At 42.5% G+C, this 69,719-nt stretch overlaps 7 protein-coding genes across 15 annotated transcripts in view; 2 read left to right on the forward strand and 5 right to left on the reverse strand.

The window, feature by feature from the left end:
* Window positions 1–6,047: 6,047 nt before the first annotated feature.
* Window positions 6,048–14,644, reverse strand: LOC112456639 (leucine-rich repeats and immunoglobulin-like domains protein 3). 3 transcript variants are annotated; one of them, XM_025019334.1, is made up of 14 exons: window positions 13,849–14,644; window positions 12,420–12,491; window positions 12,192–12,335; window positions 11,920–12,057; window positions 11,699–11,839; window positions 11,282–11,569; window positions 11,036–11,179; window positions 10,725–10,963; window positions 10,471–10,617; window positions 10,023–10,337; window positions 9,472–9,753; window positions 9,093–9,368; window positions 8,712–8,999; window positions 6,048–8,583 (listed from the first exon to the last, which is right to left on the reverse strand). In XM_025019334.1, exons 1-14 carry the CDS (start codon window positions 14,130–14,132, stop codon window positions 8,462–8,464), a joined length of 2,880 nt encoding a protein of 959 aa, XP_024875102.1. In that variant the 5' UTR covers window positions 14,133–14,644; the 3' UTR covers window positions 6,048–8,461. The 3 variants fall into 3 exon arrangements, with proteins under 3 accessions (XP_024875102.1, XP_024875093.1, XP_024875108.1); XM_025019325.1 differs by having other exon boundaries at window positions 6,048–8,586; window positions 13,849–14,642; XM_025019340.1 differs by lacking the exon at window positions 12,420–12,491 and having other exon boundaries at window positions 6,048–8,586; window positions 13,849–14,642.
* Window positions 14,645–15,602: 958 nt separating this feature from the next.
* LOC112456654 (protein FAM98B) lies at window positions 15,603–18,820 on the forward strand. The gene is made up of 5 exons (XM_025019348.1): window positions 15,603–15,640; window positions 15,790–16,156; window positions 16,256–16,546; window positions 16,640–16,938; window positions 17,254–18,820. Exons 1-5 carry the CDS (start codon window positions 15,603–15,605, stop codon window positions 17,828–17,830), a joined length of 1,572 nt encoding a protein of 523 aa, XP_024875116.1. The 3' UTR covers window positions 17,831–18,820.
* A 290-nt stretch (window positions 18,821–19,110) lies between these two features.
* LOC112456631 lies at window positions 19,111–19,966 on the forward strand. The gene is made up of 3 exons (XM_025019311.1): window positions 19,111–19,344; window positions 19,616–19,848; window positions 19,932–19,966. Exons 1-3 carry the CDS (start codon window positions 19,203–19,205, stop codon window positions 19,950–19,952), a joined length of 396 nt encoding a protein of 131 aa, XP_024875079.1. The 5' UTR covers window positions 19,111–19,202; the 3' UTR covers window positions 19,953–19,966.
* A 95-nt stretch (window positions 19,967–20,061) lies between these two features.
* Window positions 20,062–25,213, reverse strand: LOC112456621 (transmembrane channel-like protein 7). The gene is made up of 4 exons (XM_025019301.1): window positions 24,832–25,213; window positions 24,325–24,737; window positions 24,007–24,248; window positions 20,062–23,928 (listed from the first exon to the last, which is right to left on the reverse strand). Exons 2-4 carry the CDS (start codon window positions 24,500–24,502, stop codon window positions 22,039–22,041), a joined length of 2,310 nt encoding a protein of 769 aa, XP_024875069.1. The 5' UTR covers window positions 24,503–24,737; window positions 24,832–25,213; the 3' UTR covers window positions 20,062–22,038.
* Window positions 25,214–26,050: 837 nt separating this feature from the next.
* On the reverse strand, window positions 26,051–35,524 carry LOC112456603. 4 transcript variants are annotated; one of them, XM_025019277.1, is made up of 8 exons: window positions 35,416–35,524; window positions 30,411–30,547; window positions 30,071–30,195; window positions 29,821–29,960; window positions 28,593–28,804; window positions 28,232–28,481; window positions 27,402–27,646; window positions 26,051–27,047 (listed from the first exon to the last, which is right to left on the reverse strand). In XM_025019277.1, the coding sequence occupies exons 1-8, from the start codon at window positions 35,423–35,425 to the stop codon at window positions 26,817–26,819; spliced, it is 1,350 nt and encodes a 449-aa protein (XP_024875045.1). In that variant the 5' UTR covers window positions 35,426–35,524; the 3' UTR covers window positions 26,051–26,816. The 4 variants fall into 4 exon arrangements, with proteins under 4 accessions (XP_024875045.1, XP_024875036.1, XP_024875048.1 ...); XM_025019268.1 differs by having other exon boundaries at window positions 28,232–28,804; XM_025019280.1 differs by lacking the exons at window positions 28,232–28,481; window positions 28,593–28,804 and adding an exon at window positions 29,456–29,491.
* A 4,340-nt stretch (window positions 35,525–39,864) lies between these two features.
* On the reverse strand, window positions 39,865–56,058 carry LOC112456588 (carbonic anhydrase 2). 3 transcript variants are annotated; one of them, XM_025019243.1, is made up of 8 exons: window positions 55,532–56,058; window positions 49,019–49,219; window positions 47,128–47,249; window positions 45,092–45,187; window positions 43,371–43,485; window positions 42,424–42,522; window positions 41,000–41,178; window positions 39,865–40,479 (listed from the first exon to the last, which is right to left on the reverse strand). In XM_025019243.1, exons 1-8 carry the CDS (start codon window positions 55,566–55,568, stop codon window positions 40,411–40,413), a joined length of 918 nt encoding a protein of 305 aa, XP_024875011.1. In that variant the 5' UTR covers window positions 55,569–56,058; the 3' UTR covers window positions 39,865–40,410. The 3 variants fall into 3 exon arrangements, with proteins under 3 accessions (XP_024875011.1, XP_024875020.1, XP_024875028.1); XM_025019252.1 differs by lacking the exon at window positions 55,532–56,058 and adding an exon at window positions 52,757–52,851; XM_025019260.1 differs by lacking the exon at window positions 42,424–42,522 and having other exon boundaries at window positions 55,532–56,057.
* Window positions 56,059–62,277: 6,219 nt separating this feature from the next.
* The window catches only part of LOC112456665 (dystroglycan), a 7,548-nt gene continuing 106 nt past the window's right edge, over window positions 62,278–69,719 (reverse strand). Inside the window, exons 1-14 of one of the 2 annotated variants that reach the window (XM_025019355.1) lie at window positions 69,449–69,719; window positions 68,427–68,639; window positions 67,469–67,597; window positions 67,120–67,251; window positions 66,600–66,941; window positions 66,409–66,486; window positions 65,584–66,006; window positions 64,759–65,312; window positions 64,480–64,675; window positions 64,254–64,421; window positions 63,940–64,176; window positions 63,677–63,866; window positions 62,913–63,593; window positions 62,278–62,827 (exon numbers count right to left, since the gene is read on the reverse strand). The exon at window positions 69,449–69,719 is cut by the window's right edge and continues 106 nt beyond it. In XM_025019355.1, coding sequence (XP_024875123.1) covers window positions 62,604–62,827; window positions 62,913–63,593; window positions 63,677–63,866; window positions 63,940–64,176; window positions 64,254–64,421; window positions 64,480–64,675; window positions 64,759–65,312; window positions 65,584–66,006; window positions 66,409–66,486; window positions 66,600–66,941; window positions 67,120–67,251; window positions 67,469–67,597; window positions 68,427–68,639; window positions 69,449–69,719 — 3,838 coding nt within the window. In that variant the 3' untranslated portion in view covers window positions 62,278–62,603. The remainder of the gene's footprint in view (window positions 62,828–62,912; window positions 63,594–63,676; window positions 63,867–63,939; window positions 64,177–64,253; window positions 64,422–64,479; window positions 64,676–64,758; window positions 65,313–65,583; window positions 66,007–66,408; window positions 66,487–66,599; window positions 66,942–67,119; window positions 67,252–67,468; window positions 67,598–68,426; window positions 68,640–69,448) is intronic. The other variant, XM_025019358.1, reaches the window with a different exon arrangement.

Genomic DNA, 69,719 nt, shown 5'->3' on the forward strand with positions numbered 1-69,719 from the left:
ATTTGCAAGAATATTTCTTCTGGCATTTGAGAGCCTTTTGTCATAGAAATAATTATCATTTATCGCACTGCGCGAGTGGAAGTTTTCGCGCACAAGCCACCTTCGATGGTGCTTAGCCTGGCATCAATAGTAACTACATAGATAACAGTCGAGGCGTAACGATCATACAGAGTGACCCGAAAGATGCGTACCAGGAGGCAGAAAATTATTCTGAAGTATCTAGAGACGTCCTCTCTTTGAAAAAGATTTAATCCGAGGAAGAAAAGCTTCAAGTATCTGAAGATATAAACCTTTGCTAAGTCAAGATCTTTTTTCTTGGATCAAGGGACTCAATTTCATCCAGGAAGAAAAGATTCGAAGATTATACGCTTAAAAATACGACAGTCCAGAGTCCTGAATTTCCAAACCGTCTTGATTTACTTGTCCAGACATCTGAATAAATGTCTCAATTATGGTTTAAACGATTTACTAGAGGTGTTTAGACTTCAGGCACAATTATATATAAATATATCTCGGATTAACTTTTTACTGGGAGGGAGAAAACTCTAAATACTCACAGAACATTTCTTGCCTTTAGAGTGACGCGAATTTTTAAGGACTCCACTGTGCATATCACCGTTACGCGGAGAATATAGCCGTGGTATATTACGACGTTATCGCGATAGGTGTGATGAAGCTACTAGCCGTAGTCGTCGGCACTCCTGTAGAGGTACTGGTATAATTGCCAGCACCAGCACACGCGTGCTGGCGCAGAGAAAGAGGAGGAAACGAATGGCCGTCAGTGAACAATACACGTGATGTAGGCGTGACTGCATTTGCCATTCAGACTTTTTGCGCAAATTCCTGTCGGCGTTAAATCGCGCTCAAGGACCGACCTGCGTATTGATAAAACGCGCTAATTCCGTGCGCAGCGGGCTAATCGTGTCGTTGATGAAGACGCAAAGAGATGACCGGGTCACGCGGTGCCAGAGACTTAAAAAAATTGTAGTACACTTCTTTCGATCGCGATAGAAACGTGAGATCGCTTCTGTGAGAGTACAATTGAGAGTTTTATTATCTTGAAATGGAAGTAGAATTTTTTCCTGTGTTTCGAATAAATTATGCATATTTTTTCTCGAAAACCGAGAGAGTGATTTAGATGTTCCACAGGAAAATGTGAAATTACATAATATCTCAATTATACTAGCCTGATGAATTGTATAGTGATATTTCGCAAAAGAATTAACTGGGCACAAAAAAAACACTTTTATAAAAAAAATTTTGGTATTTTCACTATATAATCCATTATCACTTCTCAATATAATCACTATTATAGTTATTAATTACTTATAATTGTAGTCGAAATCTGATCACAGAATATAAAGAACAACAACGCACGCAGATGGACAATAATAATCAAAGACGATTGTAGTATAGTCTTCGTTACTAGAAATGAAAGGGCTCACAATATTGTTAATTATAATTCTTTTTGTAAGAAATGAATTGTCGTTCACGTATCTTAATTGATTTTCTTCTCCCGCAGGATGGTCATGTACAAGAGGCGGCATTATTACGCGCCCGGTCCGTCGACAATGCCGAACAAGAGGAATGTGCTGTCGAGCGGTAGCAATCTGTACCGGAAACGGCTTGCGTATACCGAGCTGAAGGACATGAACAACGATTGATGACCGCTCGTTGTCTAGACCGAATATCGATTTGTTACATAACTAGTGAGAGCAAAGGAAGAAGAAGAAGAAAACGAAAATCGGCCGGCAGGAAGCACTGGGAGTGAAATCGGAATGTCGGATGAAGAGACGTTCCGAAACGCCAGTGCAGAAGGATATACACTCGCAGAAGGAGAGGAAGAGTGGGATATTAAAGCGGAATGTTAAACGAAGATGGAAGAGCGTGTCTAGTGAAAGAATGCAGATGCGCTCGAGGATGGAACGGCGTGACACCGCTTCGGCAAGGTCTTCCAGCTTGCAAAACCGAATGGCAGGATTGACGATTGCGCAGGATCCTGGAGGCATGACCTGAAAGTTGCTTGATTCTGATTCCGTTTGGCTTAATGCGGAATCGACATAAAGAAGAAGCAGGAGTAGATTTATATGTAATGTAAAAATTAGGATAAAGAGAATATGTGTTTGTAGAGAGAGTGTGTGTGTGAGTGTAGGCACGTGAAACGGTCTACTAGCGATAGCTGGATTTAGTTTTAATGTAGTGGTATATCAGACGAAAGTATGCAATGGAGTTTCGTAAATTTTTATCGTTATTTATTGAATTCATCGAGAGGGAAGATACAATTCGTGTAGATGCTCCACAGTGCCCCTTAGAGCAGGATTTGTTTGAAGAAAGAGAAGACTTACTAGGTTCGATATTACATTTGATACGCTGTTCTCCGGGCTAATTTTAAGATTATCTTTAAGGATAATTTTCACGAGTGTGAAAACCGACCATTGAAGCGTAAAGCTGAACCCTACCGTGCCATCCAAAAGAGTAACTGCATGCACGAAAATCAAATTCTGCACAATGTTACGTATACCCGAGTAATTTTTTCCACGGCGTGAGAAAATGCGTGCGTTTTTACGAGTATCAACGCTATAATGATTCACGAGAAGCGATTTTATAACGAGGTATTTTATAACGACGGATTGATCGATAGAAAAAGAAAACAGTGGCAAGAAACGAAGACTGCTATTTGCGGATACGGATATAATTAATGCGTGCGTGTAAATCCAAGAGAATAATGCGTGTGCATGCGGTTTATAGAGTGCCACATGTCATGTATGGCAAAAAAAATCACAAAGTTAAATATAAATGAGTATGTATATGTGCGCATATATATATATATATATATATATATATATAATTATATACATATGATATTAATTATATATATTGTATGTATAATATGTATAATTATATATATAATTTAGATAGATGTAGATAATGGATAATTGACGACACTGCAGATAAATTATTGAGGATGTTGTATTTTTGCTGATATTTTTATACGTGAGCGAGCACGTTTATCTCGCATTAGTACGCGATCGATCCACGAGCTATCCGTTATGTTGAAAATCGATGCGCCGTTGTACGACAATTTATCGGTACCTTTAGTCGTCCGCGATTAGAGGGACTTTGCGATGTATAAGAGATTGAAAGTTCCTTTGCCAATCTTATGACAGAGCTTTCACGCGCTCAATTAGTTTTTATTCGCTAGCTCTAGCAACTCCATGATTTCTTGGTATTTATATTTCGTTTAGCGTAAAAATTAAGGCTGCTACGTAGAATTATTCTAGGGCTGTCGAAAGAGCTACGAGTGTACATTTTGTTGCGTCCGTGTGTGTGTAACTTTGCTCTCTTGTTACGTATTACTAAGCGAACGCGATGACTCAAAACGATAATTTTCGCACGACGGTAGGGCGTTTCTCGATGACGTGGCGAATATCGGTATTCGAATGTACAGACGGACTTAGATGATATATATATATAAAAATCTTATTTCTGGCCAGTGTGTGATACGAAAGTACCTAGTGTTTTTCTTTTGCGACGCATTCGAGAAACTCTCTAACGGACTTGTACGGAATTTTACGGGACTTGTCAATTGTTCCACAAATCATGATTTCAGTTAATTGTAAATAGTTATTCATACACAGTTGCATAGCGATGAGAACACGTGGGAGAATATCTGACTAGTGTCATGTAGAAGTCATGAGAAAAATTTGACCTATTGAGAAAATATCTCTTTCCTACTTCTTTTATGTATTCTTTTTATGCAAGATATCTAGAACTTATATGTAAATAAAGACAAAGTCCGTTAGATCCTTCAGATTGTTAAATTGCCGTACACGACGCATTTAACGGAGCGCTCAGGGCAAAAAACGGGATAACTAAACGAAGATGCAGTCGATTTTAATTGTCATTAATAGAGCGATTTTTCGAAAAAAAAAAATATATATATATCGTCGATTTCGTTATATTATAAATAGAGCGTTTGGCGCCGTGTTTGCTATGATCCTTGCTCTTGTTGCCGTCTGCTTATTTTTAGACTATCGCGGCCGCAATACGTACATAGATCACGCAGCGCATAGTGCCAAGAGATCGGCGAATTTGTCGTAGGATGAATAATATTACGTAATTAATCGTCGAAAATATTCTAAATCGTTCAGCAAAATCTAGATTTTAATTTAGTATTATTAGTATACATTTCTCTGTGGATAATGCATTCGAATGTATCGATATCTCCAGTGTCTCGAGTGGATCTTCGTTTAAATAACAATGATAGTAAAGAGAAAAAAGATAATTAGAGATATCTATATCGCTGAACATTAGCGTGTATCGTTTTTGGCCATAAGTACGCTCTGTAAATAGTTCCTTTCTATCTGTCTTTTTTCAGATATATAATTAGGACTCTTAGCATTCTAATTGCGCAGTCTTTTGCATCAAATTGTTTTACAACTCGATTTTAATCCACATTTCGCATTTGTACATAATTATACAGTATATTAAAAGAATATTAAAGAATATTAAAAGAACTCTCTCAATATTAAAAGGACTCTGATATGAGATGTCATCGAATTGCAATCGTGTGAAAAATTTATTGTGTCGCAATATATTTGCGTCATCGGAAGCAAAGTTATTTGATGCAACGGAATGCATTAAATATTTTGAATTGCCAATTTGTGATTATGACGAATTTATCTCTTCTCTCCCGCGCGGGGAGAGAGAGAGCGACTGTCTCGGAATTTTGGCTAACGGCCTCGTCAAGGCAAGAATGTTTGAGGAACTAAATTCGACGATACTTCATCCGCTATTATCCTTCCTACGGTCGTTCGCACGGAAGCTGAAACCCGATGCCATACCGACGCGGTTGCATGTAATAAAGTTTTACACGGATACCGATTAGATGTAAGCGGGGAAATCGATTTGTTAAACTTTGTACGGTGGTAATTTTGTGAATCGCGCGTCTCCGGCGTTCGTTGTAACGAGGATCGAATTGCAAATAAACAATATACCTCGTATTAGAGATATACTACCTCAAAGAAAGCGTTCCTATCCATTTCAATGTGCATAGGTACGTGTACGTGTGGCGAAATTCGCATCACGAACAAAAAATTGCAAATTGGCAAATTTGATTCTCTTCCAATCGTGATGGATAAAATCGGGGGCCTGTCGAGAGTCTTCTTCATCTAGATTTATTTTTATTTGTATACGACAGCACATTAAGCAATACAAATGTTCTTTAATTAGCGGATAATCATTGATGATAGCAGTATTAGCAGAGAACGTACGAAAGAGTGAGTTAAGTTTCTACTGAAGACATTATATGGTATAAATGGCTTTCCAGAGAATTATCACGGAACATCGATCTCTCGCAATATAAAAATAATTAAATTTTGCAAATACGAAAAATTTTTACCAATCCAAATAGCACAAGTCGTCTTCAAGTCATCTTCGATATATCCAGGACGTCTGTGCTATCTGAGAAAAAAGTAATTCTTCATCCTTTTTGATTCTTCGCAATCAAGTAATTTCGCTCGCTCTTTATAAAAATAGATTATTGATTTAGATTTAAATTGAATTAAAGATTTAATTATCACACGTTATGAAGAAAATGCGAATTTCAGCCACGCGTTGAATATGAGCGGTCAACAAATCTTGTAATTAAGGAGAATTATAGAATAGATGTATTATATATATGTACACTTCAATAATTGTGATACTTGGAAATAAGTAGGTACATTTTTGCTGTACTACGTTGCATTCGGTATTTTTTATTTCCATTATTTCGAAGATAAATCCTTTCATCCAGTCGCATCCAGAAAAACTGGCTGACGATCACTAGAAAATAACTTATTGAGCAAATATGTGTATATATATATATTCGTTCGGTGCCTTTATTAATGTTAGCTTTTTTAGCGAAAATTATAGAGCTAATTTTTAATGCCGAAATAAGTTTATGCCTTCCTCTCTTGTTCTAGATTTAATAGATTTGGAGGGTAATTTGTCATAAGGTAAGTGATGTGAAAGCTTTAGTACTACAGAATAAATAACAACGCATGAGATACATTGTAGATGATTACTTGTATTTGTACACAATACTATATAACAACAAGGAAAATACTGAATGAGAAACAGATGCCTTATTTGGTGTATCACACGGGCGCAAGCCAAAAAAAAAACCATGTCGCAATAGAGCATCTTTCTCTCTCTTTGTTGACTATATAATTTAATACTCGTTACCAGTAAGGAGAAAAAAAACTCTACACAGACTATATTAATGAAACTATATATGTTCTCGGTTTTTCCTCCCGGTCTATTCGAAACTGCTCTCGCATATCGTTTAAACATATACAATTACGAGTTACACAAATAAGTGGAATATTACAGACTATTTTTACTTTATACAATACTTGAATTTTACTTGTAATGAGCACATTATACTCTGCGCGTATCAGACACTTGCGTAAATAAGGAGTAAGAACTCGTGGAAGGAGTCGCGCGAGTTTACGATTGATTAAGTAGTAGTAGTAGTACTGGCTCTTCGTCTTGTGCGAATTTCATACGATTTTTCAATTCTTCCTTTGCAATATATAGGTCATAGAAAAATATATGGATTATATATATCGCGAATGTTTTTTTCCCAATAATATTCGTCTGGTACTGTAAAGGCAGTTTAAATTTTTTACTTTCATAGTAATCACTTTCGCATTATCGCGTTCGAACGAATTTTTTATTAAACAATATTCTCTCTTTTTTTGCCACCGCTTTTTTTTAAGAGCATCTTCAAAAATTTTCTTACTTATAAATTTAGAACATACATATCGAATTAATCGAAATATTTATAAGTAAAAACTCTGTCACAAATATACTACGAGAAAGCTATAATATTAAATATACTACATAATTTTATCTCATAACGACGCATCAATATATATATTCGAATATTTTAGACCAAGTAACGAAATAAAATGAGACACTGCAATAACATCGATAAGAAAAATTACGTTTTTACATTGTCATAAAATAGAAGCTCCCGTCCAATTTCCAAATGTTTCGCAATCATACAGACTTCAGTACGCAAATATAGAAACGGCGGAAAACGGAAATAAATTTTTACACCTTCCGTAATATATTGAAGAACCTTGAGACCCCCCCAACAAACGCTACTCAAATCCTGAAAACAACATAAACTACGTAATAGTATATGGAAGATTATCCGTAAAGTCTCATGTCGTATGCGTTTCAACTTAATTGATATTAATACTAACGAAAATGCCTACGAAAGCTAAAGGTCCTACATATCTGGAACACAATGTATCTATTAGTAGTGAGCAACATTTTGATCAAGTAAATGAATTAAATTAATTCAAAATATAGCGGTTTGGCGTCGCGTGCGACTGCGACGAGGGTAAACAAAGTACCTAAAATCAACGCTTTGGTGCATAAATATACATCCACCCGTTAGCAATTGCGTTTTTTTCCAGAATAAAATGACATTTCTCTATTCTCATATTTCCTCCTCTGCATAAATCCATAAATAGCCGCCTACGCAATATATAACTCTAGAATAAATATCTATCACAAAGGCTGGTCTAATATATGTGGCTTTTAGAGCTTATAGCAATATCCTCGCGCGCGTCGCAATGGCTACGTTCGGGAAATACTTGTACAATTAATCGATAAATGTTACTCGAATACACGCTATGTGGTCAGTGAATGCATGTTTCAGCGAATTTAACAATGTAATTGATGTAAACGGCTTTGTAATACGCTTAGCAAGTGAACTAAGCGGAGCTTGCTCAAACATTTACATATATTTTAGATATGGATTATATATATTGTAATTCAAAGAATTATAATTCTGAATAGAGTAAACATAACAGTATCGAGAAAGATACCGGAAAAAAATACAAGAATAAAATAAAATAGAAAACAGGGAAATAATAATAAAATCTACGACAGATTTTCATTCTCGTCTGGATACCGCGTGTGTCCAAAAATTATCCGAAAGATAGAGATGTGCGAGCATTTCTCAGAGACGCCGAATGAGCGACGCGCGCTGTAATAATACTAGTTTTATAATAGGGGATTTTAGTCTAGCTATTTACACATCGTTCCTATATCGACTTAACGAGAGTCGCGTCAATAATAAATACGATGACGATGACGGTATAAGTGTTTCGCTATCGTTTCTTATGTTGTACTTGTGCCGTGACTCGCTGATCCATTCTTACGGCAATAACGAATACCCCGTTGTACATTGGACTGTCGCGCGGATCAACGTTCACTGTAGGTCACTTTTTTAGACAGTGGGACTCGGTAATTCCCTGCTCCTCATAATACTACGGCTCGTACACGACTTGCAGAATATTTATATCCTGATTTGAAGATAAGTCGCGATCACGAATACTCACACTGCGGAAATACCACACGCGTTAACTCCGCTTACTCACGCGTCGGCTCGCGTGTTTTTCTTTCAGACCGCGCTATCGGCATTCTCACTCACATGTCGCTCGTGGTTCGTGTAACGCAAGAGAGGATCGTTGACGTTTATTGTTCCCATTTCTTCCTCGTTATTGGCAGAGCTTGTCACGACCTCTTCTGATGGACATAAAAAATATAACGTTATTCGTGACGATAACATTAAAACATGTTGAGACAAATTGCGGTTTAAGAGCGGAAGTATTGAATTTTTATAGACTTTTACGATGTAAAATTTATTTTACCGGGTAAGCATAATTGTAGCTGATCGTTGCTGGGATTCGTGCTGTCTCCGGTCCCACTGTCCTTGCTGTGCTGCGAACTCGTGTCCAGGTACAGCTGCGTTTGTACCTCCGGTACGGTCAGTATAACGGTCGTTGTTGGTTGCGCGACGGTGTCTTGCGTGACATTTAACTGGCGTCTGGTTTTATAAATTACGAGCACCCAAACCACGGAAGTAATAACAGCGCAACACACCACGGTTATTATTATCAAGCCCAGTATCTCGGATTCGTTCACCGTGGAAATCGGGGCTAGATATCAGATGAAAAAATAAATACAATGTTAGACGAGGAGAAAACTTTCGTTAAGATCCTTCGATCGATATTATGAACAATTAGAATTACCCGGCTTGACCGTAAGATGCGACGCGCCGACGACGCTGCCTAGGGAATTACTCATCTCGCACTCGTAACTACCCTCGTCACTGGCAATCGTGTTGACGATGATCAAAAGTTGATCCCCCGCGGTAAAGAAATGACGTTCCGTTGCTTGCAGCGGACTACCGTTCTTTCGCCATAATAATTTTGGACGTGGAGAGCCGCTGGCCATGCATTCGAGCACGATCGAGCCGCCCACCGTTATTTCTTTGTTCTCCATCGGTTTTACGAAGGACGGTGTTTCTAAAAAGGAAACGCATTACAAATATATCTGAGAATAATCTATATATTTAAAACTTTCAATAAATATGATACATTATGTTACATTATGGCACATTATTATTACCTAGTATGGTGAGGGTAGCGTTTGCGACGATAAGACCGGCCAGATTCTGCGCGGTGCACGAGTAAACTCCGCTATCGGCCATTTTCACGTTTATTATGAACAATACATCGTCTGTCGGCATCATATGCATTCGTCTTTCCCTCGCAGCTGGGAAATCGTTCCCACCATCCTTCTGCCAGGCTATCTGTGGGGATGGTTGTCCCTCGGCAGAGCACTCCAGACGTGCAGTGCTTCCAGCATTCACTCGTATATCATGCGGAATTTTGGAGAACGATGGGTAAACTATATAAAAGAACGCGCGAAAACTATTACTTAATCTATTAAAATGTATATAAAATCTTGATTGTATAACACGCAATATTTATTTTTTTAAAAAGATTTAGATTAATTTTTAGATAATATACAACGCTATTTTTTCCTAAAGTTTAAAGGATTAGAATCTTTAATGATCATAATTAAAATCTTTGTCTCAAAGATGAATTGTTTAATTAATGATATATATATACACATTTCGGCAGTATAATTAGGATTAATGTATATATTTAATTTACCTAATACGCTTAGTCTGGCTTTGGCTGAGTATGTTGTTCCATAAGTGTTCGTTACCATGCACTGATATTTTCCTGCGTTAGCATGGGTAACATTAGTAAGGTACAAGACGGATGTTGCCTCGGTTACTCCACTCTCGGAGGAACTGAGATTGGTCTGCAGGTTTGTGTCGTCCAACTCCACATTGTCATGCTTCCAGGTAAAATGGAGCGGTGTGTCGGCGGTGCTGGTCGCACGACAACCCAGTTTCACATTGTCTCCTTTGATGCTCATTTTGCTCACAGGTTCTTGAATAATCCGTGGTTTTGGATACTCATCTGTGAGTGAATATTACAAAGAAAATATTTTATTAAGAACGCAAAATATAGAAAATAATAATTGAGAAATACAGATTGTTCGAATTTATTACTTAAACATATAAAATCTCTGGTTTGGTGCAGTAATACTAACCGCAAGTAAAGTTTGCATGATGTAATTGAGTCAACGACATGCCCTGCAACCAATGCGGATAGCCGCAGTGTAGTTCAGCTTCGCTGTAAGAATGTTCTCGCAACCACATGCTTAGCCATTGAAGTCCACAGTCGCAAACCAAAGCTCCTACGTGTAAATAAAAAAAAAAAAGATAATTAACAGAAGGTAATAAAAATACAATTAGGTTACAAATGTACCTATATTTATTATATAATGTAAAACTTGAAACTTACCGGTGTTCATCTTAAGTTTGCTTAGACTAGACATTGAAAGGAACGCATTTTCTTGAATGGACGTAACATTGTTTCCGATTAAATCAAGCTCGACAACGCCACTCAGACCAGTGAAAGCGTTTTGATTTATCGATTTTATTCTATTGTGCGCTAAGCCCAATTTCCACAACTGACCGAGCGGAGAAAATGCGCCGCTAATATCTTCTACCATATAGGATATCTTGTTCGAATTAAGTTCCCTTTAAAACAAAGCAGCATTTGTAACGCAGTAATACGTAACAATGATTAAGTAACATTTGTATTAAACATACAAGATACGAAGGTTTGTCGTAAAATTGAACGCTCCATCTGAGACGTATGCGATTTGATTATGATCCAGCTTAAGCTTCTCGAGCTTCGTGAGATATTCGAACGCACCCCGGTCTATAGAGGTCAATTCATTATGTGACAGGTCTCTGAAATAAAAATAAAAATTTATAATCATACGAAACGTTTATGTAATATTTGCAACACATGATAAATTATCTCATGTAATTATAAAAATATTATATACTAACAGCTCCACTATCTCTCTGCATATATCCCATGCTTGAGGTTCGATCGTTGAGATCCGATTGTGTGACAGAGTCAGCTTTTGCAAATGTTCTAAACCGAACAAACCTCCCTTCTTTATAGTAGTCAACATATTAAAGTCGAGCTGTAGAAGCTCTAAATTTTTAAGTGGCCAGAAAGCTCCATCGTCTAATGTATCAATTCTGTTTCTCTTTAGATATAATTCCTTTAAGCTCTTCAAACTTTTCAAACTTAATCCATGTATCTGTTGTAGATTATTTCTATTCACCTCCCTATAATATTATCACGCGCGTTTTAGATAATATACATTAAAGAGATTGCTTTCTTAATGTAATATTTCATATGTATAAATACTATGAGTACGTTAACTAAATACGTTAAAGATACATATAAATGCTTACAATATTCGCAATTTTCCCAGATTCATGAAGAGATCTTTCATCTGTGTCAAATTGTTTTTGTTTAAACGGAGTTCCTCCAATGAAGTAAGATTATCCAAACTTCCATTTTCGATGATTCTTATGTGATTTGCATTTAAATTCCTTAAAAAAATTTAAGAATGTTAGACAATGAAATTAACACGTAATGTAATAAATTTGAAAGATAAGACTAAAATACACACAAATGTGTAAGTCGATTAGGAGCGAGGAAGGAACCCCTTCGAAGGACACTTATTTTGTTCCCACTGAGATCCAGGTATTGAAGCTGTTGTAAACTAAACAATGCAGTCCCATTTATACTAGTAATTAAGTTGTGGGATCTGTAAAAAAATTTCAATGTCGATAATTATTGATCGATCGCACAAATATTTTCTTAGCAATTTAACAGCGAGTTACTTTCTATCGAATTATATATCGACAAATTTTTTCTAGTTTATATATGCCGAGTACTTACAGCGTAAGATGCGTAATATTCTTAACAAATACAAGTTCTGGCACTTGTGTCAAGTGATTTTTATTCACTTTAAGTTCGCGTAATTGTGCAACGTCTGACAAGGCAATGGTAAAATTATCCCCGAGTTTATTAGCACTTACATCTCTGAAATTGTGAACAAATATGCATATAAACATTCTTGTCTTTAAATAGTTTTAAGCGTTAAGATATGGCTGTTACAATTCTTACAATTTTTTTAGTTTTGTTAAATGAAGCAACGAATCAAATTCCAAGTTAGCAATATTGTTGTCCTTCAATTCTCTGAAAAATACAAAATATAATATATAAATATATTTCGTAATACATGTAAATGTAAACATATCTTACGAAAAATATATATATTTGGTTTCAGATTTCACATAAGACAATATATCTGAATATTAGAACGACTTATATCTCATATAAGATTTATATAACAATATTAATTAACACATTAATGTCCACTTTAAATAAACTTAAACCATTTCAAGTTTAACATGCAGTAATACCAATAAATACAACACGATTACTGACAAATGCAATACGAATACAGATGTATAAGAATTATTTTGCAAGTCTGTACAGAGAATAATTCTGCTCAAGACTCTCTCCTCTTATTTAGCTGCACATGTGCAGAAAACAGGAATGTGGCAGGTAACTATACATCTTTAATACCTTAAATAGCATAGACATGAATCTTCTCTACTTAGATCTTGCTATCCTTGACTCTGAGCATTCGAGGACTTAACAATCAGTCATCATCACACTCAGCACCCTATATGGCTACAGAAAACCTGGCCGTGTGTCTGTAGAGCCAGTTTCATCAATCTGACCATTTAGTGGAGCGAAGGGACAAGCGACCCACATGCAGCCCATAACAAGCAATATCAACTCCCCCTCAATTTCACTTCCAAACAATATAGTGTAATAACAGTTATCATCCAATAAATTATAAATTGCTGCACAATAGCTACTGCTCGTGAACTTTTAGTTTGAGACACAAACAAGCAAATTATTAATCGCCACCTTAATACAACCTACGTTTTGTTATTAAATTACATTTTTTTTTGTTAGAGATTGTTGCAAACCGCGATAAGTATAAAAATTACATTTATACTTGGTGCCTCTTTTAACATTGCTTCAACAAATGACTATTTAGTTAGTATCGTTAGGTAACAAATTACAAATGAGACGAAAAAAAACAGAATTTTTCAAACAACAAATTATCGTTTAAAATAAATATTGTTTCCCCGTCCTTCGAGACTATCTTGAAAGTGCAAAAATAAATTATAAAAATCTCTGATAGTCAATCATAAAATATATATATCGGTGATTATTCTATTTTTGTTATAGATTCTTCTTCTATCTTATCAGCGTCAACTCATGTTACACAAGCCAGGTCTTATAATCCCTCTGCAAGATCATTCTTAACTCCTTTTCTTTCTGTTTGTTAGTGTTTGTTCTGCACCTTCATCCCGAAACCGACAAATGCAACGCACTCTCTCTCTCTGAGTGTGCGACTCCAAGACGCATCCCCTGCGAAAGCTAAGCTGTGGAACCTGACTTCGCATACACAAAGGCAACATCCCTATCCTAAGCAACACCGTTCAGCCGACGGCAGGCCACGGCGTTTACTCACAGGATCTCGGTCCACGGTGGCAGTCCACTAGGTGCCTCGATCAACTGCAGCTCGCTGCAGGCGACCAGGTTGCCCAAGCAGGAGCACTCGACCGGGCAGCGGTTCGTATCGTCGTCGATCAGCTCGGCGCGGATCGGCGACATGCTCAGCGCGAGCGAACACGCGACCAGCAGAAACGAAGCGGCGGCGCTCCATCCTCGCTCGGGTCGTCGCGCGAGGCGATGATGCTCCACCGAGCACCTCGACATCGCGCACAATACGCACGCACACGCACGCGCACACATACACACACGCCACACGCACACCGCCGCACCGCGTACCAGAGAGTCCGCCGATCGGGCTTAAACGGTCGCGCGACAACGCTCACCGCTGCGTGGCCGCATCGTCGCCGTGGCGTCGTAGGACGAATTCGGCGTGCCTGGCAGCCGGGCGAGTCACCATAATTGACCGCAGCCGAGCGATTTGTCCGCGTCGTTATCGATTCAAAACAAACTCCCCTCGGCTTCACCCTTCAGAAACTCTGCGACCCACACACCATGATGACGCCTACGGGACGACTGCAATTTGTATGCGCCATGATGTAGGAAGACAAGTGTAGCTCTGCGCATAATGGCGGCCGAAGAATATGACAGCCAATCAAATTTTGGTCCGATACATCGCGCTACAGTAATGTGCTCTCTCTTTTTCTTGCGTTATAAATGCGGAAAGAATAGCGCATAATCTCCCCACAGCAATTTTTGTTCTCCTAATTCTTTGTCTGTGTTAAAGATTGTTAATTTTAGCGATAATTTGTAAAAATTGAAACCACAACTTGCTATTTAATTTATCTTGTTTACAATAATTATGCTTAACTTTAATTATAATGTTATAACTCTTGATGTAAATAAAATTTGAAGTATTTTACAGAAGCAATGAAGTATTACTTATTCTACCCTTCTCTTCTTTCCTTTCCTTCCAAAAAATCTTTTGAATCCCATATTAAACATCCATTGTTAATTAAATCAAAAATTGAAAATTCTTTAAGTTGATAAATTAGAAATTAAAAATTCTTTATGTTGATAAATCAGAAATTGGAAATTTTTGATGTTGATAAATCAGAAATTGAAAATTTTTGATGTTGAAAAATCAGAAATTAAAAATTTTTTATGTTGATAATCAGAAATTGAAGATTTTTGATGTTGATAAGTCAAGAATTAAAAATTGAAAATTGAAGATTTTGATAAGTCAGAAATTAAAAATTAATAATTCTTTACGTTGATAAATCAGAAATTGAAGATTTATTCTTATTATTATACGTTATAGCACGAATACCCTTAATTGTAACAAATACGTGCGCAAAATATTTTATAAAAATAAAAATGTTTAATACTAAGTAATGTGTATACACTGTATACAACTTGACACTTGTCTATGTTCTATTCTATGATCGAAGCTTAAGAAGACGTAGAATTGGTGCATGCGGAGCAAGCGTACTGTGAAACAGGTTTTATATTGGTTAACCTCGAGCTCGAGCTGTTTCCTCTTATTGTGCAATTTGATCTCATCCATGTCAAAGTGTAAACTGTAAAGTAACCGGTACCGGTTCCATACGTTGAATACTACGTCGATCGACGAACCAAGGGAATCGAGGAGGTGAAACGTTTCGAGCGCAGCTTGTCTCCGCATTAATTTCCAAATAATTACGTGCACGATATACGCTTATATACATATCCTGCCTGGTAATATCCGAAATTCTCGGGAGACGCACGATCGACATGGAGGAGAAGCTGCTGCAGATGCTCCAAGATGTTGGGTGAGTCGGAGCATGAAGGATTTATCTGAGGAAGAGAGAATTTTTGGGGTTTAGTTACTTAATAACACATTTGTTTATTACAACAATGAACTCTTATTTCTTACATCGAGATCTCTTGCTGAAAGAGTGCACTTTTAATAATCTTACAGGTACACAGGGCCGATGCTCGACTCTAACAAGCTGTCGGACGCCTTGAAATATGGAGCAAAATCTCCGGATTTTACTGGTCTCGTAAGCTGGTTCGCGGAGCAACTGGCGACATTTGTGGACACAGATGAGACTGTTCATGCCACAACAAGCGCGGACGATGCCAGTTCCTTCCTCTTAGAGTTAAGCTTCTTTCTTAAGGAAATAGGATGCGTGAATGAGAAACTGATGACTGGACATATGAATCAAAGGCTAGCTAATGAGTCTGAAAGAGCTATCCTAATAGAATTTTTAGCGGCGGAGCTTATGGCTTGCAAATTATTGGCAGTGAAATGTCCCGAAGAGGAGAAACAAATGGAAGTGATCATTGTAAGTGCTTTTCAAATGGAGTAATCTTAATCGCGATAACTGAATCTTATTGAAGGAAATTCTATTAAAGTGATGTATTACTATTCTATATTCACACAGGATGAAAGTGACACCGCAAGGAACTTGAAGAATATGCTAGTCGTATTAAAGTTTCAAAAGCCGCCGGACAATATTTCGCCTGAATTATTGTTTTCAAGACTGGAAACTAAATTATCGGAAGTTCTAAAGACTGTACCACCTCAACATCTCGATAAACCGCTTATAGATGTCGAGCTCTCGGCTAAACAATGGGAGCAACTAGGTAAACTGCAGGAAGAAATGCATAAGGAATACGCAACTCGCCGTGAGATGTTGCTCAAACGTCTTGACGTTACCGTTCAATCATTTCTGGTGAGAACAAATGCTTTGAAAACACTTCTTTATACATATAGGCTGATATATTTGACGGTTGCATCATTTAAAATTGTGCGACTTCACTTCTAGTGGTCGGATAGGATAAAGAAACAGGAGACTGAAGTAAATAGTAAATACGAGGAGAGAAGAAAGACTCTGAAAAGCGAGCCGAAAGTGACAATGGCCGATTTACTAGCGGCTAGAGACGATCTAGCGGTGATCGAGAAGACGAGTAACGCGAGCGTTCGCAAGAATACACGAAGCAAAATCAACAGTGTCATTATCGGGGCGGTACCGGACAGAGGTGGTAGACCGTACGAACAAGAGCCACCTCCACCAGAGATGCCTTCATGGCAGAAGGATAGAGTTCCAGGACCGCAGTCATTCCAGTAAGTGCTGATCTACAACCTTGCCTTAAAGGGTATTTAAGTTCTAAACCATAAGAAATTAACCACAATCACAGTCGAATATTCTCTTCACATTGTGATTGGTCAATTTCTTACGGCTTAGAGCTTAAATTTTTTTTAAAGCAAGGTTGTAGACCAGCACTAAGTTAATAAAATAATATTTTAAAATATTAAATATTGAATATTAATATAAAATGTTACTGACTGGATAATCAAGAGATAATGAAATAATAAAGTATATGTGCACGCGTAGATATATGTATGTATTTAGTATTATATTTCTTTTTTTTTTATTAGGGGCGGAAGAGGAGGAGGTGGAGGCGGACGCGGGGGTAGCAGAGGCGGCAGAGGCGGAGGTGGAGGCGGTGGTGGCAGAGGCGGAGGCGGAGGTGGAGGCGGTGGCGGCAGTGGTGGATATCGAGATCATAAAGACGCCAGTAGTAATTTTGGTCAGAACTTGGATTATCAGCAATCTCAATATTCTGGACATGGACATAGAGAATGTTATCCGGATCATAGAGGCACGGGAGGGTATCAAAGAGGAGGCGGTGGCGGTGGCGGCGGCGGCGGCGGTGGCAGCAGCGGTGGTGGAGGTTATCGCGGCGATTCCGGCGCGAACTACAGTCAGAACTACAATCAGAATTACAATCAGAATTATAATCAAAGTTACGGTCAGAATTATCAACAGCCACAGTATTCCGGCCAGAGGGATTCGTATGGAGGTGACAATCGGAGCGGCGGAAACTACCGTCAGGACAGGAGGGAAAGCGGAGGAAGGGGAGGCAGAGTTCAAGGTGGATGGAATCAGGGTGCCAATAATCCCGGTGCGAATAGCTATCAACGCGGCGGCTACAACAGGGGCAGACAGTACTGAATACGCCACTTAGCGCATATTTTTAATGATAGTAAAAATTTCTCACGGGGAGAGAATGTTATGATATTGAAATAATTATGGTGATTGTATTCGCCATTAGTCCTGGTCTACAATTACTACAATAAGTGCTTTAAGCCCTAAGCCGTAAGAAATTTATCAATCGCAGTAGAATGTGAGGAGAATACTCGACTGTGATTGGTCAATTTCTTACTGCTTAGAGCTTTTTAGCTTAAATACCCTTAGTCCCCACCTACAATAGGTGCTTTAAGCTCTAGTTTTTGTTTAAGAGAGAAATTACATAGGTTCTAAGCCTCAAGCTCTAAGCTTTTAAAGATGGGAGTTGGTCAACTCACTTCGGGCTTAGAGCAGCGCGAGGAACGCTCAAGGCCGGAAATACATCACAGTTTAGAGTATAAAGCATAAAGCTTATAGGGCTTAAAACACCTATTGTAGATGGGCACTTAAAGCAAGGTTGTAGACCAGCACTTACTTACGCTTATGCTGTACTCACATGTAACTTTTTGGTCTCAAAATATCTGAGTTCTGAATATTTATGATAAATGATATTGAATAATTGTGTCGTTTTTAGATCACAAGCTAGCTAACAATTCGAAGTTACGAGGGTCGGCGCGAAAGTAATGCCTCCTCTAATTTTTTTCTTTCGAATCTGGAGCCACAGAAAGTGTTTGCATTTCACTGACAATGAGCTTTGGCCCTCGTATAACGTTGCATTAAGATAGAATTATTATTTATCTCTTTCGTAACGACAGCTTTCAAGCTCATCGTTATTCGATTTATGTATATATAACTGTTTTCCTATACAAATTGAATGTAATGAAGATAACTTGTAAATACATGTTCGTCCATCGGAAATAGCGGATTGAAATTATAATTTATAACGCGAGGCATGAAGAGACTAAATTAGCCACTTAAATTTTGTATTAAATCGCGCATTATATACGTATCAAAAAATATATATCATGAGCAATATTGTGTGCCTGCAAGTGTAATATAAAATCCTAGAAAAACTTCCGTCTCCCTCCCTCCCTCCCCCTCTGAGAAAACTGCGAACAATTTTAATATTCCTTTTGATATCTTTATTTTGCGAGAAAATTTATATTAAGTTGAGTGAAAAGTAACGTATTGCATCCTCATATTTGAAAATTAACGCGCTCGGAGCCTGGTAATTTTTAAAAATCCTACCTACGAAATCTGGTAACTTTTAAAAGTATGAAAAGGACATTCTTTACGATGGCGCCGGTATGCTATTATTGGTTAGTTTATTGTGTATACATATACAAGTCGTAAACTCGTAAAGATTCATCGAAACTTTTCGCACAATTATCAATACCTTGCGCCGTATCAAATTAACATGGTCACTCGATTGCACATTAACGATCTGGTTGACCGAGACGATACAGAGTTACATTTCATGCCGTGTAAAATTCACGGGGACGAAACTGCGAATGTTTCCTCTTATTTCAAGCCTTACATTCGTAGGATAGACGAAGGATGTGAGTGAGATAAATCTTTTCGGTATCGTATATTTTACTACAGACGATGTTGAGAGCGCATAAATTTGTAAAACTATCCATAAGAAATAAAATTTCATACATTTTTTTCATGTTTTCATACATTCTGTTACATGTTTTTCACATATACGTTCTGTGTTTAACTTATAACTTACCTGATACGTCAAGTAAATGTAGTAATTGAAGTGACAAGCGAATCAAGAGGTAAGAGAGAATTAATTGCAACATTAATTTGCCATTCGACTGTTCAAAGACTACGATTGCTCCTTCCGTGGCTACCCGCTTCAAGGGAGAAAGGTAGATGTACCTGCTGGATACAGAGGCATGATGTTTACGGAGGCTAAAACGGCGGATACCGAGAACAGGGAGAGGAATTTGTATTGCACGGGAACCTTTTCGCAGTTTACGTATTGGAATTATGATAGAATACCGTCTAAGAATGACGCTCTTGCCGCTGCATTAGATTGGGTCGACGTAGCTAAAGCGGTAAGTTTTCTTTACATAAGCTTGTAACGTGTCGGTTATCGTCAACGAATTGTTCTAATAAGTTTTTTTCCAATGATTTTTAGTTACATTCATCAGAAGCATAGGTGATATCGGAGGGAAAAAAAACTATATTCAACAGGATACGATAAAAGAACATGTTCTCCGTTGGACACTACAGTTTTATACTTTGAGAAGAGATATAACGAAGACGCGTTTTGTACAACAGATTTATTTTTACAGCATCATAATTGGATGGTTAAGCCACAAATAATGTACGATCTATGATAAGAATCTATGATTAAGTTGTGTAAAGAGAGAGCATTATTATAATCTACTTAGCAGTGACATTCAAAGAAACGGAGCTTCCTATGTGAGATATCTGTGGACTTCATTGTATTTCTCTGTTTAATTATAAATGCGTTCAGCAGATTCTTCTCCCCGGGGCATAAATCTGTTTTACGTAGGATTATATGTTTTTATACGACTTTATATTTAATTTTATATTAAATGCATTTATATAGTGCCGTCGATAGAGCTTGTGACATCTATAATAAATTAAGGAAGGATGTGTCTGAGCATCCGTACATGCTATCTTAGTTATACAAATGTGAGATTTACAAAATACATTTCCCGGTACGCGGTATGTGCATTGATTTTAATTATTTAGGCCAAAGGATCCGATCGATTTGCGACAGCGCGTGTATTCTCTGCACGATGCTTATACAGAATTGACGTCTAAATATACGCTACGATGGAAAACATTTTCATTTCTGCGTAGAATCGGTGATAATGGATGAAAGTGTGCGTACGAAGTACATTTGTTTACAAATATCTCGCGTTAATAGATATATACGAAATAAATAAATTATTACAGTCTCAATCTGAATTATCTTTGGCGTTATACAATATAACAATACTGAGGTATATGAGATTTCTACAGTTGAAAAAAATCTTGAACGTTTGCATACATATGGAATTATACAAAAATTCTTACGTTCGTTTCCTATATTCTAAAATTATTAAAGCCTCGATAACGAAACAATAAATATAATAAAATACTTCTGATTTTCCCCGACGTTTACTATAGAGATATCTCGCTAGTAAAATAAATTCTCATAGGTTCTAGAGGACCTATTTACAGTAACATTACAGACTTCTAAGGAACTACGCTAGAAAATAGGTCCGCCGCACGTCACTTCGTTTCATTCATGCAAAAGCTCTCTAACGTTTATACTCGTAAAGTTGAGGAAGTATATGTTCGTCCTATAGACGGACGCGTTAGTCTTGTTGCCGTTGTCCATATATTTAAGCTAAACATATTTTAATCTCTTCTTGCGCGTAAATCGAACGGGTGAGTACCTGCCTGTTCGATTTGAGGCCCAGCGAAACGAAGCCTCAGGCGAACTAAGGAAGGTTCCCACCCAAGTGGCGGATACAGGCAGATTCGCGATCGCTGCCCATTTTCTTAACGATTTAATCTCTTTAAGTTAGACATATATATATGATCACATTAGCTTATAATATATTATTCCTGACGAAGATTATGTTCTAAGGTTTTAATATTACGCGTGTGTTGCTATATGAGATTTATAGATATCCATGAAATTATACGGAATTAATGGATACTTAAATAATTCACGATTTCCCTCGCTATTGTGTAATACTTGCACAACACCGTATCTTCTCCTCATTTTTTTTTGTACCCTGATCTTATACGTGCATTTTCATATACATGAGACGATTGAATTACCTAGAATGTGAGATATGTCCCGTTTGAATGTAAGTTTTTCGAAGCTGGATCTAAAGACACGCGGAAACTAACGTTTGTGTGGCAGTGGTTGTGACTGTAATTCGAGTCTCAAAAAACATCAGCTTGTATAAAGATGCAAGACACCGCAACAGGCAGTATGTAAGCGAGATACGTATTAATTTTTTTGCTATTGTCCGGGCTCCTTGTCGTCTGTATCGTTTTCATCCAATTCGGTAGAATATCAAAAAAACTATTATATAAGTGCCACTCGTGTATAATATAAAGAAGACAAAGTCGACAGTCTTACTGTAAGTAAAAACCTATAAAAAATCTCAAGTAAAACGTCAAATAACGCATGCGAACTGATGTTCACCGCCGATAAAAAATGCCTTCGCTAAATTTGTACATCCATAAGAATGTCAAATCAAGCTTTATACCATTTATACATGTTGAAACGTTCCTAACTCATTGGCCTGCTCCTGGTGAAACTTGTTCTGATCCTGCTGCTGCTTGATGAAAGCGCTGAGCCTGTTCAGTAAGAATTGCTTGTCATGGCCCTCCAATACCAATTGGTTCTTCAATACCGTCACCATGTGCTTGTTCGCCAGCCACATCACGTAATAGTAATAGAGAAGCAGAGAGAGAACGACGAATGCCGGTATGCCGAAGGCGGCCGTACCCAGAAAGGACAGAATCGACTGCAACCAATTGGGCAATTCCGAGAACGCCATGATCAATAACGCCCACACGGACTCCAATCCCCGGAACGGCCCACACGATTTCGACGGCATGATCTCCGCGATTGAGTAGCCGACCGGTATCATCGCCAGGATGAAGGAGATCAGCAGATTGAACATGAACAGGCAGTTCGACCGGCTGGCACGGTAAATCTTATTCGACGGCGTGCTATTCACCAGACAAGTGATTTTCTTTATGTAAAATAACAGGAACGTCCCGATGACGGCGGCCAAGGGTAATAGCGGGGCGAAGAAGCAGCCGAGCCAGCAGACCGTCTGCGAGTATAAGATATCCAGCACGTGCTTGGGCAAGTCGAACTCCTGCTCGCCGACGAAGCGCAGAACCTTGTTCTCGGTGTGACGCGCGATCAACGACCGTGGAAAATTGATGAAGACCGTCATGAATAATTGGATGAAAATGTCGGTGGTGTAAAGCTTGAAGAACTGCTGTCCGACGAACGTTTCCCAGCACAGTGGCTGCTCGTTCGCTTTGTTGGCGCATTCGTCGTCCGGAATTTTGCCCGCGACGAGTTTGTGCAGGGACGTTAACAGAACGGCCAGGGAGGCGAATCTGAAAAACATGGTTCTGTACAGCGTCACTTTAACGACGTACGACGGACTGTAATGTTCCAGGGCGACCAGATAGCGGAAGAGGAACGGCACCGCTACGTTAAGCCCAACGATACATATATATGGAAGGAATTCGAAGAACAGACTGAATATCTCGCAGTCTTTCACCGAGTGCGCCGACAGCTGAGTGAACGAGAAGTCGATCACGTAGTAAACGAACACGCCGCATCCGCTCAATACCGTTAAAATTACTAGATTGACCAACAGACGCATGAAGAGCAACTTCGCTTCCTCCTCCGGCGTACGGTTTCGCCGCTCCTCCTCCAGCCTCTCCGACTCGAGAAACCCTTTCATCTCGTTGTACATTGCCTTGTGCTTTATCGAGGCAGATCTTTTATTGTTGATGCAGTAATCCCAGCCGCCGAATATCAAATTGCAGTATCGATAAAACTGGCCCTCGCCCTCCACGACTCTCTCCCTGAACCCTTTGGCGGCCGACCGTACGATCGCCACCAAGCTAACGATGAAGACGCTGATGATGGCGTAGATGTAGGCCAGCGGCGAATTGTAGCAGAACGTGGCATCCATGCTTTCGTAGATCATGTGCGTGTACGAGCCGTAAAACAGCGGACTGAACTCCAATATACCGCCGTCCTGCACGATCATGGTTATACTGCTACTCTCATCGGTCTTGTTTCTATACAACTCGGAGCAGCAAGCCACGCTGCCGGCCTCACTAAACGTGCACTTTCCGTTTCCCGGTACCTCCAGCACTATCGCCGGCAGTACTATCAGCAAGAATATAATCGCGAACAAAAGCAGATTCAGATACAGCAACCACTTGATAAATAAAAAGTACGCTACTATGCCCATCCCGAAGTTTCCGCCGATCTTCTTCAGACTGTCGTTCCACAGCTCCATCTTGGAGTAGGCCTCTTTCATCCTGATGCGGAATTGCTGCCAGGCTTTTCTGCGCTGCCACTTGAGCTGCTCGAAGCCCTGAAGTCTTAGTTTTGTAGCGCTCTGAAAGATACACGGGGAGGAATCATTACAAGATCATACATATTAATTTATCTCTAAAGTGTGCACTTTCCAAAATACCTGCAACTGGTTCTTCAGTTGTATTTTCTGAGACATGCACACGGGCATAGCCTTGATCTGCATAATTTCCTCCCACGTGCGCTCCTCGTTGGATAAGTTTTCCGACAGATCGGGCAGCATCGATACAGCCGCGTCGTGTATATTGGTCGACATACGCCTCGAGGTTGTAGTGCCGCGGGATCTGGTGCTCGTACGCCTCCTCAACGTGGTCTTCGTGTCGTTACGAATTCGTTTCGCCGTGGCTGCGTCAAACACATGCGTAAGACACAGAGAAACGCGTTTGCGGCTTGCCTTTTTGTCAAGATCAAATAAACCTACCGACGCGAGACTTCTTGCTGGGAAGCAAGGTCGCTATGTGCGAGGGATCCCTCTGCAGCGCCTGTTGCAGATCGGCCTCCACGGCCGCTGGATAACTCTCCTGATAGAATTCGGCGCCGGCCTCCTCCCATCCATGCCCTCGGTCGCATCCCCTTTTCTTCCTCTCTCCGCTCGACATTTTTTCAGGATAGGATTTCAAATGGGTTCAAATGTTCAAAACAGGTCAGTTATAGCGCAAAGATCACGATCTCAAACGTCTAATCTTTCGCGCAAATGATTCGCATGGCTTGACACATGATTTCAGCAATTAGTTCATCTGCCCTCCAATCCAGAGTCTCTCGTTGAGTTTTCACATGTGTTTCGGAAACAGCTGGACAATATTGCACATCTGACGATAACAGTAGCGCCGATAACTGTGGAAGACATTGAATTGTTAACGTAATGGACCATTCCCAGGAAGATAAAATAATATTAGAATGTACATATATATAACACATATATACATACGCATCCAAAATGAGCAGGTCAGACGAGACGTATCTCGTTGACGCGGGATTTCCGCCGATCGATACTGACAGCAGCCCGAACAACACGTTATTTCCAACTGTATCGTGACCTAGCTGCTTATCAGTCGCGCACTGTTTTTCGACGCCGCGAAATATACGTGAATGTCGCGCGTCGTCGTCAAGGCCTCGCGAAGCCAACCCAACTGATCAACGTGGCCGACGACACCGCGTCCGACGTTTCGGCTCTGCCAAAACCGCGACGGGCGAGAGCGGTTCGCGAAGGTTCATCGGCACAGGCCCGCACATCGGCATCCTGCTGTTTGTCTCATACGTCAAACCCAGCAGCCGGAGTCTGCCGGAGCAGACGGCTAATAATAACGAACAGTCGCCGAGAGGATCGCCGAACTCACGAGGGTCTCTAGATGGCGTCTCGGGATTTGGACGCCCTCAAAAAAAGGGATGGAATAAAAATTGCGTGGATGACGCCTCTTTCTGGAGATCCTCTATTCTGGACTCCCTTATTTTAAAACAGCTAGCTCCCCTAAACTAAATTTCTTCTTTTGAATTGTTCTCGCAATTGCTCTCAATACAAATTCACCGCATGACCATGACAGTCAGAAAGCGAAAGAAACTAAGTCTAAAAGACAGATGCTTTTTTAAAAATATCCTTGAAAGTTTAGACAAAAGACGTGTTTAAAACTTTTGGAAAAATTATCGAGAAGTTATCTTTTATAAGATACTTTCTTGACAAATAGCATTAATTATCGACTGTAATATTTTTTACATATATGGCGTGGTCGATTGTCGATTTATCAATATGCTCTTTTGAAATCCCGAATTCTCGAAATTCTTAGTCGAAGTCCCTTATAGAACTTTAATACTGTAAGTGATTTTTTGGCTAGTAATTAATCACTTAAAAACACTATTAAAAGCACTGTTAATAGTGCTTGTAAATGATTAATCACTAGCCAAAAAATCACTTACAGTATTAAATTTCTATAAGGAGTGTAAAAAATTCTTAAAAATCTTAAAAAATTCTTGGAAATTTAGATACTGTACAATCTCCTTGTCGATTATATTCTCTCTAACTAATTCACAAATTCTAAATTCTAAACTTCGTAAAATTCTCAGAATTCCAAACAATTCAACCTTCTCGCCGATTCTCTTTGCCTTGGGATTCTGCTAGTATTTATGCGCGCAATAAAAATAAGGCGACAAGGTTTTCTCGTTTCATGGATGTTCGTTTAATCTATTCGTCATAACAACAATACATATAATCCGAAAATATACTCTTTGACAAAAAGCATGTGGTATATATTGTGCGTTAGAAAACGGTAGCTCTACCATAAAAATATATGTATCTATATGAACTTGTCGTCCTGATGGAGAGACGACGGAACAATTGGTTCAACCGGACGGTACCCGGTGCCAATTTAAAAAAAGATTTATATATCTATATATAGCGCGCGCATATATCGCCGTTTGATTTGCTTTCTCTTTCTATAGCGTGACTGCAATTATACTTCCGTGCGAAAAGCAGACGCTTGCGTAGACGATAGCGAACAGCACATCTCCGGCTTATCGATCAGTTCTACAGTATCTTTCAATGTTATCGACTTACTATATGTAATTAGACTAGTTTGCACACTTGAGATTCCTTATTCGTATATTTCATAACGTATTTCGCTCAGATAAGATCAATAAACAAACAGATCGTTGGTAAAAAAAAATCTGACACAGATCATACATGAAACACAAATCGCTAAACTTATCTTTTTAAATCATCAAGATTTTTAGGAAATTTTTAGAGATTCCGTTCAACCTCCCCTTTTTGCGCAACGATTATTATTCTATACAATACAATTGTGAAATTATTATTTAAAATTCAAAGCTTCGTTGTCTTCTTCCTCGCAGAACTGCCGATAAGTCGGCGACGAATCCCATCGGATTTTTCTCCCTTCCTGGCCGCAGGATCTCTCGGGACGATTATTGCTCGACCAAGATCTCGTACTCGGGGAAGGCGACCTCGGCACCGGCGTAAGGTATGTAACACACGCTGTGGGATGGCTGCACCTTGCCGATGGTCAGGGTACCCTCGTGGTGCACCCGGCCGATGAACAGCGGCTCGCCGTCTTCGGTCTCGCCTCCCGGGATCGCGTTCCGCGGGATGCTGCCGCCGCTTACCGGCACCCACGTGGGTTTGCAGCCGCAGAGAACCTGCGACAGGAAACTGTTTGTAAACTGGGAAAGGTGCGGTCAAGTTGGATCGCCCTTTGTCGATCTGCACTGTTAAATTCGTAGACTCAATCATTTCAATCATTTTTTACCATTCCTATAGGTCGCCACTGCTCCTACTCAATATGTCGTTAATTTAAAAACAATGTTGATCTATAACTAAACCAACGGAGTTAGAGTAATAAATTTCAACACGGTAGTTATAGAAACAACAAAATGTTATTTAACTCGAGATGTTGGTTTAAATTTTCTTTAGTATTTAACAGTGTGATCGGTTCCTTTAAACATCCTCGGAGATGTCTCCACGCGGTCTTCGGCGAGGTTCCCGTTACTCACCTGGTAGTCGGTCTTTCCATGCTCGGCGCCGCCCCAGGCGACGTAGCAGACGGAGTGAGCGGGCTTCACCTTGCCGGGGATGAGAGCACCCTCGTGGTGAGCCCTACCGACGAAGAGAGGTCCGTCGTCGTTTCCACCCTCGACCGCGTCGGGTGGTACCATCCCGCCGGACGCGTCGCACCAGCACACGCTTCCCGCGTCGAGCGCACGGACGTCCAACGGCGCGGACGGCCTCGTGCTGGAATCTACAATTACGTTATGCTTAGAAATACGGAAGGAACGCTCATAATTGTGACATTGAAACACAATGTAAAAAGAGAAAAATATTAAAAAAGTGATATAATAGAAAAATAATAAAGTGCAGCTGTTCCATTCATCCTCATCCAGTCAAGCCACATCCGCATTCTACCAATGTGTTTGCGTGCACAAGTGATCTTTCGTAAAATTCCATGCAGTTAATATTAGAACGCGTGCTCAGAGAGTGGATGAAAGGTGAAGACCAAAACCGAGTGAGACATACAGTTAACAAAAATAACGAAAAAAAAATTGACCGCCTCAAGCTGTATTAACTTTGGGAAAGGTTTCTAAAAGCCAGTAGGTTTCAACACGTGTATGCGTGTGCGTGAGGGCGTAATACCAGATTTACGTTCGCAATCAAGCGTGATAAGACTTAATCGCTCGGCGATCCCGAGAACGCGTCGACGCGACGCCTCGAGTTCATCAGTCTCGCGATCGACTACGACTCGACGGAGACGAGGGGGACGACTGATCTCGGGCGTCGACGACTAATCACTCGGAGTCACCGGGGGACGTTCAGAGAGATCATTTACGTTTCTTTTGACCGGTAGCGACTGCGGGAAGTGCGGGATATTGTTCGAAACGGAGCTTCCAGTTTCCGGTCGCGCCCCAACCGGTGCGCACCCCCACGTAGCTCACGCCGATGGGGTTCGGGTCACGCCATTCCATGAGGACGGTGCCGTTCGGACCGCCCGATCTGACCGTGATGAGGCCCTCGAGCCACGCGATCGAGAACCTCTTGTGATCGCGGTCGCTGAGAAGATTCGGCGTGTCCACGCGCACCTGACGGGCCGCAAAATTGTCCACGTGAGAGCAAAGACGCCTCTTTAACGCTTCCGCGTTTAACGCTTGTAGTTTTAATCTCAACGCGAAATTAGCGAAATCGTTTCGAACCTTATCGGGCTGTTTGCGATCGTATCTAATAGCCGACGCCGTGTTTTCCCACCCGCCGAGCATGATCTCGTACATGGGACTCGATTCGCCTTTCCGGTCGGTCAGCGCGATGTGCCCGTTGCTCTTAGCTTTCACGTCGATCACCACCGAGCCGCTTCGCACGGCGTGAAACTTGTACTGTAGCTTGTTAGGAGTGTTCAAAGGTTTGCGGCCTTGTCGAGCGTAAAAATAAAAGATCAAAAAAACAAATCAAAATAATACGAAGATAAAAATTGGTGCTTATAACAAAAAAAATTACATATAACGTATTCTAACAAAATAATAAAATAATTTCTTTAGATACGCTGCTCTCTGAATCAAAAGAATTTCCATTTGACATGTTATTTTACGTGTTTTTCATTATTTAGTAAATACGAATGATGACGATTGAAATTGATTGACTTTTCAGCAGTCAACAGCTGGAAAGCAGTCAAATGAATAAACCTGAAGAATCGATCGGTGTATGTGTATGCGCGTGAACGGTTGAAAAGAAATCAATCAGTGCCTAACGGTGCCCCTGCGTCATGGTGCCGAACGTGCTGTGCATATCGACTGTGATGGATTAATAAATACGTTGTATTCCTTCTTGGATCTGCCAAACCCACATTAGGGATAATCGAGCATCCGCGAAAGAAGCGTTCTTAATCCAGCGTCGATTACACGTGATGGGGGGGGAGGAATATAACACGTGCTAGGATCAAACGTACTCGGGCAGAAAAGCAGAATCTATATGGGACGCCACGTGCGACTATGTCACGCTCTCGCAGGAATCATCTCTCGTGGATTTCTATTTTTTTTTTGTCGTGCTCAAATACATTACGTACAACCACCGTAACCGCCGCCGCCGCCGCAGCATATGGCTGTGCGAGTGCCGCGATGCCGCAATCCGAAAGGACACCAGAAAGAGAATCATCGGAAAATCAGAAAGTGTCAAGTGATCAATCTCATCTATGGAAATATAGGAAATATAGGTGCTGAATCGATCTACTATAGAGATAGTTTAACTACGAGTTTCTCTTTATCACTTCTACCTTGTGTGACTACGAATGTCTACTGTTATAATCTGTAAAGTAAGACGGGGGATTATACGAAGAAAGGGCTACCGACAGCCACGAAAGGGAAGTTCTGGAAAGAAGTAAACGATGTATATCCTTAAATCGCGAGCGGGAGAAGGAGTTCTGACGCCTACCTTCGATGAGCCATTCGCCGGTGGCACCCCAGCCGGTGCAAACGCCGAAGTGACCGATCCCGAACGGTTCCGGGTCGGCGTAGCTCAGGAAAGGAGCTGTATCGTTTTCCTTGCCCACCGTGAGAATGCCGTTGTCCCACCTGTGATTTTGTAAAGCGAACAAAAGAATGGTATATAAAATCGACGTTTGACACGAGCGGACTTAGCTTAATGACTCTTTATAGTGAATCTGGCAAGCGAGCGGTTGTACCTGATCCAGAAGCCGCGATACTCATCCGCGCTCAGGATGCCGGGCGTTTCCGTCTCCGCCGCTTCCGGCTTGGTTCTATTCTTGCGCACGACGGACTTGCTGTTGCTCCATCCTCCGATGAAGACCTGTGAAGAGGAGCACAAACTTCAATTCAACGCTCCGCTGCATTACGATTTAATTACTACGACGGCGCTTTTGTGCGCCGTCACGGAGCCGAGAGGCTCGTCGTACGAGCCGGACTCCAGATTGGATCTACGGCGCGAAAGGATATCCGCCCTTGCTCAGGCATTCTATGTAACAAAAGTCGCGCCCCGGGAAGGCGCGAAAGGAGATCTCTTACCTCGTACATCGGATCCCCCTCCTGGGGTCCCGTGGTGAGAGCGATGTGGGCATCGTGCGGCGCTTTTATCCGGAACTGGATTTGCCCGGCCGTCACGGGGTAGAAATGGTACTCCAATTTGTCCTCGGTGCTAAGCGCTGGAAAAAAGGAGGATCGCGTGAAATCTCGGGAAGCCAGTCGTAGAATCAGGATAACTCGTCCGGAACGCCGCTTGCCTCAAATTAGCCAGGGTCGGCGATTAATCGTGGCTCGCGAGTTTATTAGTGTTATTACGGATATTTCCGACCGCCGCGTGGGGGGAAAGGCGCCGCGATGCCGAACATCGAGACATTTCGACGCCAGCCCGACCCACGACGGGGTTCTCGTCAAAAGCGGTCAAGAAAGTAGGACGATGCAGGATTCGATCGATATCGCGCGCGCTGACGGTGATAATCACGCACGTGGCTTACGCTACATCTCGCAATATCTTAATGATAGGCCCCGCAAAAGGTCATCCGGGCGGTAATCGCGCGCACGCGAGATAATCCGCGCCGTGCGTTTTTAAAAGGCTCGTAAAAACCGGGGCGTTATCAATCCGTGTCGGCGCCGCAGGGACGAGCCGCTGTCATTTACAATCGTCGGGAGCGAATAAGAAAAATAAAGTACGTTCGCATGGCGCAAACACATTGATCGCGCGGTCAAAAATAGATGTATAATCCGCCAATAATTTCGATACTACACGCGAGGCGTTCTGAATCACCCTCGCCCCGGGTTCGTGATGAGATATCGTCGATCGAGTTTCGCGGCCATAAATCCTCGTCCGGCGCGTTGAGTAAGCGACGCGTACTTTTCTGCCGAGATCCACTCGCCGTAAGAGTTGAATAAACAGTTATTCTTGGTCCAGTGAGATCACGTTTCTATAAGCAATGAAGATTTCTGGAAAGTATTCTGGCAATCGACGAGTCGACTTCTTTCGTGTCCGGAATTCTTCACGGAGAAAATTTTATATTAAATTTTACTATGCTGTCGCACCAACTGCGGACCATCAAAACGCACAAGTTTAAATGCTATAGTCTATAGTTTGCCGCGATTTTAAACCGGTATGCGTAGGAATTACCGAAACCGAGAAGTCTTCGGGTCAAATTAGTACTGCCATTATTATTAGCCTTTTACGTCGCAGTGTTGGCGAATCGACGACGATCGCGCGAGAGAGTCGCGCGACTGCCCATTAATTCCGAGGTCGCGAGGAAATACGCCGGTATATATCCAAGATAGCGGCGGCACTAAAGTTTTCTTATCTATTTTTCATTTGTTTTTCCATATTCCATATTCCCGCTCGCTTCGGAAACTGAATAGCGCGGCCGAGCGACTCGGCCGACGTAACGATTATAAATAGTCGGCGAGTAAGTCGCGGTCAAGCTCGCTGACATCATACGCATCGTAAATGAGGAAGGGATCTCGCAAGCGGCGGCTTGGCATGGGCCTCGCCATCGAGAAATTCGGATCCCCTTTAGGACGGGCGTGTTGCGGCGAATATATGACGAGATACACGCGTCGCCGATATTAAAATCGCCGTCGCGGCGTCGTCGAGCGTATCCAAGTCTAACGGCGCGGCGTCGTGCTGATGTCATTCTTATTTCGATGTCAATTACTTCACATTACGCGACGTCCGCGATCCAGAACGATTGCGCTCCGGTCTTCTGACATATCCAGCCACGATGTCTTATGAAAGAAAAAGGAAGAAATCGATCGCCCGATAAGACGCCGAATAATCTGCTTCTCCTGTGAAAATTTATTAACTAATTATTTTGAAACGTGCGACGGCGGCCTCGACGCCTCGACAATAATCACGCAATTATTCCGCAAATTTTACAGAATTCTCGAGTACAGATAAGAACAGTTTAGGCGTTACAGATTGAACCTGAGAATCGTCCTATCGCTGGGAGGATCTCTCTCGCCGACGACGCGACGTCCCGAGAGCCGCGGCGCGGCGGCTCGAATCGCGTTAATTCAATGCGCGGCAAATTGATTAGCTTCTGTAATGTGGGTCGTGCTTCTCTCCCAATTAACATAACAACGCGAGAATTAGAGTCATTGAGTCAATTCGCATTGCGCAACGGCGAATACCGCGCTCTGGCCGCACTCGCTCGTCTGCAGCGTATCCGAGCGTCGCGCGTGCGAGCGGGGCTCCCATTTGTTTTGCGAGATCCTTTTACAGCGCCCGATCGGCGTGTCTAATGATTCTCCGAGACCCCGAGAGGTCGATTTTCCTTTTTCTCTCAACCGCGACGTTCGGGAACAGAACCGGACGACGCCGGCAGGCGCGTCGGGAAAGAATGGATCTCCTCCGTAACGCCCGAGGGGTTTTGCCACCGGACAACCGTTCGCCGGTTAATCCGGGACGGTAAATCGCGGCCGATAGGCACGACGCACAACGGTATGTAGAACTATTCTACGTTTGCCGTTCGCCGTCGTGCTGCCATTGACCTCGCATGGCAACTGTCGTCGTCGTGCTTTGCTTTGCCAGGCAAGGTGGACCAACACGCGTTCTGCCGCGATCGCTGAAACTCGACTACAACAGGTGCCGTGCCGCTCGCGGTGCCAATCTGCCACCTGCTTCAACGCCGGGGTACGTCCCTCCCGAAATTTTCCCGGCGACGTTACACCGGTCTAAATGAGAGAGCTAGGCTCCTTCTGTAGGACTCGATCGATGAGGGACATGTTTAAACGGTGTGTTTGAACGATGTACGATCACCTTCATAACTCGTGACTGACACCTGACTGAATGGTTTTTTTTTTATTGTTGTCGTAGTATCTATATCGTGACGAATTTTGTTTTTCGAGCGAAACTTGCCCGCAAGCTTGTTTTTCCGTCATGATCTACAATGTGCTCTTTGCTTTCTGTTTTCTGCTCTTAACCTTTTTGCGACTATCTCGTATTTCGCAATTTCGTCGCGTAACGTGGTTTCTTGTCTCTTCTAAAGTTCGTCAATTTTTATTTTGGGCGACAGAGAACAAAAAACATCGCGTTACGCGACGGAATTGCGAAATACGAGATAGTCGCAAGAAGTTAAGAGCAGAAAACAGGAAGCAAAGAACGCATTGTAGATCAGGCTTTACGTAACGAAAAAGCAAAGCGTGTTTTCGCGCGAGTTTCGAGGAACGATCGATGAAGCCGCCTTGAAATTTTCAACGGGCGAGGCTTTGCGATTTCGCGAAGAGGAACTTACACGTTACGTGACGTGAAAGGGACCGGTCGGCGGACAAAGGTTACGTGTGTAATTAAAGCCACGCGATAGGCGGCTTCAATTTCACGGTGAGACGAGTGGGAAAAGTGTCCATTCCCTGGATTTTCAAAACGTTCCCAGAGATCCCGTTTCGATGATATCCGAGGCAAATGTACGAGGCAAGGAAGATGAAAGGATAACGAAGGGAACGAGACATATTCTCCGGCGCGGCGCGGCGTCGCGACCACGAGGAGGTGTCGATTTAAAAACAGACTTAATTGCAGTAAGGAGTAGATTAAATCGAAGAGTCGAATTTGCAAGGGAAGACACAGGGATTCTCGCGCGGCGGTAGAACTCTCTCTGGAAGTCTGGACGATGAAGGAGGCCTCGGAGGCGGGGCGCGCCGAGCATTGCGAAACGCAATCTGGAAGTCGAATTACGCAAGGACGCGGAGGGATCGCATTCTTGTGACGCGATCATGAGCTTTGTGGTCGGGGGACACGGTCGGCGCGGGGAACACATCGCGATCGCTGGTACATTATCCACGACCGTACCTCTCGCATTCTTCGCTGTCCTCGCATTCTTTCCTACTCGCCGCGCGATAACTGCGAAGTTTCCTCACACTAATTCCCTACCTGCGGTAAACCTCGGCGATAAAAAAAACCGTGGAAGTCTTCCGTCGCGGTGACGTAAACATGTTAAAAACTATATAAAGACGACAACGACGTATATACATATGTATATATATGTATACACGTCGTTGTCGCCTAATCGTGCGATTTAACATACGACTGCGAATGCTTTTCGCCTCGACTTCGATTTGCCATCGTTTCCGAGTCCTCCGCCGAACGTTTGAAAACCCGGAAAGAAAATCTTGCCTGGCGCGTGGAACCTTTTTTCGGGACGAATCGATCCTTTGAAATCGCGATTGCCCGGAACGCGGCAGCTGCCGGGACGAGAGAGTTTTATTCGTAACGGGTCTTATACGATTGTCCGTAGAACTTCAAAGAGTCGCTCGAGCGATAGTATTAGAGCGTCGGGGATGCCGGCCGGCTTGTCAAACCGGCACAGCCGCGCCCCAGCTCTATATTTAGAGAGAGAGAGAACCTCTCGAAAAGAAAAATGTGCCGATGGCTTCTCGGAGAGAAGGATACTATTTCCTTCCGCCTGGAAACTTTCCCGCCGATCCGATCGTTGAATGGAAATTGAGGGCGGAGAAAAATCTGTCCGCGTTCCAGACGTACGGCGTCTGCAGGTTGATCGACGAAGGCGCGAAGATCGCGAGATGAAATCTTAGATATTGACACGACATCGACATGCCGAAAAATTCTTTACTCGTTTTTTCGTTCAATGTCAATTCAGCGCTATACAACAAGTTATGCAATGTTATATATATATACGCTTCCGTTCGAGCCTTCGCGATCAAAGTTGCTTTGAAATAATATCGAGACGCAATAATGAATAATGGAATAGACTTCGCGAGCAACTGTCGCGATAAGAACTATATAAAATTTATTACAGAAAGGAAAAGAGAGGGAGAGAGAACATATCGTTCTTATTACACACGTTTGGAGCCTGTTCCAACTATTTAAATGCACGAGAATTATATAATAATAATAACAACTATTATTTAACATAGAATCAAATATAATAGAAATTATATGATGATAATATTAAACAACAATATTAAATATTATATAATTAGATGTAATAATAGTTATAATATATATATATAAGAATTAATAAATATGTAAGAAATATAAATCCGCGCCAAAGGTTTGTAAATGAGATACACTTACAGATTGCCATGTCGCTCTTGAGCTGTTTATGCAAAATCCAAAGAGATGAGGCGAGCAACACCACACGATGCGTACACCACAACGACGGGATTCGTACTGCGCCGCGACGCGCGCGGTATTTTGATGTCTTCACCGATCGACGTGCCGGCCGGCGCATGCGCGATGTCCAGGTGCGTATGCGCGCGCTAATTAACGAGCGGGATGAGTCACGCGGATCAGCTCGATGTAGATCCGCAGATGGAATTTCGTCGACGTCCTCCCCCCCTCCCCCTCTCGCACAGAGAGACCCGATCCGATCCGATTAATCGTTGACGCAAAAAGATAAATTATTGTCATGCAAGTCTAATTGTAATTTGTAAATATCAATTTCGTGACGGCCGGAAAGGAAATGTCGCTGCAGATTAATGATCTCGTATTTCGCCCATCTTCCACGACGGACTCATTTGGACTATGGACGTTTATATTTTATCATGGACAGCGATACGCGTCGCGGTAAAAGTTCATTACGTGCATGATTCATGAGATCGCGATTTAGCTTTCACAGCGGATTGTTTGTTATTATTATTAAGCGCTTATGCATCCGTTACGTGGAACAAACAGCAAGTGGCACGCGGTCATTATCGTTATTAGACGATGATTTCATTTGCACTGCTGACGGTCTTCATATCGAACAGATGAACTGTCCGTTCGTTTGACGGTCTTGTGTATGACGTGGCGAGTTGACGGTGCATAATAAAATAACTATGAAATAATATAAACTTTCATCGAGACGCAAGTTCACTCGATCCCGTTTTAGCGATTGGATCTCCGCGAATAATTCACGCGAGTCGTTCAAAGTGCGTAGATCGAATTATAAAATTCAGCGCAAATATCCTCACGCATTTTACAAAAAAAGTACGGCTTGAAGGAAAAATTGATTACGCGGACGATCGTTATCGCTGGACAGCAAGTGACCGATTACTGGTCGTCGGTTACCAGCGATTGTTACTGAGAATCCACGTGGTTTCCACGTTGATCTTCTGTAGATACACAAGAAACTCAGTAACTCTCACGGTTGAAAATATACGGCGGCTATCGTGGCGAGAATTTCCTTTGCTTCTATAAAGATACCGGTGTCAATTTTCTTTAATTTAAGAAAGCATTTCCGCTTTGGGTCTCCGTACTTTTCTCGTAATTAAAAAAAAAAAACATTTTCCGCGAAACTCACGATATATATTTAAAAGTGTTTTTAACGTTTGCGCTCACCATTGTCGACATTCGCATCTTCATCGATTGCGCAGTGCGTTGATTGCGAAGATCGAAGATGATTTGATTATAACGTATTGAAAATTGCATACAATGTCTATGGAAACCGGTAATCGGCCACATGTTCAAGATTATTACGAGATCCGGGCTGCAGCGAAACAGCATAGGCGCGTATATCGCTGTCGCGGGGCGGCACCTAGTTCGCTTTTATTAACCAGGCTGCTAAACGTGTTTCTTAACAGCCGAGAATTGACATCAATTATCAGCTTTGTATCGACAATTTATTGCAACATTAAAGCCGTGACTCGAAGACGGCAAAAGGAATAGAAAATTGTTAACGACATCCTGAAACGCTAAAGTATAGACATACTAGCCGCTTGTGCATTCCTTAACTCCGCTATAAATTTGGATCTCTCGCGATTTTATATTTTCGTAATTAATTATAAGCCGAAATAACTTGGCCTGCGATCGCCTGGCGAATATTATAAGTCTTAACAGTCGGTAAATTAATATTTAATATCGTTACATGAGAAGGAATTGTGTACATTCGTATCAAAACGTACATGCTCATCTCTTAGACAAAATATTATTCGGAGCCAGTGCGAACGAACGAGCGGCGACAGAACTAAGCGTGTTCGACTACTATGAGTGTGGTAGTCTCAGCGATGCACGTGCATCATCGTCAGATGCACCGACCGGTTCCGAGGGAATGTCTCATAAAAGCGTTGGCGAGGCGACTGCGCGACGAGATCTCGATGTTGAAACCCACGAAGAGACTGATTGTGAGATTTACAACGTTGGATTAGAATAGACGTAAAAAAAAAAAAAAAATAAATGACCGAAAACAATCCGACGCTGGAGAATCTCGAGCTGTTGAACTTTATACAAGCGTGTAAAGCGTGCTACATCGAGAAATGATCCTGCTTTTTTCCTTGATACAATCACTCGTACGCACGGCGATTGCGCCACTTCGTCATCTCGTTGATGCCGCACGAGATGTAATATATATAATCCCGCGTATAGCTCGAGGGCGTTACGGCGTTTCAAGGAATCACACAGGTGAGGTCTCCTCACCTCGGTCGCTCTTCCACGCCTTCTCCCATACACGGGTTTCCTCCTCGTCCTCCGAAACTGGTCCCGACTACGAGCACCAAAGTTGGGTACGGTCGAGCGTTAGCGGTCGCTGGCCTTGTACCCTTTTATACGACGGAACGGAATAGAGGCTCGCTCGAGGCTTTCCAGAGCGAGAACTCATTTTCGGAGTCGAAGGATCGCAATAAGAGTGACAGAAAGCGAGCCGGATATTGCCGTACGAAAGCAAATAGAACGGCACTTTATTTTCTCTTTCTCTCTCTCTCTTTTTCTTTCTTTCTTTCTATCACAGTCGAGACTACGAAATACAAATACATACCATATCTCACGTCACCAACAATAAAATTAGAATATACATGTATATAATATATATAATAGCAAACGAATAAAAATCAAACGATGAGATACCGCCGCGACGAAAGAAGACGTTATCTTACAGCTTACAGAAAGACCGAAGGAACGATTCCTGAGAACATGTATGATAAGGTGTCCAAAGCGACCAGCATAATATATTCGACGCACGTCGCAAACTATAGTATACGATACGTAAAATTTGTGTATGGCATGAAATAAAATCCACGACTATCGTCTATTTTTAAGTGACTGTTGACGCTCAAGAGAGAGTTGCGGTCCACAAATTATTTTATTAATTCAGTTTAATTCTCATAAAAATCATTTTCCTCGCGCATTATGTTGGAGAATTAAAGTTAGAGAAAAACGTCATTAAAAAAAAAAAAAACTTTGCCAAGATAAATTCAGATTATCTGAAAAAATCAAGTCACGTCTCGTTGTTTTATCGGAAATCAGTCGGAACGCCGAGGAGAAAGATTTTTATATCAGCTTTTCAGAAGGCAAAAACTGATCGGCTCCACTTTTTATAAATTTCGTGATTTTAACACACGATTGGTTCACAATCTCACCGATTTTTTCTACTTATCTCATACAGTTGTTTGATTTGATTTATGACAGGCTTATTTTATCTTCGGACATACGTCGCAGCTACCTATCGTACGTATCATCAAAGTCGCTTCCGCGATAAAACGCCGGCATCTCACACTTGTTGCACGGCGCGACAAATCTCGGTTGGGAATATTTTGACAGAACAAACTCACGTAGTCTACGCTAAGCACACGAGGCCTGAATGAAGCCGTACGATGCGCCTCCGGGGGTCTTACCAACCGTCTCGTGCGTCAACAGTGGTACACACGATTTAAATACGATACTATTAACAACTATTCTCTTTTCAGATGCCGCGGTAACGTAACGTACAGCATCCAAGGTAGATCGTTGACCCGCGGCCACTTAAAGACGATGTGAGTCGACGATGCCTCGCGGACGGATCGATCGAGACAGAGTCCTCCTTGCGCGATGCACCACGAGCCGTTGTGTGCACGCAAAGAATTCACGACTCGTTATTAATATCTATCGATCTACCGCGTGTTATGTATAACGTGATACACAAAGAGCATCGCGCCGTGTCGCAATTATCGTTACGTTCCATCTTATCGTCAGATCGCGCGTCTTATATACGCACAGACACGGACCTTCTCGGAATTCCACGCGTACACGTGTAAGCAACGATTTTTAATTAATTAATGAGAAAGCGGTATTCCTCGCGCGCGCGAAGAACGGACGTTCTAACGTTGTTAGTCTACTTTTCACTCGTAATTGCTCTTGATTAAATTGAAACGCACACACTTGTATATATACATATATATATTAGTCACTACTGCAGCGTCCCTGACCGAACACGCTTCCTCCGTCGAAGGTATTTGATAAGATTCGAGATTCAGCCGACAAGCGATTTAAGACGATCGCGCCTGAAAAAAGGACGAGTTGGACGAATAATAAACTAAGCGCGATCATCTCAGGGACATGATACATTCAGACAAATGTCTAAATGTGCGAGTCCATCGATCGTATTCGAGACGGTGCTGAAAGTCGATAATTACCTGTCGTCGTCGCCCTCCACAGAGGAATAAATGTGGTTTTTTTTTCTCAACGCTCTTTTCAAAGTTTTTTTTAATAGTTCAGGTAGCGTACCTACCGTCGAGGAATATCCGGCTGGTCAGAGGTGCCTTGTATTAAAAATCAGCTTCTCGGCAAAAATCAGACGCGCTATGTATAGTTATCTTACGTGAAATTTACCATTTTTGCAGAGTAATGCGATTTTTTGTAAGATCGGCGCTTTGGTTTTGCGTGATGCATGAATTCACATAGTGATTCTTCGATAACGGTGCCAGTTAGATTGGTAAGGCCTACTTATTGTTAGCTTAGTGTGTAACTGCGTTAAATAACAGGGAGTACGCGGCGAGCTCGCAAGTCGCAGCTCACCGTGGCGCGAGCTAAAGCTATCAACTATTCTCGATTCGTCTCCAGGAATTTCCTGCTCGCGGCGGAAGTCTCTCTGCTAACTCGACGGAGTCGACTACAAAGAAAGCAAGGCTGGCGCCTCGCGAAACGCAAGGCGAGTCTTTTCGTTGATTAAATCGGAAGGCACGTTGGACGCTGGCGGTGCGTCCGCGTCGGCGGCTAACATCGGTCGTCGCTTCGGGGTCGACGGTTCGCAAAGAGCGCAGAGAGGATCGGAAGTCATTCCGTCCTCTGTCTCTTTCTGTCTCTCTCGTCTGTTGTCATTTTCCGGGTGGGGGCCGACGATCAGAAACTCCCGCACTCCCGCAACACGCGATTTCCCAGCGGCATCGGTGGACGGAAGTTGTTCATCACCTGCGGAGTGTCAAAGAAGAAGAAAGGTCGGGATTATATAAAAACGAGGGCGTGTCGCGCGGGGTTGCTCCCCCCCGTCGATCCGAAATATTATACATTCCAGCTCGTCGCCGAGACGACGCGGTGGCCGCGCGGTCGTCGACGTCTAAAGGCGTCCTGGACGCCTAAAAATAGCCTGTGACTGGTTCGCGGTATATCGAGCGAAAGAGAAGGAATAAAAAAAAGTGAGAAAACGCCGACTCGTTGCGACGATATGCATCTCTCGCGGCTGGAAAATGGTAATCGCGTCGCGCCGCAGAGGCGTTCGCCGTGTCACGTTGATCGCCAATCGGGACTCATTTATCAAACCGGGGAGGGAAAAGGGATATCGAGGGAAAACGATACGGGGGAATTCTCGGAACCGTTTAGATAAGGGACCAGCGACTCGCAACATGCGGGGGCAGCTGACCGGAGATAAAAAGAAGCAGCGTCGCGGAAACGGAGGTGCGATAATTCTTTCCGCGATACTTTTTTCGCTTACCACTCCGTGGTTCTCGTGGCAAGGGCACTCCTCGCCGCGCGGAAACTTTCGCAGATTGCGGAAGATGTTGAGCTGATGATGGGACACCTCGATGTACTTTTTGAAGAGGATCCAAGTGACGCTCTCGTTGCACGGCGGCGTCGTCAGCGAGCCCAAGTACGTCCAGTATCCGTTGTCGTCTAAACCAGAGGAAGAAATTGCAGTAGTTTCTCGCGCGGAAATAAAAGCGAAAGGAAATTTATTAAACTGACAACTAAAAGCGATAAAGAGACATAAATGCGATTGCTTAAATCAGTATAATAACATGCCATTGATGAGACTATAGTGACGCGTATTATATTACTTGATCGCATATTTTTAAACGATCACGTTTGTAATTGTGATTTTATCGTCCAACGCGATATAGCAGAATTAATGTCAAAATAGCTACGTCGCGTCGGATTTCATTTGGAGATCCAATCATATCTCGAAACCGATGTTCTCGCGATAATGTCTTTTAATGTCTGAATTGTTTCCCTTTTTCTGTCATCCTACCGCACGTCATACGAATCGCGGTTCAGTGATGGAGAAAATTACCTCGTGAATGTAATTTCACGATTTGATTAATGTACTGTCTGTCGGAGAGGTGTATTTCGTGTAAGTGCTGACCCTCCATATTCGTCTTATCTTTCGGTGTTATCGCTGATACCCGAGCGACATTTCTCCGAAATAATATCGATAAGTAACGCTAACGAGGACACACTACGAGGGTCTATAGGTGAACGTCTGAATAAAGGTCTACATAGGAATAGCTGAAATATATCCACACATGCGCAACGCTATATTAGGCATATCGGTTACAAAAGATAAAGAATCAGTGCGCACTAAGCAGGATTAAATTGTGAGGACACTATCGTTAACGTATATGATATTCGTGCAAATAATTCGCTTGCGAAAAATAAAGGAGTGGATACTAAGCGAGATTAAATTACGAGGACATTAAATTGTGATATTTGTACAGATAAACGCATATAAATATGTCATACAGTAAAATGAGGAACTTCCATAAACTAATATAGGGATTTGCATCGCGAAACAGCTGCTCCTCGCGCAAAAATAAATTCGTCTTTTTTACGTCAGGATATGGAAAAAAAACCAGTTACTGACTACGACGTGCAGATCGTCACATCATGCCAATCATTTTATGACATGCGTCCATCCCGACCGTGCGCGTTTGACATGCAAGGCTTCGGAAAATTGGAGGCTGCTGAAAAATAACCGTAGGATAATCGCGTTTCGAGGCGTTTCTTATTTTTTTCCGAGGCATTGCTGAAAAGCGGGAGCCCCACGCTCGAGCGCGTAGACATGCTCTCTTTTTCTCTCTCTCTCTTTCTCTCTCTCATTCTCTCGCACGAACTAGTCCAAGGCGATACGAACGTACGAACCTTGGAAATCCCATTTGTTCTCGTGGCGTGGTATGATTCGGTCGGCCCAGCGCATGCACGGATTCACGCATCTCTGCGTGCCGGCCCGTCCGCCGCGCACTGTGCGTGCACGACGCAAAGCGAGAGCACAAGGTATATGCGGGAGAAATTTCGTTAGTCGATGCGTTAATGCAGAGACACGCGCCAGGCGATTGTTAACGTTAACGAATGGCTTCCGTCATCTCGCAGACGGTTCTATTACTTTGTTGACACCGTTTAATGTTTGGTCTGACTTGGCTGCGAGCCAGGATTGCAAATATATGTATTATATATAATAATATAATAATATAATAAGCACGTCATCAAAGTTAAAGTTTATTTTTCAATTTTACAAGGCCCACTTTAAATTAGCGTCGTTTGTAGGAAAATCTTTGCAGATAAACGTGTCTTGAAGCATTTAAAAACTAAAGATTTAAGCTTTAAAGATTTATGCTTTTTCAAACATCACTCAAACATAATTTTTTTTTGCAAAGATACGTGACTTTGAAATCTTTTTTAGCGCTGATTTTAAGTGGCCTTTTAATTTTGTTGAGTAGTGTATTATATTATATTATATTATAATATTATTATAAGTATTTTATATCATAATATAAAATTATATGTATATATAAATTAATTAAAGATAGATGAGATAAAAGGAATTTTACTTGTCTTATTTTCGGTCTCATCAGCTGTTTCTCGTTCGAATTAATTAATTTACATAGGTCAAAACTATTACAAAGTTACATTACGTTTCGATCAGCTTGCGCAAACAGATTTAAGCTACAATTGAATATGAATATTACAGGAGGAACAACAAGAATGGATCACGGACACTATGCATCGATGAATAGACGGAATGTTTGATCAAAGAGACAATCACCAAATTACCCGGGCGATTATATTCGATCGGGTCGATTGTAACTTACCGGGAAGAAGTTTACCGGGGTCAATAGGTTCCGTAATTTCCACGACCTCGTACTTGTGCGAGACGTACGGTAGCAGTCGGGCGATTTTGTCCATTTCTTCGTGGGTTTTGCCGACCTGCAAGCAAATCGTTTGCTTTCCTTCCTTTCCGATTATAATGACACGCGATTTTACGAGGCCGAGACATAATTAAGCCGCTTTCTCTCAAGCTAACAAGCTATATTCTCAATTAAATCCTCCGATCAATAAAAAGATACCGCATATCCCAGATTTATGTGCGTTCCTGAAATTTAATATCTGTAATTTCATTTAAAAAAAAAATTCGCGACACTGAGTGTGAGTTGATAAAAGGCTCAGGAATTTATCGCGAATTTAATTAGCTCCCCTGTCGAATATCGTTGAACAGCGACCGTAATGATCGGCGAAACAGCGACACGAGGAACAAATAGACGCGATAAAAAACGCTCGACATTGAGCCGTTGATTACGCAATGTCATTTTTAGAATTGTCTGCCGCATTTTGTCGCCGTGTCGCACGTGGCGCATAAATTTCCTTCGATATGTTCGCGCGCTCTAACGCGACTTTGACGTGTCCTAAAGCTGTGCGCGACGTTTACGTAAGAGATAATCACGTTGATGCACCGGCGGGCGCGAGGAAAGCTCGCTTCGCGAGTATTTTCCTGTTCCGCGAGATTTATCGCGTCCGATCTCCGTAACAATGTAATTTCTCCCGCCGCGCCGCGCCGCGCCGACGAGAAGTGTATCATTTGCTCGAATAGAATTTTGCAATTGCGATCGTCGCGTTCTCCATGAGATACCGCGCAGCTGCAACCTAAATATTAGACACAAAGCGCCGTGCAAAGCGGAAGAGGATAATTGCCGTTGCACGCGATCGTGGTTATTCTTCTCGCTATACGAAAACGAATGCGAACGACGAACGCGCCCCGCCGAACGAGAACGCGTGTTTGCGTGTCTCGTTTTCGAGTCCGATACGGCGACACGGCGTAATTATGTCAACGTCTCTCGCCGTTTACATAATCGACCATTCGGCGACGATCGTGGCGGTGACACCTCCGCACCTCCACGGGGATTCTGCTTGTCTGCAGCTTACGTCTTATGTAAAATACCTAACTTGACTATAGATAGATAGATGCATATACTACGGCGAAAATAAGCGAATTAGAATCCCCGAGTGGAAGAGGTGTGGCTTCCGCGGGCTGACGACACGCTTGTATAAACATTTGACGAACCAATATATATTGAGTATTCATAGATGCAAGATATATATCGCTTTTGATAAAGACGAAGAAAGTGAAAAATACGTAGCTTTTACATTTTCAATATACACAGGAAAAAAGAATATTTTTGACTTGAAAATATCTTTAGTTTCAACGTGGAAATCTTGAAATGAGATTACATTGATTGCGTTAAACGAAGGAAACTTGCTTGAACAAAGTCATTTTATAGGTATATGGTTCGAGCAAGAAAAAAAATTGAAACAAAAAACTGAAATTCTTATAAAAAGAATTGTTTCATATGTACGAAACGACGAATAGTTTAATTTGAGTATAAGTTTTGATTTCATACTTTTTTTTCTGTGTAGTGCAAAAAAAATAAATGCAGTTCTAATCGGACTTATTCTAATTGTATAAATTATTTTAATATTCAACAATTAATTGCAACACGCACGTTGATCTGATAAAAACATTTATAACGTTACGAACCTTAAGGAAGACCCCCAGAACGGCCAGACCGTCAGAAGCTTTCGCGGCTTCGGCGAAGGTCTTGTACTTGCTTGTGTTCCAGTGCACAAGATGTAGCTGAAACCAAACGTTGTCGTCCAATGAATCTAAATCGTCGAGCATTAAGTCTAATAGCGGACAATCAGGGTGGAGCGGAACGGCAGGTCGACTGGCAGTTAACGAGTACTTAATCCTTGCAAATGGCCAATTGAGAAATATCAATTTCTGCATTTCTACCGTCGAGAAAGTCCGATGATCTTCAATACTTTTGTCCCGTTTTGATTATAAACCATTAACCATTTAGGATATTCTTCTTGGCCGTGATTCACGTTACTGGATCTCAAAGAAACTTCGTCAGCATCGTCGATAAATGATAATTGCGTTTGACGAGTAGTCGTTAGAGAGATATTATGTAATCAGTGCAGCAACTGGACGCTCTCTCTCTCTCTCTCTCTCTCTCTCTCTCTCTCTCTAAAATTCCGCGGATATCCGTGCATCCGATCGACCCGGTTTCCCAGATACGAGATCGCTACGGGGGGATATCGTGCATACATTCGCCGTGTTAGAGTCTTGCGATGAAGCGAACGTTGCGTCGCGGGGCTTCCCGGAAAAAGCGCGTCCGATGGAAGAGACGGACGTGCGCGGCGTTCGAACGCCGCGAAGTCATTGCGATCGCCAATTGACTCGCTAATGCGCTTCAGACTCAGGTCGTTTAATTATCATCGAGTTTCGGCCGGAAAGTCGCCGGTTAAGCGGCGCGCCTGTTTCCAAGAGAAATCGCGATCTGTCCGGGGAATAGAGTTTCGCGTCTGAATTCACATTCTAGAATAGTATACCAAATCGTCGCGTAATCTCAAACGTGTTTTGCTGCTCGACGATTATTATTACATACATCGTAAGACGAAGAAATTTTTCCATCGCATCGAAGAAGAGTCATCGATATTTTCTCGATCGGCGCCGGCAGGATCAAGCTGAAGTCACCTTTTTGATAGATTAGAGACTCAGTGCTGCGTAGACGATTGCATAATCGAAAGCGATTTAATCGCGAGTCGAGCAAACAAATTTATTTTACGCTTACAAAATAAGCCAGCAAGAGCACCGAAAAAATTCCCCACGATGAGCGCATCCGTCCCGGAATCGCGTCAGAAAATGTGCCCAGGAAATACGCAATTTTCTCCCGCGGTTAATTATCGGCATTCTTTTCGCAGTTCGCGAGCGGGCGTTTTGTTCGCGAATTGTTTTCGCCTTCGAAAATTCCTTCGGTGTCCACAATGCGCGCGTGTGTGGACGCATACATCTCGTTACGCGAGTCGGCTATTATTCGCGCACGCGAGTGGCGGTTTCGACGATAATGTCCATTATCGTTTCCACTCCACGCGCGCGTTTGTAGTTTCTTTCTTTCCTTATTCGCAAACCGATACACGCGGCTTTGCGGACGGACGCGCAGCTGCTAGAGCATAAAAAGACCTTTGACACGTCACACTATTCTATCAATGTGGATATATGCGACGATAATAGCGCATTATTTACGAGATAAATGAAACGTCTGCATAATTATATTATTAATGTTTGTTCGCAATTAGCGTCTCTCTATGCCGCGTTTCGCATACTCCATAAAGTTTTCTATTTTTATCCGCAGAAAAGCCATCTCTCTCTCGCGCGTCATGTTTGCGGACGACTAATAACTAGGACTAAAGCCTCGGTTTGTCTTCGGTAAAACGATCGCGCTAATAAATCGCACATGGCGCGGTTCTTGGACAAGGTCGACGTCGCTCCTCCTCGCGGATGGTCGGCAAACGGAGTGAATCATACTCTCAATGTGTGACTAGATTGTTAACGAGCTACTTTGGCTATCAAGTAGAATAATTGCACTCGCTCGTCGTACTCAAACCGTTGAGTTAAAATATAGTTAGCGGAGCGAGCGAATCCGAGGGCGCGACGTTTAAGGGCGATTACGTTAACGTTTTAAAAAGAATTTATTATATTCATTATATTCTGTTACTAATTATATTCCGTACCTCTCCGGCAAAGGCCTGCCCGTCGACCGTGTGTTCGGATCCTCTGGAATCGCTGCATCCCCAGTGACAGTGGTACTGCTCCAGCTTGTAGACGTCGTCCATCAGCGGTCCGCCGCTCAAAACTGTCGACAAATCGAGATATAATAGAGATTAGATGAGCAGATGCACGGCAACACTACTGCGATAAGATATGCAAATGAATGGGTAAACGTCTAAATTAGGTCCACGTAAACGTAGAAATTCTCGGAGCACGCTTCCACGAGGCGTCACGAACGGACGTAACGGCCGGGCCCGTGGCAGGCCGCTTTTATTACAGGATACGCTTGATTGGCCAAACCGCGCGGACGGGAACTATAACGAGAGAGAATCGTCGCATTTGCACTGCATGCGACGCATTTGCGTCGTGACGTATTTTATTATTTTGTGTTTCGCCTCCACTTTAACCGTGATAAATTGTTGGGGAAAATTTGGCGCGCCAAGTCTTGCGTTTTCACGGAATTTTCCTGTACAAGAGACTCTAAAATTATTTATTATGTACGGCAGGCGCGATGGAAATTTTCACAAGATGTTTGTGCGCTCCGAAAGTTATTTCCAGACCTTTATAAAATTCAATAAAAAAAACTACGTTGCTTCAGGAAGGCCTGCTTTATTTTACTTATCGATCGTTTGTGTGTTCTCGTATTTGTTTCCCCAGCAAATATGCAATTTTGCACAATATTGGCAATTTCCGTATGTTGAATTTCGAAAGAGGCCGCTTATCGTGACGAGTGCCTGAGAAGTGACGCCGCGACTTTATTATCGCGACATTCTATCTATTGTTTTGTGTCACATATCGCCGTACCGAGCGCTCTGCCCCGCTTCGTGCCACATATGAATACACATAATACGCCACGGCACGGTCGTCCTCATTTCGAATACGCCCCGAGCACTCGGTACGAAGGTAAAAGCCCTAAGTGTGGCACGAAGTCGACAGTGAAACCTTCGTAACGATACACACGAGTATGCGCGATCGGGTGCTTCGGCGCGAGAATTCGCTCGCCAGCCCCCTCGGGGCATGTATATATAATCTCGGAAATACATAACACCGTGACAATACAAATCGCATCGCGTTTGTTCCTTACGTAAGGTGTGCATGATGCACGAAATTAATAAAAAGCATTATGTAACTCATTCGTGCGGCGAACGCCTTTATACAACCCGCTGCAAGAAGCCGCGGATTTAACGCGGCTCTAATCGCGTTCGGCACCGCTGCCAACGTTAACATGTTTACACGTTTAAATGTTTACATGTTTTAGTACGTTTAAGACGGAATGCGAGGCCGAGTATCGCTGAACTGAATCGTCTAAAATTATACCCCGGATCACTCCATCGCTGGACGGACGAGCGCGGCGTATTGTACAGCGCCGGGATTTCGCAACTTGCGCCGCACTTTGCAACCGCGACGATCTGCAATTCAAAGTTTCGACCGCAATGGCACGGAAAAAAAGATTAACTACTGTAGCATTTTTAGGGACACCTAATATTTTTTTTTGCAGCGAGAGCTATAATTCAACAGTAGTAGCAAAACCTTTTACTCCAGCTGTCCCTATTTTGCAACTAAATTCGTTAGTAGCTAATCCTTTTTTCCATGCAGCCTCGGATTTCCCCTTCCTGCTTAGAAAAAAGTTTTTCGCTCACGTGTTTATGCAAAGCGTGAATCAACTCGAGATCGTCATCGATCGTCGTTAAATACAATCTATTCTATAGCTCTGAGCGACGTTTTCGTTGTTCGTGCCACGATAACTCGTCGTACAAATTTTTACTCTCGCAGAGAGGAGAAGGGGAAAGGGGGTGTCTGAAACGAGAAAAGAAAAATAATACGAGATTCCGTATCGCAAAGTGCGTCACTCACATGTGCCCTCGGCATCGGTGTCCACCTGCCAGCAGTAACCGGGATTGATCAGCTTCCGGGATGCGGTGGAGGGATATTTCCAACGCAGGGGTTTGCTGCTCAGAGCCTCGTGATCGGACTCCGCCCGCTTGGTCTCGATGTTCACCGGGCTCTGTCTGGAGCCGGCTGCCATGGGGAACTTCGTCACCCACGTGCTGGGTCCTGCAACACATACACATGCAAATTAAAAGAAAAAAAGAGGATAAATTCCAGTTACGTTGAAGCGAAGACAGATAAGGATCAGTATACCGAGAACAATGAATTTCGACAAATTTGTCGCGGTGACAAGAATCAGCGGAAATGAAGCAAACGAGCGATCATCCGAGATTTCTTCGGTTTACAATCAATCTATGAATATAATTTTGCGATAAGAATGGCACGTGTACCGTGACAACAAAGATAGTACCGCGCGCGGTGATACGAGCTCGAGCTCAAGCAAATTGAGAGAGTTCGCATGCCAAACTCCGAGCGCGAAACAAACTCTTTATCACGATGCACGTCACGTGCCGATAATAGATTCAAGTTCGCACTTATCGAAATTCCGGTCTACGTGGACCACTCCTTCAACCATAAAGTTTGTTTCTTTCCCACTTAGTACATACGGACACAAAAAACGCGAATAACGTTTGCAGAAGTAATAACATTCACTTATTATGACTTATTAACGACGCGATAAACGACGTTGGAGATAATCCATGAAGGCCACGTCGGGAACTTGTATGTAATTTATTATAAATGCAAATAAACTAACGAAAATGTTAATTAAAAAATGATGTCCGCGCGGATGTCATGTCGCGCGCCAATTTCGACGACACGCGAAAGCTGATCAAGCGCATTATCCTTAATAATTTCGCATGCTCCTTATCTGTAGACGTGCGTCACGTGCCGACGCATTAATCTTTCTTTATCGGGGCACGTGATCTCAATGTTGTTTGCTTTTTATAATTAGATGTCGAACGCGTCGCATGCGACAGATTGGGAGAGCTAAGAAAAATTAATACCTAAATTAAACAAGCTGATCGATTGATTAAGCGCGAGACTTGCAACGCTTGAATCTTGCGTTTAATTATGAGATCACTATGTAATGTAAGCGTTCGTGCGAATCTCACCTGACAAGTTGCGGTCAATCGATCGCCATCGCTCAGAACATAATTAAATTCGCGGAATTAAATTAATTGCTGCGATTTGCTTCATCATGTTACGTATTATACAATATAAGATCATACACACAGAGTATATTTATGTTTATATTTGAAAGAAAATGGAAAAGATTAACTCTGAGAAATCTAGACGGTATAAAATCCGGAATCCACAGAAAAGATAATATTTAAAAATTGTTAATTATTAAAAATTATTGTCATATAATATGAAATATGTGAGCGAAATATCAGAGTGACCCTGAACGCAAAGCCTCACGGCTGCATTTCATATTTATACGATGTTCGCACAATCGTCCATAAAATTGAAAGCGCGGAGCCGCACAGAGTGAAACGAATTAGTCATTCGCTGAGCGTAAGAGCGTAAGAAGTCCGCTCGCGGCATTGAGATCGGCGTGTCACGTGAATTCCCATTGAAGGATAGCTCCGCGGTAGTAACAAAAGCAGTCGTTTATCCGGCTCGAGCCGAAAAACGTCGCGATAACGGTACGCGAGCTCGCAACGCTTGCCACATAACTGATCAAAATGAAAGTTATCAGCGAATTGCAAACACCGCGAGAACTTTGAATGAAGGAGAGATAAAAATCAAAGATAATTAGACAATTATCTTTCACCATTTATATGCTAGCAATATATGTATCAGCTAGATAGTCTCAATATCTAAATATCCACTCGAGTTACCTGAAGATTATACTTTTGCCTACTTAATTTATTATTCTCGTGAATATTCGACTTTGATCAGTTCGCTTGCTGCTTAAGCACTCTTATGTAACGTCAAGTTTGCTTTGTATTTTATACGATTAACATAAGAGATTCCCATTATCGGGGTCAAGATTACGAAAGATTTCTTTATTCGTCATAACAGGCTTACTCGAGCTTAACCATAATAGTTAATTATCAATGTAAATGACGGAAAATTACAGTGACATCAAAATATTATTGCCGCTGAGAGATTGAGGCTACCGACATGGCTTATACTATCGTCAGTCGACGTGACGATTAGGATCCTTGTCGCAGTGTAGATAATAAGAACGACGCTCGTTTGAAGGTTCGTTCAACCTTGCAACACGATGATTCAACGAATCACAGGAAATATCATAAGGCCGAATGCGGAAAATCGTGAATGCATGGCACTTGGCAAATATTTCTCTCTCTTTCTCTTTCTCTCTTTCGATATTGCAATTCTTTTGTACCAACCAAAGAAACTTAACACACCTTTCGCACAAACACATGTGCGTTTTTCCACCTATGTATTATCAATGTAGTAATCCTGAGTCCATTAGCCGTCTGCATTATCGGAGAGCCCGTTATTACGTTACGTATAAAAAATGGTCATTAAATGACAGTGCCTCGTCGCGTTCTGCCACGTGTCATTCTGCGTCACGATATTTAGATACTTAGATATTTCTGTTGTGAAATCTCTCTTCTCATTACGTTTTATTTATATCCCTAATGCGCGTATAGCATTATATGTTAGATAGCAAAAAAAGAAAATTCCTATTCAATATTCACGAGTCGCGGATCAAAAGGCTAAACGGAGTCGATTTTCCTTTTGAACAGCGACTATTGCTATTCGCGTGAGCAAATATTAATTTTATAATATACGACATACATACTTAATCGTTAGGGAAAAGAGAAGAGATAACCACGCCGTTCGTATTAACGAATGCGATGTGCAAATAAGTCGTCGTACGTAGGCTTCACCTGCACGCGTGCATTATAAGCGCGAATGGCAGCCTAGAATGGCAGTCTGCGTCAGTCGGCGAGCAATTTGCAGGTAAATCGTCGCGAACGAAGACGGTGACCGCGCGACCGTTCGCGGGAGAGGATTTCTCCCGCGATTCTCTCCGATTTTTTATGTGTGTGAACTTTCTTTCTCCGCCGATATTCTCACGCGCGATTTACGTTGCACGCGCACGGTCATGAAATATTATCCTCTTCGCGCCCGCGGAACACAAAACGCGAGAGGCGGTAAATGGACGTGGGACCGTAAATTAAATAAAATCCTCGCAAGATGGCTGTCGGAGAGCTCGCTATAAAAATTCCAGACCGCGCTCGTAGATGTTTTGAGACTTGGCGTTACCCCAAAGGAAAATATAATCTCTTTTTTTTTTTTTAATTTTGATGTAACAATGAGATCACTTTCTATTTTTATCCCGGATGGAACTCGATTGAAATCGCATTCGCCTCAACCGACGACAACCTAAATCGATAGGGAGCATCGCGATAGCGAGTGGCGTACAAGTATATAATGCACGAATCGAAAACCCTTTTGTATAAAGTTTTCATTAATCTTTCAACGTCTTGGTCCTCTCTATTTGCTTTAAAAAGGACTCGGTTTGATTAAAAAAAAAAAAAACCTCGGTTCCGACTTGATTACGATGCGCTTTAACGTGTCAATTTGTAACTCCGAATTGTCACAGCTTGCGCAATCCACTTCGGCCAGTCGCTTGTTAGATCATACGCTATTACATCGCTTGCAATTATCTCATATATATGCTAATTAACAAAGATAGAATATCTGTCTTCTTCATTCACTTACAAGCACGATCAGGACCGACGTTCCGGTACTCGTTAGGCAGGGTGGAATACGCAAGTAAGGGGCTCGCCGTTCGCGATCGCGGGATTCCGTGCCCCGGAACGCCGACCTCGATTACCCCAAAATCCGAATTAATTTGCACGGGGCGTAATTTCATTTTCAAACGCCGTGGCGTGGCGTTCTGAAGATATCTAGAATAGAATTAGAGGAGTCAAGAGTGTATTATTCTACGCGCAAGACGCGTACTGGCAATCGGCCCCGGGCCGATTCGAAATTCTACGATCTACCAGTCGCGAGCCAAGATAAATCCGCTTGAAAAACAATCCCGCTCTCGGCCGCGGCGGGACGGCAGACCGCAATTACGCGAGCGGTGTCGTGGGAACGGCGGATTCTTCCGAAATAATTGATGACGGCCGAATCGCATCGATCAATTTCAAGCGAGCGGAGCCTCTCGCGAGTCGCGGTCGCGCGAGCGCGCGTTTAAACGACTCAATCATCCCTCTCTGCGAGATTTCGCCCTCCCCCCTCGTTTTGGCAACGGGCCGATCCCCGAGGATTCGTATATACGTCGAATTCCCCCGATTCTCGCTCGGCGCGCATACAAATCGGTCGAAAGATAGCGCTGACAAATTGACTCGAGATTAAGGGCGGTTTCGGAGGCATGCACGGCAACCCCGTGCGGCGGAACAAAGTGAAACTGGGTCTGCGACCCCCTCCGGCCTTTCGTGTGCGTGCCCGTCCGTGTGGCCCGCGCGCGTGTTAGGCGCGCCTGTATACACTTCCCCGCGCAGGGAACACAGGTGCATCGGCCTAACGGCACTACGGAAGAAAACTATTGATTTTCATTTACCCCGCGGAGTCGTGCCCCGCGTTCCACGAGGTCTGCGAGGAAAGAAGGCATCCCCTTTCCCCTCCCCCCCCCCGGCCCTGTGGTCGCTTGGCACGGCCCGTTCGCCCTGCATTCGAGCGGGAAGACAATGGCCCCGGGTCAGTGAGCCTGCGGTGCCATCCGGAAACCGAGACGAAAATCGAGCGAACGGGGACAGGGGACGGGGGAGGAGAAACGAAATGAGTTGAGCGACAGGGCTTTCCCTTCCACGAATTTCGATCTGTGTTCCGAGGTTCGCATGCTGACGACCGATGTCTAACATGTGGCCGCATTTTGACGCTACGGAGACGCGTTAATTAATACTGACAAACGAACGGCTTAAGGATCTCTAAAATATATATATTGTTGGATTAAATCGATAGTTAATAAAAATCATTGGAGCTAAAGAGCATTTGTGGAAAACCAGTCGAGATATCTTCGAGAGTTGTTGCGTGAAAGCGTTTCGCAGCGAAAGATTTTTAATGAGATATTATTATTTGAAGAATTAAGGTTGCGGGATCGATAATTCCGCTAAAGAAAAACAAGCCGTTATTCCAGAAGCGGAGTTTTTTTTTAGATTCCAATTTGAAAAGGAAAAACACGTCTTTCTCCTTTCCTTTTTAAGGAAAGTGATTTACACGTGCTGTCCGTCTTCTCCATTGTCTCTTATATTTCATAAAGTTTGAGAAAAGCATGCGGCCTTGCAACGAAATGAAAAAGTCGACGGGTCCATTGTCCAACTTTTTAGCGTTGGATGCGTTGACGGAGGAAGAGAAAGAAGAAAATCGGAGTAATTTGACCGTCGCGAAGGAAAGGAGAACATTTTTGCGTAATTTAACCGGAATGTCCTAAAGAAACTTCAATCAATCATCCTCATATTTTTGTTCGAAACGCACTTTCTACCGTTGCTTTTTTTTTCAGGTAGTGACTACTTCCTAGGAAAAAAAATATTCCGTTTTACAATGAAATCGCGCTTCGTGCCTCTTTCGCAATGGGATTCAATTAACTGCCGCGATAGGAATTATCGCGAACGCGTTTCGTTCGCCGTTGGTTAATCTGGAAACGAGATACCAGGCTTGCGGCTGCCAGCCAGCACTGATTGTAACGTTAAGCACAGAAATACCCCGGTTAGATATGTATATTGAATGCACGACGATTGACTAAGTGGCCAATCAATAATATCGATGCGCGCTTATCAGAGAAGTAATGTACGTACGAGGAAGACGGCCCGCGCGCGATTTACAGGAAAATCATCGATTTTACAATTACACGCAATTACACAATCGCGGGTATTAATTATCTTGAGAGTTACAATTTTCACCGAGACCCTTCTATCCGTTTTCCTCGCAATTTCTACTTTTACACATCCGTCCTGCTCAAGCGTGGTATTCATTTGCGATCCAAATTCGCGTGTAATTTGCGCGAGTCATTCCGGACACGCGCGACTCAAGTTTACGCGTAGCTTCGGGGGGAGCGCTTAAAACATTAACGAGCAATAATAAGGGAAAGTAGGCTTTGAAAGGTCAAACGCGGTTAGTTGTGCGTGAATTAACGCTCTGTGTGACATTAAATACAAATTATAAGTTGTAAACGTTTTGAGCCACCTTCAGCAACGCGGTGATAGATAAATTTAATAATTTCAAGTTTTTTGACGAACATAAGGTGAGTATTTAACAATTAAATGTATAAATACAGCGTAATTAAAAAAAAAAAATACCAGAAAAATTCTGCAAATATTCGTAGTCTCCAAAATATTCAAATTAGAAAGATTATAAAATCTATGATTTTTAAAAGGAAATACTAGAAAAATTCTGCAAACATTCATAGTCTCTAAAAAATGTTTCGACCAGCTAAGAAAAAAAAATTATAAAATCTATGCCTGAAATATTTCTATTTTTTTTTGTCCTTACCATTTCGGAAGTAGTCCCACTCGTCCTTCGAGCTCATCCTCGCGTCCAGTTCGGCCCGGGGATTCACGGGGAGTTGAGATCCGCGAAACTGAGGTCCGAGTAGAATTTGCACCCGCTCGTCTTGTCCGCTCGGGCGTCGACTCGCGTCGATCGGACGTACGAGCACTCGCGTTCCGCGGTCGTCGGCGCGTCTGGGAAGCGACGTCGACGGGATCGTCTCGACGATCGCGTCAGAATCCCGCGACGTTCTCGCGACGAGGGACGAAGGGCCGGCGCGGTTCGCGGCCTCGGCGATTTTGAGATTTCGCGAAACCCGTCTCGGGGGTTTCGCGAGATTTTAAATTCAGAGTGCGCGAGAAGAGTTCCCGGCCGAGGCTCACAGCTGAGCGCGTTTCTTTCCGAGCGGCCCGATACTTTCCCCGTGGCGGCCGCCGAGTCTCTGTCTCGTCTTTCCTTTTTTCCTTCCGCGATCGGGAAAGCGACCGACAGGCTTACGCGTACGACTCCTACGGCGGTAATACCGGCCGGCGCATCGGCACCGCTTTATATCGCGCGCGGTCACGTGACCGCGCGCGAGCGACAGCCGCGCATGCGCCGGTAAATATTTACACGTGCGCGCCCGCCACGCGTGCACACGTGCATGCAGCGGCGCATGCGACGCCGACGGATCGATGATCGATAAATAATAACTGGGATGTCTAATGTCTTATTCATACCGTGTTTTTTTCGCAAGATTCATTTCGCCATCAAATAATAAATAAATCTCTTTTGAATACGTTGGTATACGAGAGATCTCTGTTGTTTTCCTGGGCGTAATTCGATTTCTTGGATGAAGTTTGAAAATCTCCGAGAAAACCTTAAATATTTTAGAATACTTTGGATACTTTAAAATAGAGAGCGGAATTCTTCATTCCGTCACATGCATACGAAACTTCCAAGTTAACGTCGGTTATGACATTGTACTGGTAATTGACTTTACACAATCGCAGCTCTGCTGATGTAACTTTGTGCCATTTTAAGATCTTTATTTAAAATAGTTAGTTGCCGCTGTAATTTTATGTCATTTTGTGAATATATTTATATTTATAAGAAGGCTAGATAACTTTACGATTCGTATTTTATAAATGACTTTATGATTTGTATTTATAATTAGTGCAGCTATCTAACAATAAATTGATTTTAAATTCATAAAAATAAATGTTTAAATGTTAAAAAGTTTTGATCTGAAAATGAAACATATTTGCACGCGGCTCTCAGTTTTGCGAAAGTTAAAAATTACATTAAAATTACTACATTAATTTTACCTTTAATTTTACTCGACACAAATAGGATAAACCTTTACTCTGATTTTGTCACTTTCAGGTAAAAAATTCGTGCCTAACGATAATTTAATAAAATATGTATATGCGGTCTTCGTAATAACAGTTTCTTCGAAGAAATGTATCTTTTCTCTAATTTTTATCGCGGAATCTGATTCGACACGAGAACAAGTGTAACGGCAATTCTTGCCGCTTGTATTTATATTTAATGCTGTTGCAAAGAAGATATGTTTAAGCTAATGGAGTTGTAACAACAAGATTAGATCACTATCGTCTCCGCGAAGAAGCGATGTTTACTTACATTTACTTCCTTCGCGTTTACAAACGATGAGCAATCTAATCGCTCGAGAGGCACACACGACTTCCTTTATCACTCACGGATAACGTCTTTCCGGCAACGTTACGTCACGAAACGTTCTACAAGCGTCATCATTTCGTCTTTATTGCGTAAATAAAGAGAGCTCCCACCTTCAATAAAAATTAATTCCCAGTGGATTCTGTAGTTGAATATCAATACGCTTAACTCGGCTGCTCGAGAGATGTCCTTCTTCGTATGTAAATTAATTTTGTTAGATTTTCTATTGCTTGCTCGCAGACGTGCACCAAGATATCTCGACGACGCTCGACACGGCAGCATTTTATCTTTTCGACTCGATCAATCCTTGAAACGCAGTGAATTGCGACGATTTCCTTCCGGCATGAGAGATCGTCACGAGACTCCAATTTTAGATCTTTCACATAGACATGCAATGGAAAACATGTAATAAAATGAAGGCGACGATCGCATCAATTAAAAGGTGTTTTTGTCAGAAATGCACTTACAATGGTTCCAATTTTTTTGATATTTGAGAAATATATATATATATATATATATATAAATTTAGGACGCGACTTGTGCTCGAAAGATAAGAAAATAAACGGAACGATAATACATTCTACTTACTATTCACCTCTGAACAAACAAGATATATATCAGCTTACTTAATACTGCATGCCGAAAAAATTCATAAAGCTGTCTTAAGCTCTCTTATCGTTCTTCTGTTGTGAGACACAACCTTGCCTAAAACAATCAATGTGAGAGGTGTACTTATTTCCTCGCATGATGCAAGTCAGCGACGTAAACTACTTTGCATGTCAACGCGGAATACCGTGGACGCGTGGGACGAATAGAGAATCGTATCGTGCCGCGGTCTTGAAAATCTTATATAACCATGGGAATTCGAGTTTTCGAGTTACATCACATTTAATGCGCTTCTTTGCAATCTAATCTGCAAGATACCGAGTCGCTTACACGCTTGGCTTCCTCTTAAACTGGCTCAATTTTTACGAAAGCTATAAAGGAGTTATTTTTCAAGCGCTGAATTTAAATTCCATGACTTCAAATGTAAAATGTATTATAAATTTAAATTTGTTGCAATTTCTAACTCAATTTAATCTTTTTTACGCAACAATCGTATATATCGTACGTGATAATAATTATATATACATAAAAAAAAAGGAAATGTCGAGAATTACCCAAAAGGAGATTTAAACCTGATCGAAGGCTATTAATCGAAGATACGTGATTAATCAGCAAGATTAATTTTCGTCGCGTGACTAACTGCTTAACTGATGTAGCTGTGGGAAGTTCGGAGATGACGTCCCTAATCACGACTCACTCTCGAAGAATGAGCGCAAAGACGAGTCACGCAGTACCCTAAAATGGTTTTATTAACTCTTAACTTTACACGTGTTTCTTTGTCAGTATACTAGTCTCAGCGAGATATCTGTATATGTATATTAATTCAATATAATTTGTTTTACCATTTATTATCCGACGAGCCGTACCATTACATGGTCTCGAGATAAATCCATCCCGAAGCGTGGGCTCGGTCCGATATGCCGATATTTTCACGGATTTTGGTTCTTCCGTTTCTTCCCCCTCGAGATATGTCACTTAGCGAGAAACTTAGAAGATAAATATCGATGGTTTCGTTAACCAACGGAGAAACGCGTTCGTACGAAAGATGTTCCGGCCTCGCCATCTCGCGAGTACGCCAACGCAAATATACTTTCTGATGTATAATATAAGAGTTTTCTTTTTCACAGCGAATAAAAATAATCTGAAAATTCCCGTTGGTATACTTTTAAGTGTATATTATGTGTATATAATGTACAATTACGCTATTTCATTTCGAGTGACGCTTTGAAATATCCATCTTCATGCAGAGACTTATCTCTCCTTTTCTTCGAATCAGAGAATTAAATTGCAGACGGTCTGAAGCGTAATTCGAAACGAGACAACATAAATGCGTGTATATGTATATAGCTATGTATACAACATGTTCGTATAAGCGATGCGAGATAGTTTCTTTTTTTTTCCTCTGTAATGGAACTTTTTCACGTCGTGCCCGCGTTAGCCCGATTTTCCACCTCAGAAAGCGGCCGAAAGTCACAGTTTGCCGTACCCCTCCTCTTTCATATACGCGATTATAAAATACTTTCGATCCATTCTCACACAGGCCAGAAAAGAGAGTCGCCGCAAGCGAGCGTATGGCTATTTGTGAAGTTTCATCCCATTCTCCTCGCGGAGAGTTCCCCCTCGCGTTGTCTCTATCTTATAAATATCGTACATGCCTATTTATACACATTACCATCATTTTCACAGTAAACGCAAGTTGCAGCGCTTTAGGGGATACGCAACGACAGAGCGATGATATGGATTAGAAGCGTGATATGGACTTGTGCTTGTTTACCGCAGATCACAAACGGAACGATTCCGTCCGTTTTGTGACGCATCGCAAACTCTTGGTTCGGATCCATCGACACTCTCAAATACCGTACCCTATACGTTACTCCTCCGCCAGCCGCGGCATCGTTACTTTGTGCGGATCTCGCCTGAAACAATAAATAAGACCCCAGCGTGGTCCGTCAGCGAATGCGAATTTTGATTTAAGCGTACGAACAAAGATTGACGTACGCGGACGTTAATTTTAATATCCTCCCCGCGCGCGCGCGCGGATTTGTATTTATTCTTCCAACGAGAATCGCGCACATACATCACAATCGTAAAGATAAATCCCACTTTGCGGCAGCGTTGATTGCGTTGCATTCAAGTCTTAGCGTAAAAATTTAACACAGAAGATCTTTATTCGTACATTATAAAAATAATATAAGAAAACATACTTACACATATTGATTCACGATATGAAAGCAATCGCGTACGGGCGACAATCGCGATCTCTCTTCCTAGTCTCTTCTCATAGAATTCTGCGATAAACAAGACGCGAGCGATATGAAGAAGGGTATACGCGCGAGGAAAGTCCCTGACACGCGACCGCGGCCGATGATCCTTCCCGTGACCCTTCTCGCGAGCGCGAGACTATTTTATGTTTAGTCACATGTGACTAAACATAACGCTTGTGCACAAGCGCACTTCTTCGGGATTATAGAAATAAATCGTGGCCAATTTCGATACATCCGCGCGCGAAGGGAAACGAAGAGTCCCAGCGCGAGTCGCGTATCACGCGGCTTCCTTTGCCATGCACTTAAATCCTCTACGTTATACAAAGACACGAATTAATTAGTCGTAATATTATATCGTGATTTATAGCTTGCACATACGAAACATCCTCGTTATTATCTTACATACGTATTAATCGTCAGCATTCACACCAGTATATAGGCGCGCCTGCGAACTCGTCGCTCCGCACGTCGTCGTCCCGGATGACGGACGGGCGAACGGAGCCCCGGCGAAAATTCGGGACGCATATGAAATTTCTTTCTTTCTTTTTTTTTTACTCGTTTCTCGTATTTCCTTTTCAAAAATATCAGGAAACTATCGAGGTATCGAAGAAACGGCTGCGTACGTATCCGTACCACACCCCGCACTCTTTCGCCGCACCGAATGATGAGAGATAGTGCGTGCACGCATGTGTATGTGTGTGCGTGTGTGTCTCGTGTGCGCGTGTATGCGTCTAGCAACACGGCGGTTAAAAAATTACAAAAATCATTGTAAAAAAATGCGCCCTAAAGAGTGCGAGCCACGCGTTTCTTAGGTTTTCTTTTCCGCGGTTACAAATATACGTTTCTTACCTCTTCCTTCCCTTTTTAAATATTAATTATTTTTTGGCTTGGTAACTATGTAAAAGTCTAAATTAAATAGTCTCGTCGCTGTGCAGTAACGTGCGCATCCATATGTTTTTCTACTTTTATTTTCATCCTGAGTTAAGCCTTTGATGCTAAACTCTCACGTACGCATTCGTGAACCATTCGCGGGTCTGAAATAAAAAATAAAATAAAAAAAAAGTTATTGCGGCTGTTAAGTCGTAAAAATTGCGAAACGTCGGATTGTGCGTGAAACAAACAGTGGGTCTCCTTCGTAGCAAAAAGTAAATGCTAACAACTTGATTGGTCTGGCAGTATTTAAATTACACTGTCCAAATAACTGCAGACTGACGTCTATCGAACGGCAAATAGGTATTAATATACATATTTATATATATATATTTATATTTGTATATATTACCTATCATTAGTTTTTCTTATCTTAGATAAGTTATCTGCATGGCCTACTGTGCCAATGGAAGCATTTGCTGTCACTTTGCAATGGCATTGCATGTATCATAATCGTTCCTTTAAATGTCTCAAAAAACGTTTCAATTCTCTGATATTTTCTCCTTAACTAATAGCGATCGCCAAGCGAACTAGTTTATCCGCTCACGAGAGTAACATTTAAATCCGTTTCATTTATTTCGCCACGAATTATCCTAAATGGAGGGTTTAGAAAAGAACCTGGAATATATAACATTATATATATAACAGATAATATTATATTTAATATAATGTTATATTATATATATTAATGTATAATATTTAATATATATTATATTTGGTATATAATATTATATATCAAATATATTATATATACGTATATATATATTTTAAACTGTCTCGCTTGGCGACACACCATGCATTTGTCGTTCTGGCAGTGTTATACATTATAGGTGCGTAATATATTTCGTTAAGTCCGTCGTTCTTGTTACTTGGAGACTCTCTGTAAACAGTAATTGCGATAAATCCGTAGAACCATATTAATTATACGTACGCGCTGTTATTCACAGTCGGATACCCTTATTGCTTAATAAATGGCACTGATTATTGAAATATTTATGAGTATCGTTGCTGTCTCGAATGCTATAGAGTCGAATAATGTACGTTTATTCCCTACCGCCGTCTCGGTTCTACAACGATCTAAACTAAATTCGCGTATCGAGTTCGGAGCAGTGGATCCTTCCCTACAATTGAATTCTTTACGAAAGGCAACACGTGATTTGTATTCCCATACTTCCTAGAAAATCTTTCCTTTTTCTTTCGCGTGAAATATAGATGATTGAGAAAGAGAGTATACGTCGATCTCGAATATCGACTGAGGAATATTTTTTTTCTTTTTTTTTTTCGTTAAATCGATGGTGAGACGTGCCGTTGCTGATACATATATAAAATAAGTAAAAACGCGCGCGGATTCGGAGAATGTTCTCGCGGAAGAATCTTCCATTCACGCCTCGCAAAGCAGTATATTGTCTCATACCGGGTGAATGGAGAAGGGCCTTCGTTCAAACGTCGCTATAAACGTTCAGAGTCCCACGATCGTCGTCGTCGTCGTCGCCAATTCGAGATTGCTTTTTATAATTAATTTGGTTTTGCTTGTGTATCGGTGAGTCTCCGAGCATTGCTAGCATATATTTACGCGTAGGCGAGTGCACCGTATTTTGTTAGGGAGGCACGTAGGGGGGCGGTTTCCTGTACGTTGGAGTGGGTTTAGGACGATTTTGCCGATTGGTGTCGCGATTCGTGGCGAACGGTGGCGGCGGTTGGTACGGCTCCTCGGAGTTCTCCTTCGCCAGCATCGGCACGTCGGCGCCATCCTCGGCTTTCTGATATTCGGGCGGTGGAAGAGGTGGCTTTTCCTCCTTCAGAATGACGGGTGACTTATTGCCTGAAACCACGCAATGTGTCAGCGAGAGACCGATATATCGCCCGATTAATATATATCCATTAATATACTAATAAATAATCGTTACCGGGATCCGGTTTCTCGTCCAGCTCGTCCTGGAAAATCACGGGAATTCCCTTGCTCCGGAAACTCTGTCGCTCATCATCTTGTTCACTGACGCTCATCTTTCCACTGCGTCGTCGTCTGTGTAGCACGCACGCGATTATTCCCGCCAGGATGAGCATAGCGGCGATAATAATCGCAGGCAGGACGAAGGTGAGAAGGTAATCGTCATGGAACGCTCCGACAGATGTGGAATCATCCACGGGTGGTACATGACTGTCCGGCGAGTGAACGCCCGTTAATTCGCCGAGGCAGATACCCATCGGGATCACCGTGATCTGCTTCACCGGAAACTTCAGACCCATCACGTCTAATACCTCGTCCGTCACGGAACGCCGATCATTATCGCTCTTCACAAGCACGGATCGCAGCCTATTGACCTCCTCGTGAGCGCAATACGTCGTAGGTAGAGTTCTGTTGTACCACGTGATGACGGTACTGCCATTCGAGATGTTGTGCAGCAAGATAGCATTCGTATCTCTGTCCCCGTAGAGATCGCGCAATTTCTCAATAAAATTACGCTTCTGAAGCGCAGAATGCGCGAAGGAATCGTAAGGAATATCCAGCGTCATCGAAAACTCCACCGTGTGTAACATGAAAGGTGCCGGATGAACAACAACGACCAATCCATCTGTGGCGCTTGCACCTACAGAATATAAAATTTTCAATTATTCAATTGTTATAAATACATTTTATCTATCTTAGAAAATAAAATATACATTATTTTACCTTCTTTATCAGTGACAACCAACTGATATTCCTTGCGACCAATATGAGTACTCATTGGCACGCCATAAAATTCCTGATTCTTGCTATCAAACTGCAGCCACTCGTAAGATGGAATAGGTCTTCGATCGATGGTCAAAAGTGACATCTTCATGTTTCGCGACGATCCATCCTCAGCATCAAAGAATGTATCCTGTAAAAATAATACCAGACAATTATTCATATTGTTGGTATCGATAAAAATGAATGAGGAATAAAACACATACTTCTGGCACTTTAAACACGAGCAACTGGCCAACTGTCGCGTTAACAAGATCGACTTGGTTTCTCGGTACTGGCGGGAGATTAACTTTCGGCTCTTCGGTAGAAACTTTCGGTACCTCGGGTCGTTTCATATCCTCACATTGTCCAATTCCTTTGTACACGACACGTTTTACCCTAATTTCTGGAGCAAGAACTGCTTTTAGAGAAGACGACGGATCTCCATCACTGTCGACGAGTACCTAATAATGCATAAACATCATTTTTAAAACCTGTATAATTTATTCTAAAAGGTAGAGATGATATAGTAATTACTTACGCGCAATAATCTGTTTATATGTTCTCTCGGACATTCGCTGCTTCTTGGAAGACTATCGTTAGTCCATGTGAAAATGGCTTGCTCACGATCGGTGTTGATATCAATGGAACGAACCGTGATATGTTGAGTGTCGCTGTCTCCGTAAAGTTCAGCCAAGCTTCGGATCACCTGTAATCACAAAACAATTAGAAATCAATGAGAAACAAAAAAAACAGTCAATACGCACCTTGAGTTCCCAGTCAACATCAGTTGGGAATTCGTTTCGTTTGTCAATTCTCAAGTAAATGTTGAATTCGTGATTGACGCTACGACTCAGCTTGTGTTGTTGAACGTGAATGTCGAGATCGTCGGAGACATTAGCGCCTTCACTATCCACGGCAACCAGTTCGTAATTCCAGGTAGATATATCGTTTTCAAGAGGCCTGTTGAAAAAAAGTTTGTTGAATAAAATGTATCTGCTTTATCCGAGAAATAAATATATGAGAGATCTTGCACGCGAACTTACAATCCATAGACTTCCTGGGTATGATGATTGAACTGGAGCCAGTGAGTTGTTTTGATCGGTACACCTTGCCAGTACAAGCTCAACTTCAGGTGCCTCGTATCGCCATCTTCGACATCCATGAAGGTATTGGCCGGTATAACATAGCTCAACGGTTTGCCGGCAGTCACCGGTATCTTTTTTAATCTTCTGTCGCGTGTCGGTGGGAAGTTGACTTGGCCATATTCGATACTCTCCGTGGTAATCCGAGCTGTCGTCGTTGTTGTGGTGGTTGTAGGTGCCGCGGTAGTAGTCGTAGTCGTAGTAGTAGTCGTGGTCGTGCTGGACGTAGTGGACGGTGTTGTGTTCAACGTCGTTGTGCGAAGATCCGGTGTTGACGGCATCGTCATCGTAGTCGTAGCTGTGTCATTCGTTACAACTACAGGCGTGATAATAGAGGCGCTAACATTCGTTACGACTGCAGGTGAAGGAGTGGTGGTGCCAATGTCCATAGCATTGATAATATTCAATGTTGGTACAATAGTCGGTTCCCTCGTGGAAGTTGTAGTTTGTTCCGGCTGGACGAGAAAAGATCGTACGTCAAAATGCATGGCGAATCATAGTATCGAGAAAAGTGGAATAGTAATTCAATGTGATAAAGAAATTTGCGTAATGACAGTAGAAATTTAAGCCGCTATTAACGCGCCGTTAAGAACGAACGATGATTTTGATCAGGATAACAATTTCCGGGAAGCGACAAATCGGCACGATGTAGCGCACGAGGAAGTTGGTGTGTATAGCGTGAACTATTATACAAATGAGAGAAGCGCTAAAGCACGTAAGCATTACCTCTTCCGTCGTAACATTAGTAATACCAATGACGATCTCCGTTTCGATTTTGTCAGAGATACTAGTCTGGATGGCCGACGTGCTAAAAGGCGGCAGAGTGGTTACGGGAAGAGGGGTCGTGGTGATGTCCGAAGGAATGGTTGGTAAAACAGTAACGGGTTCGGCGGATTCCACGGGTCTCGTTCTCTCCGTCGACGATTCCTCATCCGTGGTCTCCGATCGCGGAGACTCTATCGATGGGGCTACAGCAGTGGAGATACTAGCTGTTGCTGTTATATCGGCTGATGTGACGGTCGTTGTGGTGCTACTAGTAGAAGTTACGGTCGTTGGCGCGGCTTGGGTGGTGGTTGTAGTTGTCGTCGTGGTGGTGGGGGTAGTTGTAGTTGTTGATGGTGATGATGTAGTAAGTTCAGTGGTTCTTGTCTGCGAAATCGTTAGTAGATGCGATGTATGGCACGAAAAACGAGTGGTTAGTTACGTTCAAAGTGACGAAGAAGTTGTACAAGTAGAGAACTAAGTATCAGGCTTTTGTTTGCGGAGACTTTCGCGGCGCAATCTGTACAGCACACTTTAAAACGCACGTCTGCATGGACGGAGTATACAGTTTGTGAAAAGAGGCCAGCGTTAAAATACACAATACCCACTATAGCTCTATTCTAAATTCTTTAAGCAACAATTCCCTTGCAAGCGGTATGGCAAATGGCGAATGAGGAGCGCAGAAATAGGAACTTAACGAAAACCGTTGTAGAATCACGGTATTCCGAATTTAAACGTTGACCAAAGGAAATCAATCGCAGTCGCATTTGATTCCATAAAGCCACTTACCGTAGATGTATTTTTATTATTTTCTAATTCACTTTGACTCATTCTCGGTATTATCTCTTCTTCATCGATGTCTTCGCCCTGAAACGAACAACGTAAATGAAAAATACTCGATCGTTGCGATTATTTCTGCATATCTTATGCGATTTTAGTTAAAAATAGCGCGCTCGTGATTTGACATTATTGCAACTCACCTTCCAATCGATCGTATCCTCGCCGTGATGATGCCGGTGTGGGTGTTTCAAGTCCGGCATGAAAGTCGGCGGTACTCGGGAGTCCTCGTTATCTTCTTCCTCGTCTTCCTCGTCGTAATCGCCATCGTAATCATCATCGTAACCGCCGTAGTCGTCCGAATCGCCGTAGTCGCCGGAGCCGGCTTCCCGTCTGTTTCTCAGGAAGGAGTTCAAATCTGTTCTAACGCGCCACGACATCACAGGAAGCTGCAGAACTTCCGCTAGAGTACCGTCTTTCGCTTGCTCGCGTAACTGTTTCACTAACTCTGTTTGATGCTTCCATAAGTGACCGTCGCAGCCAACCTACGAACGAGCGTAGATATACATCCGACTTTTCTCTTGCTCGACGAGGTTTCAAAAAAAATGAGATATCGCAAAAACTGATAACAAAGAATACGTAAAATGTGGCGATTATGTATCTTTATACCTGCATATATTAAGTAACTGTTAAGAACGATTAATCAGATATTTCGAGTCTCACCTGCCATTGGATGGTAGTCAAATGACTCTCTTTGTTTTTATGATGCCTAACGTTCCCGGGTCCGGTGAAGATGACGGAAGAATCCAGCGCGGTGGCATCCTTAACGCTTTGAGAATGCATCGAGAATGCGCTCTGAGAAACGTTAAAAATAAAAATCATATGATAGATTCTCGTATCTTGAAAGACAGAAGAAATTCAATACAACAGCGAGTTGAATACTCTTTTTATCGGGTTTCTTACAATAAATGCAATAAATACAACTCTCTGGAATATAAATCGTGTCGTTTCGTATAAAGGGACGCAACAGGAATTAAACGATTAATTTCAAATGGCACGATAGAATCAATACCGTGTGCATTCCCAGAAATCCCGCGAGGTTTTCGATGGCATTCACCCTGACGGTAGGCGAGAGTTGATCCATCCGCGCGTCCAGTAGAATTGCAAGGATTGTCTGGTCCTCTCCGTCGTCGCAATGCGTCTGCAATTAGAATCGTGCTATTTCACGCCAGCCGTCAACTTTCCGCCTACCAGCACGCGAAATTTTAGAGATCGGGGTCGCCGACCAAACCGCGGTATGTGTAACTGCGCGAGGCGACGCGTTACGCACGCAGCAACATCAATTGGCGTCAATCAGTTAACGTCCGCGGGAGTAATTTCTTTACGACATTTAAACGCAACGTTGACGATATACGATTGCAACGGGAGACCGTCCCGTTCCGACGGATTTATGTCGACGACCGCTCGGGATTCCACTATAAATTCATCAAACGCAAATTTTATCGCGCGCGACTAAATTACGGGCTGCAAGATATACAGCATCCGGAAGTAGATAGATTTTTTCGCTCTGTTTCGCTCGATACAAAGTTTCTCAAGCGTTATTTTATTTTACTCTATCAGCGTCGCGCGAACGACACAGTCACAACGTTTTTCGCTGACAATTTAGGTCCACTGCGGTCCACTTGATGCTACAAATACTTTGGAGCGTTTTTCTTCTCCTTCTTTCTTTATTGAAAGAAAAGAGAAGAGGAATGCTTCGAAGCATTTGTAGCGTCAAGTGGAGCGCAGCCTTAAACGCACGCGCGGAGCGTTCACCCAAATGCTCATCCCTTTGTTTATGTCTTTTTACTTTTAAGTTCTATTAATCATTGATGAATGGAAGGCACGTACAGCGGGGGGGACCTGTTGTTCGACTTGGATAAGAAACTTGAAACCATGCCAACGGTGTGTTTTCGCAGCTAACGATTCTCTCGCCGGTTCGTTGTTCGCGTTCTCGTTACGCCGAGTTAACGTTTATCGATATAACTCACCTTGCCGTCCTTATGCTTCAGCTCCTCCAGCTTCTCGGCTATAACTTGCACGACGAATTGATCCTTGGCGGTGTCACGGTGCTTGCCGACAGCCGTGACGCTCAGGTGATAATTGCCCATGTCCTTTTTCGACGGCACGCCCAGGAGGGTGGAAGCGGCGTCGTCCCAGTGCATCCATCGCGGGAAACGATCGCGATCCGTAGTCTCGTGAACCTAATGCATTTTTAGAGTATAAATAATCATATTCCTAGCTGCTATTCCTACCGAGTGGATAATTATTCACGCCGTCTTATCGCGCAAACTTTTGAATCGCCTTCGCACAAATGGAACCGAGCGTGTCCCGTTGCCAGAATAATTTCGAGGACAAAAGGGAAGACTAGGGCCATTCAACCTAAGAAGGATTTCCGGCCGTGAGATTTGCCGGTAGAGACGGCGGGGAGCAAATTGAATCGCAAATATGGATTCAACGAGAGACGACGCGCCGGCAGGGGCTCGAGAGGGAAGAAAATGACAGATGTGAGGACAAGCAAATCAATAGCGTTCAAGCAGCGGCGGGGATCGCTGATACTTGACGGCGCTACGAGGTTCGATAAATACGAAAGAAGGACGCTCTCGAGCGGTCTAAATCCGACGCGGCTTTTATCTCCGACGAACACTGGATACGAGTATGGTGTACTTAAAGGAGATTTTTTTCCTACTCCTCATACAAAAGATCTCTCAACAAGACGCTCGCTCGCGCGTAATTCGCTAATAGACACTAGGAAAACGTATATTCGCTTATCAAACGTTAAAAGCGATTTTTTTTGTGTTAGCAGGATTTAAAAGTTTCAAGATAGATGCGAGAATCTTTTTGCGGATGACCACTTTCCGAGATTTAATTCAATTTAAAATTCAAGTAACGTACAACGTACGGATATTTTTCTCATCGGGGACTCGTAGTGCAGAACCGGTAGGTCTTCCGGTCACGTCCCAAGTTCGTGGCCGAAGGAAATAAGTCTCGCCGCCGCGCCGGCCGAACTTACCTCGTAAAAATCTACGCTTCCCGAAAAAGCCTGCCGCGGTATTTTCATCCTGAAGACGTGGCCGACCGGGACGACAGAGTCCGGCACGCCCCATGCCCTTTCGACTCGAGAGGCGTGCCTCCTGCCATCACGAGACGATCCGTGCTCGTAACGATCGGCTCGACCGCGGGACGTATGATGATTTATCAGGACGGTCCCGAGAGGTACGTTGTCGTTGCCGTTATCCTCGCCGACATCGTCGAAGACCAGGTCGTCCTCCTGCAGGCTGAGT

This window comes from Temnothorax curvispinosus, unplaced genomic scaffold, assembly GCF_003070985.1.
Source record: "Temnothorax curvispinosus isolate PA1 unplaced genomic scaffold, ASM307098v1 QBEX01000637.1, whole genome shotgun sequence".
Lineage (NCBI taxonomy): Eukaryota > Metazoa > Arthropoda > Insecta > Hymenoptera > Formicidae > Temnothorax > Temnothorax curvispinosus.

Coding starts and splice junctions, on each gene's coding strand:
- LOC112456603 (XM_025019268.1), bottom strand. Junction 29,961..30,070: donor TATCGCGGCTTCTGGATCAG/GTACAACCGCTC, acceptor ACAAAATCACAG/GTGGGACAACGGCATTCTCA. Junction 27,048..27,401: donor ATGGAAAGACCGACTACCAG/GTGAGTAACGGG, acceptor TTCCTGTCGCAG/GTTCTCTGCGGCTGCAAACC.
- LOC112456654 (XM_025019348.1), top strand. CDS start 15,603: ATGGAGGAGAAGCTGCTGCAGATGCTCCAAGATGTTGG. Junction 16,157..16,255: donor AACAAATGGAAGTGATCATT/GTAAGTGCTTTT, acceptor ATATTCACACAG/GATGAAAGTGACACCGCAAG. Junction 16,547..16,639: donor TTACCGTTCAATCATTTCTG/GTGAGAACAAAT, acceptor CTTCACTTCTAG/TGGTCGGATAGGATAAAGAA.
- LOC112456621 (XM_025019301.1), bottom strand. CDS start 24,502: ATGTCGAGCGGAGAGAGGAAGAAAAGGGGATGCGACCGAGGGCATGGA. Junction 24,249..24,324: donor CAGCAAGAAGTCTCGCGTCG/GTAGGTTTATTT, acceptor TGTTTGACGCAG/CCACGGCGAAACGAATTCGT. Junction 23,929..24,006: donor AACTGAAGAACCAGTTGCAG/GTATTTTGGAAA, acceptor TGTATCTTTCAG/AGCGCTACAAAACTAAGACT.
- LOC112456631 (XM_025019311.1), top strand. CDS start 19,203: ATGGTCACTCGATTGCACATTAACGATCTGGTTGACCGAGACGATACA. Junction 19,345..19,615: donor TCGTAGGATAGACGAAGGAT/GTGAGTGAGATA, acceptor GACTGTTCAAAG/ACTACGATTGCTCCTTCCGT. Junction 19,849..19,931: donor GGGTCGACGTAGCTAAAGCG/GTAAGTTTTCTT, acceptor AATGATTTTTAG/TTACATTCATCAGAAGCATA.
- LOC112456639 (XM_025019325.1), bottom strand. CDS start 14,132: ATGTGTGCGCGTGCGTGTGCGTGCGTATTGTGCGCGATGTCGAGGTGC. Junction 11,570..11,698: donor CTGGGAAAATTGCGAATATT/GTAAGCATTTAT, acceptor ATAATATTATAG/GGAGGTGAATAGAAATAATC. Junction 9,754..10,022: donor AGCCAGACTAAGCGTATTAG/GTAAATTAAATA, acceptor TCTTTTATATAG/TTTACCCATCGTTCTCCAAA.
- LOC112456588 (XM_025019243.1), bottom strand. CDS start 55,568: ATGAGCTCGAAGGACGAGTGGGACTACTTCCGAAATG. Junction 47,250..49,018: donor CACCGATGCCGAGGGCACAT/GTGAGTGACGCA, acceptor ATTTGTCGACAG/TTTTGAGCGGCGGACCGCTG. Junction 41,179..42,423: donor GAACAAATGGGATTTCCAAG/GTTCGTACGTTC, acceptor CCTCTGGTTTAG/ACGACAACGGATACTGGACG.